The sequence below is a fragment of the Ipomoea nil genome, unplaced genomic scaffold, assembly GCF_001879475.1.
Source record: "Ipomoea nil cultivar Tokyo-kokei standard unplaced genomic scaffold, Asagao_1.1 scaffold1932, whole genome shotgun sequence".
NCBI classification, from domain to species: Eukaryota; Viridiplantae; Streptophyta; class Magnoliopsida; order Solanales; family Convolvulaceae; genus Ipomoea; species Ipomoea nil.
The window spans coordinates 3,651,356-3,723,444 of record NW_017618360.1 but is presented as its reverse complement, the minus strand read 5'-3'; the positions used below and the strand labels follow the sequence as shown (position 1 = coordinate 3,723,444).

At 36.0% G+C, this 72,089-nt stretch overlaps 3 protein-coding genes across 4 annotated transcripts; 2 read left to right on the top strand and 1 right to left on the bottom strand.

Moving 5' to 3' along the window:
* Positions 1 to 44,158: 44,158 nt before the first annotated feature.
* LOC109193909 (uncharacterized mitochondrial protein AtMg00810-like) lies at positions 44,159 to 45,090 on the top strand. Its single transcript, XM_019344735.1, has 3 exons — positions 44,159 to 44,437; positions 44,588 to 44,874; positions 44,961 to 45,090. Exons 1-3 carry the CDS (start codon positions 44,159 to 44,161, stop codon positions 45,088 to 45,090), a joined length of 696 nt encoding a protein of 231 aa, XP_019200280.1.
* Positions 45,091 to 48,302: 3,212 nt separating this feature from the next.
* On the top strand, positions 48,303 to 66,295 carry LOC109146472 (ORM1-like protein 3). 2 transcript variants are annotated; one of them, XM_019294119.1, is made up of 5 exons: positions 48,303 to 48,814; positions 49,506 to 49,654; positions 51,034 to 51,214; positions 63,154 to 63,160; positions 66,285 to 66,295. In XM_019294119.1, exons 1-3 carry the CDS (start codon positions 48,629 to 48,631, stop codon positions 51,170 to 51,172), a joined length of 474 nt encoding a protein of 157 aa, XP_019149664.1. In that variant the 5' UTR covers positions 48,303 to 48,628; the 3' UTR covers positions 51,173 to 51,214; positions 63,154 to 63,160; positions 66,285 to 66,295. The 2 variants fall into 2 exon arrangements, with proteins under 2 accessions (XP_019149664.1, XP_019149663.1); XM_019294118.1 differs by lacking the exons at positions 63,154 to 63,160; positions 66,285 to 66,295 and having other exon boundaries at positions 48,304 to 48,814; positions 51,034 to 51,485.
* Positions 53,039 to 55,328, bottom strand: LOC109146471 (dof zinc finger protein DOF4.6-like). The gene is made up of 2 exons (XM_019294117.1): positions 55,087 to 55,328; positions 53,039 to 54,772 (listed from the first exon to the last, which is right to left on the bottom strand). Exons 1-2 carry the CDS (start codon positions 55,108 to 55,110, stop codon positions 53,768 to 53,770), a joined length of 1,029 nt encoding a protein of 342 aa, XP_019149662.1. The 5' UTR covers positions 55,111 to 55,328; the 3' UTR covers positions 53,039 to 53,767.
* Positions 66,296 to 72,089: the final 5,794 nt, after the last annotated feature.

Genomic DNA, 72,089 nt, shown 5'->3' with positions numbered 1-72,089 from the left:
ATTCTGATATCTTCATCTCATTGTAACTACTACTCACTACATTACAACCTGCTTGTAACCACTTAAGCACTTGTAATAATACTTAGCCTCGGACCGCTCAGTCGTCGCCAGGTAGACCGACCGACCGACCGACTGACCGACGAGCGCTCTTTTCTACTCGTTCACAAACATAAGTATTCGTAGTGTAACCGTAACCCCCGGTTCAATTTACGCTATCATGCGGCATTGCCACATTTAGTCCTATTCTTTTAATTTTGTCATATTGCATCCATAACTTTGAGCAATTTTCACTTTTAGTCATCGACTATTGTGGCGTTGCCAAATTTAGTCCTATTCTTTTAATTTAATTTTTCCCTATTACATCCATGACTTTCATTTGATTGTCACCATTAATCTTCCGTTAAAATTTTTGTTAACTTACCGACTTACCGTTTAATTAAAGATATCACTATGTTGCAATATCGTAACTTATATCACTATGTTGCAATATCATAACTCATATAACAAAGGAAAATAAATCCTTACACATATCGTAACTCATATTTCTATGAGTTACAATATTACATCTTTTGATATTTACGATATTTCTAATGCATCTAGAATATGACTTACGATATGTGTATAGATTTTTTCCTTTGTTATTTGTCAATTCTAATGGTAAATTAACCGAAATTTTAACGAAATATTAATGACGGAAATCAAATGAAAGTCATGAATGTAATATGACAAAATTAAAAGAATATGACTAATTGTGGCAATGCGATAATAGTCGAGAATTAAAAGTGTGAGTTGCTCAAAGTCATGGATGTAATCAGGGGCGGATGCAAGTGTGTGTTGTGGGGAACCTTGACCCCTCCCACCCCACCCCCAAATTTTTTAATATTATACATAATATTAAATTTTTTTAAAAAAATATTATATAGAATATTAAACTTTTGTTGTTCCTTCCAAATATTTGGCCCCTCCCACTTAAATTAATTTCAGGTTAAGTTATAAATTTCTTCATCTTCTCAATTTTTCCAGTTCTCTCCCATTTCAAATTATGGCTTCCCTATATTGTTGACTCGCATTCAAATTAAACATCATTTAACTAACCTTGTGACACCCCAAAAATCCACATTCAATCCATGGATTAATTGAGTAATTAATCATATTTCATTTGAGGAATTAATTTCCTAAAATCCTGATTTTTAATACTCAAGGACTAGTATTTGACTAGTCAACCTTAAAGTTGTGTTGTACCTTGAGCTTTGAGGGGAGTTCCCTTGTTCCTTACACTTTTTAAAGCTTAGTAAGGGTATTCTTGACTTTTCACCAAGAGTTAGTATTGTAACCTAACCTAGAAGACTTCTTCATTTCATTCCTTACAATTCTTAGAAATTAGCTCTACCTTCTCTCTAGAAAAGAAGTGTAGCTTATTCTCCAAGCTAAGTTGAGACCCTTGTCAAGATTCCAAGATTTGCTTCCAAGATTCAACCTTTCACCTATTTGGGCATCTAGGAGGGTAAGATCTAAGTCTATCTTGTGTTTTTGGTCCCATCTTAGTTGTCTTTTTCTTAAAGGTAGGATCTTTATGATCTTTTGGTTTGATCTTGAAGTGGGTTTGGAAAGTAAGCCTTGTAAGAAGCTTGTGAGGTGTTAAGTGAAGTCTTTTGGTCTACAAGAGGTAACCCATGCTCTACTAAAACCTATTTTGCTTACCTATATGTGATTTCTTGGATTCTACTTGTGCTTTGCTATGAAATGTGAGGGTTTATGCATTTGTCTTGTGATATTTCATATCTAGAGCTTGTGTTTAGGATTCCTTTGTGCCATTGCTTGGCATTTTCCATGATTCAAGTCATTTTGTTGTGTTGGGTGATATTTGGCATGTTTTGGACTTGAATTTGTGTTTGGAGAAGAAAATCCCCGAAGGGATTTGTTGTGGTACAAGAATGTACCCGCGGGCGGAACGGCGGGCGGGGCACCACCCGCAGGTGCATAGCCTTGTGGGATGATGTTCCCGCGGGCGGAACCACGGGTGGGGCACTACCCGTGGGTCCACCCGCGGGTACATGGTTGGTGTTGTGATGGGATTTGTTCCCCGTGATTAGTTTGATTCGGTATTTGGTCTTTTGACTTCCCGATGTTCTTTTGTGGAACTATTTGAGCGTCTTCTTGATGTTTCGTATGTCTAGAACTATATGGTAGGTATCCATGTAGGACTTTGGTGTCTTGAATCGTGCTAAGTGTTCAATATTGTGTTTCGTTGGACCGTGAGGTGTCTTGTGTGTTCCTCGGAACTATCTTGAGTTTCCCCGTTGATAAGCATGCTAGTTTGTTGTCTAAATGCTAGCGTGTGTGTTGTTTGTACCTTCCGTTTGGTTGATGATAACTTGCGTTATTCATCGTTGTTGTTGTTGGGCTGTGACCCGTTCCTTGATTGAGTATGTTTCATACCTTCGTTGTGATGCGTTGTTTGACTCTTGTTGAGTTGTGGTGCGTGTGTGGCTTTACCTGGATTGCACGATTAGTGGTATGGGACACTAGTCACCAAGGTATTGCAACGGTCCTCGTGGTGGCCGTGGCGTGATTATGGAGTTGTGGCCTTTGTGTAAGGTTCACGTTTTTGGGGGATAACATGTGTTATCCGGGCATGTGTGCCATGTGCGTGATCGGTACCTCGTGTACTATGAATCGATGGTTTTTGTTGGAGGTCTGTTGGAGCGGGAATAAGGTTGGACTATATGTACAGGGGTCCTGGAGGTAAAGGTTGGAACTAGATATAAGGTTGGGGGTAGCCATAAGGTTGGAACAGGGCATAAGGAAGGCATATCAACTCGTGGCGGGTGATGTCACGAGGGCTTGTGTAGCCGTGGTTGTGTATTCTCTCTTGTGACGTGTGTAGTCACAAAGGCATGTGATGCCTAGGCATGTGTTGCCGTTTGTCATGTCTTTATCCTTGTGGTGTCGTTATCCGTTGTGGTCTTAGGATGTGTTCCCGTGGTGTTTATTGATGAGTGTTGAGTCTTGAGTTGGTGTTTACTCTCGGTTTTACACTTATATATATGTATTCTGTTTCGAAATGATTTTTGTATATATACCCTACCTATGTATGATACTTAACAGGTATTGGTGGGTTACCAGCATTATCGCTGACCGGGCGTCGTCCCAATGTTTATCTTTGTGTCTTTCAGGTGATGTCTAGACGAGCGCGATGTTAGTGGCCGGTAGTCTAGTACCTTTACCTTTGTTTTGTGGCCTGTGTGCCGTTGTAGTGTTAGACTGTTACCTTTTGGGATAGATGTATACGCTTGCAGATTGATCGCCGTAGCGTTTACCGTGTTTGGTAGATGTGGCGTAACACCCCGTTTGGATTTCTTTTATCCAGTTTTCGTTTTATCTTCTTCCGCTGTACTAGTTTTGTGTATGATCTGCAGGTGTTAAGGCCTTTTATATAGGTCATGTTTGGGGGGGGGGGTGTTACAGTTGGTATCAGAGCCTAGGTTTTGAGCCTAGGAAGAGTTAAGTCTAGACTTTCTAAGTGGTTAAGTGTGTTTTGAGACCTCTAAGCGACCTTAAGAAGCTAAGTGTTAAGCTTAGGACTCTAGGTTGCGCTGTGAGCTGTGCGTTGTTTTCTGTTCCTTGTTTGTTTCTTCTCTTATCGTGTTGTTGTTGTAGAAGTGCGATGCCTCCTCGTCCTCGCGCACGCACCCCGGAGACCCCGACCAACGAGCAGCTTGCTCAGAACCTTCATCAACTGACCCAGACCATGCAGACGCTCAGTGAAGCTCTGTTGAACAACAATCACGTTGTGCCGCCTCCTCCCCCTGCTGGGCACCGTGACGTAGGACGTTTAGTGTCGGGCCATCGGCCGCCAACCTTTGCCGGCGAGGAAGACCCTGTAGTCTTAGAAGAGTGGCTACGGGTGTTTGACAAGATCTTCACCATGGTGGGCTGCCCTGAAGAAAGGAGAGTAGAACTGGCAACGTTCTACTTCTGCCAAGAAGCGGACTTGTGGTGGGTTCACGAAGGCCCGGCTCTTCTCGAGGAACCAGAGTTCGACTGGACAGCGCTCAAGGACCGGATGCGTGAAAGGTTCTACCCTGCACATGTGCGCGCGGCCATGTACGAAGAGTTCCTTCACCTGCAGCAAGGGTCCATGTCTGTGGTTAGGTACCACAAGAGGTTCTTGGAGCTGGCACGTTTTGCGAGGATGCTTGTGCCTACAGAACTCGCTAAAGTCGAGAAATTCGTGGCCGGTCTGAATTATGAGGCGCGATAAGCTTTGACTGTGAGTAGGCCAAGTACTCTTAAGGACACTTACGTGTGTGCCGCTGATCTGTATCGCGTGCAGCAGCTTCAGAGGGGTTCGTTTGAGCAAGCTAGGAAGAGATCTGAGGGCGGAAGTTCTTCTACCTTCAAGAAGTCAAGACCGAGTTTCCCGGCCAAGGTTGTGTCATCTTCTTCTCAAGGACCTATTAGGACGGAGCACGGGAACCAAGCTAAGGCATCTCTTTGTCAGCGTTGTGGGAGGATGCATGTGGGTCAGAGTTGCAATGGCTTTGTGTTCAGATGTTTTCGTTGCGGAGATCGTGGTCACAGAGTCGCGGAGTGTCCCCAGTTAGCCGGCCAGAGAGCGTTACCGCCACCCCCGGGAGCCGGAGGAGCATCGGGAGCTGGTTCGGGCCGTGGAGCAGTTGGAGCAAGGCCACCTGGTAGAGTCTTCGTGATGGCGCGTTCGCAGGCGGAGTCGGAGGGTTTGGTGGAAGAAGAGTTGGCAGGTAACCATTGTCTTCGAGTCTATCCTTGTTTTCCCGAGAGTGTTGTGTTCTTTGTTGCCTTGAGTGTTATCTTGTGTTTCGTAGTTGTCTTTTGCTTCGTAATCCTTAGCATGCTTTCTTGCTAGTAATTCTTTGGAGCTTAGTGTAAACTCTCTTCTTGCTAAGTGACATCTTTAGTTGGCATCTAAGTCTTGTTGTGAAATAGCCATCTATCTTTGGAATGTCTTGTGCTTAGACCAATTCTACAATCCCTACACTTGATTGTTCTTACAACAATTCCTTGTGAACTTCCTAAATTTTCCAAGTATTCTTTGAATTTGGAAATAGCAAAATTCTTTCTTGTGTATCTTAAAAATCAAGCTTAAAGTTTAATTGTAACCTTTGAGTTTTGAACCCAAGCCTATTCCTTTTCAACCCAACTTTTAAACCACTTGAGCTAATCGTCTTTCTTGGAACTTATCCAATTTTAATTCCTTCTAAACCATAAATTCCCACTTTATTCAAAATCCCCAAATTTAATCATCTTTTTCCCCAATTTCTCCCAAATCCCTAAATCCCCAAAATTTTCTCTCCTTCTTCTTTTCTTTCCTCTCTACCCGTGAACACCCTAAACCCCATCCCCAACCCGTAGCTCCACCACCACCAACCCGTCGCCCCACCACCGCCGGACCACCGCCACACCGCCGTCGCTACAGCCGGAGCTGCCGCCGCCGCCACCGGTCTGCTGTCGCTGCGTCGCGGAGAGCGCGAGAGAGAGTGAGGCAGCGAGTGTGAAGAGGTAGAAGTTGTGGGCTTTGTTTGTTGAGCTTTGGATCATCTCCTATCATGCCTAGAAGGTCAAGCTTGGCTAGAAAAGCGGAATGGGTGGATACCCACTACCTTGTTCTTGAAGGTAAAGCTTTTGATCCGGAATCTTTTTCTAGTTCCTTGTTGGATATGCTTAGGTATCAAGGTTTGTTGGATGGGTTTCTCGCCATAAGGGCCGAGACATACCCGAGTTTGGTGAAAGAGTTTTACCGTCACATGGTTGTGACGAAGGAGGGTGAAAGGCTTGAGATCACCTCTAAGGTGAGAGGTGTAAAGGTTGTGCTTTCCGAGAAGAGGTTGGCTCAGTTGTTGAGTTTGTCTGCTACCGGAGTGGCTCAGTACAGTGGTCATTCTTGGATTAGTACGGATACCATGGGGTACCGTGACTACTTAAGCTACTTGTTAGGCCGTACGAGTGGTTTCACTCAAGCCTCTAGGCCGGAAAAGAAGTGGTTGTCTGCGGAGCAAAGGATCTTGGTGATGTTGGTGTCGGACTGTTTGTTGCCAAACAATAACAAGAGCAAGTTGTTGGGTAAGCTGGAGTGCACTTTTGCTTTCTGTCTGAAGAATATGGTTAAGTTCAACTTGCCTGCTTTGATGTTGCAACACATGGTGTTTTGCCGGGATCACAATCGGAAGAGTTTGCCTTACGGGATAGTGTTGAGCTGGATCTTGGTTAGGAAGGGCGTCAGTGTGGATGGTTGTCTTCCTAAGGCTGTGGGAAAGCTAGTGTTGGATGCCGCCAACCTTCGGAGTTGTCACCTGTTTCAGTTGGATGATGGTGAGTACATCACGCTTGAAGAAGTGGCAAGGAAAGCACCGGAAGAACGAGTAGAGTTGGCAGCTGAGCTTGGAATCCATGTCGGGAAGTTGAGCCTCGCTGTTCAGAGCTTGGGAGGTGATGAAGAAGTCGATCTTGAGGAAGAGGTGGGAGCACCAGAAGCCGTTGAACCACATGTTAGAGGAGGGCTTTGCCTTCATGAGGACGCAATTTGTTGCTGTGCACCATCGGCTAGACCAGATCGAAGCCAGCTCGAGCCGTAGAGGAGAAGACGAGGAAGAGTCCGAGGAGTCGGAGAGCGAGTCTTTCTAGTAGTTGTGGTTACCTTGTTCGCCTTCTTCCTTGTAGTTGCTTTTCTTTAGGCGTTGACGCCGTTGTTGGTTGCTTGTTGTTGCTTTTGTGCTTGCTTTGTTTGGAGCCTTGTGGCTTAGTTAGCTTTGTGATGGTAATGGTGTTTTGTGTTGGTTGTCTTGTCCTTAGTGTTTGGGTAGAAGTAGATGTTGGTGTTGAGAATAGAGTTTGTGATGCTCAATCTATTCCTTGTTATGTTATTGGCAATTCTTGAATTGTTATGCCTTTCTTCTTGTTTGAAATCCTTGTGGAGCCTTTTGAGTTTGACCAAAAGGATTCGTTCTTGAACCTCTTGTCACAATGTTGTTTCTTATCACCGCTTGTTTCTAATTCGTCGTACCCAAGCTTCGGGGACGAAGCTTCTTTGAAGGGGGAGAGGATGTGACACCCCAAAAATCCACATTCAATCCATGGATTAATTGAGTAATTAATCATATTTCATTTGAGGAATTAATTTCCTAAAATCCTGATTTTTAATACTCAAGGACTAGTATTTGACTAGTCAACCTTAAAGTTGTGTTGTACCTTGAGCTTTGAGGGGAGTTCCCTTGTTCCTTACACTTTCTAAAGCTTAGTAAGGGTATTCTTGACTTTTCACCAAGAGTTAGTATTGTAACCTAACCTAGAAGACTTCTTCATTTCATTCCTTACAATTCTTAGAAATTAGCTCTACCTTCTCTCTAGAAAAGAAGTTTAGCTTATTCTCCAAGCTAAGTTGAGACCCTTGTCAAGATTCCAAGATTTGCTTCCAAGATTCAACCTTTCACCTATTTGGGCATCTAGGAGGGTAAGATCTAAGTCTATCTTGTGTTTTTGGTCCCATCTTAGTTGTCTTTTTCTTAAAGGTAGGATCTTTATGATCTTTTGGTTTGATCTTGAAGTGGGTTTGGAAAGTAAGCCTTGTAAGAAGCTTGTGAGGTGTTAAGTGAAGTCTTTTGGTCTACAAGAGGTAACCCATGCTCTACTAAAACCTATTTTGCTTACCTATATGTGATTTCTTGGATTCTACTTGAGTTTTGCTATGAAATGTGAGGGTTTATGCATTTGTCTTGTGATATTTCATATCTAGAGCTTGTGTTTAGGTTCCTTTGTGCCATTGCTTGGCATTTTCCATGATTCAAGTCATTTTGTTGTGTTGGGTGAGATTTGGCATGTTTTGGACTTGAATTTGTGTTTGGAGAAGAAAATCCCCGAAGGGATTTGTTGTGGTACAAGAGTGTACCCGCGGGCGGAACGGCGGGCGGGGCACCACCCGCAGGTACATAGCCTTGTGGAATGATGTTCCCGCGGGCGGAACCACGGGTGGTGCACTACCCGTGGGTCCACCCGTGGGTACATGGTTGGTGTTGTGATTGGATTTGTTCCCCGTGATTAGTTTGGCTCAGTATTTGGTCTTTTGACTTCCCGATGTTCTTTTGTGGAACTATTTGAGCGTCTTCTTGATGTTTCGTATGTCTAGAACTATATGGTAGGTATCCATGTAGGACTTTGGTGTCTTGAATCGTGCTAAGTGTTCAACATTGTGTTTCGTTGGACCGTGAGGTGTCTTGTGTGTTCCTCGGAACTATCTTGAGTTTCCCCGTTGATAAGCATGCTAGTTTGTTGTCTAAATGCTAGCGTGTGTGTTGTTTATACCTTCCGTTTGGTTGATGATAACTTGCGTTATTCATCGTTGTTGTTGTTGGGCTGTGACCCGTTCCTTGATTGAGTATGTTTCATACCTTCGTTGTGATACGTTGTTTGACTCTTGTTTAGTTGTGGTGCGTGTGTGACTTTACCTGGATTGCACGATTAGTGGTATGGGACACTAGTCACCAAGGTATTGCAGCGGTCTTCGTGGTAGCCGTGGCGTGATTATGGAGTTGTGGCCTTTGTGTAAGGTTCACGTTTTTGGGGGATAACATGTGTTATCCGGGCATGTGTGCCATGTGCATGATCGGTACCTCGTGTACTATGAATCGATGGTTTTTGTTGGAGGTCTGTTGGAGGGGGAATGACGATTCCCGGGGGAATAAGGTTGGACTGTATGTACAGGGGTCCTGGAGGTAAAGGTTGGAACTAGATATAAGGTTGGGGGTAGCCATAAGGTTGGAACAGGGCATAAGGAAGGCATATCAACTCGTGGCGGCTGATATCACGAGGGCTTGTGTAGCCGTGGTTGTGTATTCTCTCTTGTGACGTGTGTAGTCACAAAGGCATGTGATGCCTAGGCATGTGTTGCCGTTTGTCGTGTCTTTATCCTTGTGGTGTCGTTATCCGTTGTGGTCTTGGGATGTGTTCCCGTGGTGTTTATTGATGAGTGTTGAGTCTTGAGTTGGTATTTACTATCGGTTTTACACTTATATATATGTATTTCGTTTCGAAATGATTTTTGTATATATACCCTACCTATGTATGATACTTAACAGGTATTGGTGGGTTACCAGCATTATCGCTGACCGGGCGTCGTCCCAATGGTTATCTTTGTGTCTTTCATGTGATGTCTAGACGAGCGCGATGTTAGTGGCCGATAGTCTAGTACCTTTACCTTTGTTTTGTGGCCTGTGTGCCGTTGTAGTGTTAGACTGTTACCTTTTGGGATAGATGTATACGCTTGCAGATTGATCGCCGTAGCGTTTACCGTGTTTGGTAGACGTGGCATAACACCCCGTTTGGATTTCTTTTATCCAGTTTTCGTTTTATCTTCTTCTGATGTGCTAGTTTTGTGTATGACCTGCAGGTGTTAAGGCCTTTTATATAGGTCGTGTTTGGGGGGATGTTACATACCTATTAGTTTCTCTCACTAGAACCATACATATATGCTGCATATACGCTATAACAAATAATTTGTCATTAAAATCTATGCATATTTTTCAAGTTAATTTTTGTTTTTTTTCCTAACTACTTGTTTGGTTAATTTTTGTTTCATATTCTATTGTTTATTGTTTATTGTTTATTTTAAATAGTTGTTTTTTTTTTATTCTAAATAATGGATATCAAGGTGCATTTTTTTGGTTAATTGTGCAATTTGTGGTTATGTGATAAATTTTGTATTTAATTTAACATGCATAATAATGTAAAAGTTGTGTAGTGTATGTATTTGAGAAAACAATTGCTATTATGTTATGTTGTGAAGATAGTAATTTTCAAGAAATAATCAATAGTCTTTTAAAACATGCGTGAATGTTTTCATTCTTTTCAACCGTACAAAGCAACGTGCATTGAAAAGCATATTACAAAATAATTTAATATAGATTCAATTATAAATGATCTATTCTAAACTTTATTAAATTTGTAATGTAAAGATTATTTTGAAATATGTTAACTCGATATCAATATATTTGATTTAGTACTTCAACCATAATAGTTGGTCCCCCGCACTACTTAATCCTGGCTCCGCCCCTGGATGTAATATGGCAAAATTAAAAGAATATGATTAAATGTGGCAATGCCACAATAGTCAAGGACTAAAAGTAGAAGTTGTTCAAAGTTAGAGATGTAATATGACAAAATTAAAAGAATATGACTAAATGTGGCAATGCCACAATAGTCAATGACTAAAAGTGAAATTTGCTCTTTAAATTATAGTGTTTGGTTTGCAGGAATAGAATTACTGAGAATTTCAATTCCAATGTTTGGTATATATGAAAATTGAAAGGGATCGAAATAAGTAGTATAAAATCCAAATTGCTCATTATTGTTGTTGTTGTTGTTGTTGTTGTTGTTGTTGTTCCTAAATGACCACATTCAAGTTTTGCTTTTGAAATTTTATGTAACACGTTGTAAATAAACCCTAAAATTGCATAACAAAAGCAATAAAATAGATGGGTAATTTTGTCTCGAATTTTTTTTTTCTTCCTAAAATTCATAGAATTGAAATACCAATGAGGGGGCATGGGATTCTAATTTCTTGAAAATTATGGAATTTTAATTCCGCAAAATTGCAATTTCCTCTAACCAAACAAATGAATTTGTTTGCCTTCGGAATTATCTGAGAATTAGGTGGGAATGGAATTGTAATTCCCTCCAACCAAACGCTATTATGAGTTAATTCCATTTTTGGTTCTAGATTTATATGTGGTAGTCCACTTTTAGTCATTTTTTATTAAAACATCCATATTTGGTCATAGTATTATTGTGTAATGACCAGATTTGGTCCTCTATCAACAAAAGAATTTTAATACGGTTAAATACAAACGCATTTTGGTTTTGAATTATGATTTTTTTTCAAAAATAAAATAAACATAAAAATATAACGGGGTTAACTCACTTTGTATAAAAATGATCAAAATGTCTTTGTATTTAACGACATTTCAATAATTTTGTTGACGGAGGAACAAAAATGGTCATGCCACAATTACACTAGGAACAAATGTGGATGTTCGGATAAAAAAAGGACTTAAAGTGGACTGTCACCTATAAATCTAGGATAAAAAGTGGAATTAACTCTATTATTATTATTGAAGAAGATAACAAAATATACAGTGAATGCATGTGCATGGTAATAATAATGAAAAAGATAACGGATGTTATAACGACAGTGGTATGTTTATCCAAAATATTATATAGTACAACTCTTATACCATAATGTATAAAAAATATAACGGAAAAATGAACATAAATTAAAGGTATAACCTGTATTCACACTTATTAGTTTTTATTAGATAGATTAGATATAAATTACACTTGTTTTGTTCTTAATTACGGAGTATTACTTAACCTCTTTTATGACATTTACGTTTTTTAATCAACTCACGATTAGATTAGTGAACTCGAGATTTATTTATTTTTTTAAAAGTTGTTTTTAAAAATCTTATAAGTAATATTGTGTTATGTTATAATAATAATATTATTATTATTATTAAACCAAGTGTGGCAATAAATAGGATTAATGGCATTATCAAACTAAGTATGTGTGTCATGCATGCAATTGGAGGAGTTTAGTTGGAAACGTGGCAATACATGTGGAGAAAGTGAGGCAGTAGTACGTGGATCATGGTTGCAATGCATGGAGCATTATTTTCCCTATTTTCTAGCTTTACTAGTTTATCCTTCATTATAAATAGTTTTGTTATCAAGCATTTTATTCATCAATTTGAATCACAAAGCATTCTTTCCTCTCTCTCCCTCTTTCTCTAATATTATATATATATATATATATATATATATATATATATATATATATATATATATATATATATATATATATATATATATATATATATATATATATATATATATTATAGATATATTATATTATATTTAATATATCTAACATGTTATGATGAAGTGATGCAAGCTGAATATGGTGAAGTGGTGCATCATGTTGTATGGACACAAGCTGCAACAACACAAGCCTTCAAGAGAAGGGTTTTTAAGTCTTTTCACACCCTAGTCGTTATAACCGTTTCTGGTTCCTTCTTATAGTGTTTCTCTTCTTCTTCCTAATGTAATGCAACATACAGATCTATTCATTTTTTCCAGTTCACATCTTAATCAATGCTTCCTCCCTTCCCTTTCACCTTGTTGTTCATATGATCCAAGATAACTCATCATGATATCAGAGCTTCGCAGAAGCTACGCTGGAGTCGTGATAGTGGGAGCAGACGGCAACGGAAATGGATCGGAACATGCAGGAGCAGGAGCCTCCTCAGCTTCAACCAATCATACACAGCGAAATGATGATTTTGATGACCCGTTGTACTTGCACATTACGGAAAATCCGAACTTATGCCTTATTTCACCTCCATTAACCGAGCTCAACTACTCATCTTGGAGTAGGTCAATGAGGATTGCCTTGGAGGTTAAGAACAAGTTCGAATTTGCGACTGGGAGCATTCCGAGTCCAGCAGAAAATGATCCGAAGATCGGATCATGGAGGAGATGCAACCGCATCGTGAGTTCATGGATTTTGAAGTCCATCAGCCCTAACATAGCAGAGAGCGTAATGTACTTCGATAAAGCCTCGGATATATGGTGCACTACAGAAGAGGTACTCACAATCTGATTCGCACAAGATCTCTGATGTTCAGAATCAAATTTTCAGGAGTGTTCAGGGAAGTATGACAGTGAATGAATATTTTACCAAGAGCAATGCTCTTTGGCAGCAGATGAATGCTCTAAGGCCCTTATTGATGTGTGAATGTGTGCCTAAGTGCTCCTGTACTCTAATGAGTAGAATGCAGAAGCAGAGAAAAGATGATTATGTGATCCGATTCCTAGAAGGTCTGAATGAGGATTATGAAACCATTAAGTCTGGAGTGTTGGTTATGGATCCAATTCCAGAAATGGAGAAGGTGCTCAGCATGACCTTGAAAGTTGAGAGGAAGATCAAAGGCTCTATTAGTCAGAAGTGCAATGACTTAATCCAGTCCAATGCAGTTTACAATGATCAGACTCAAACTGCAGAGGAACATTCATTGTTGGCAGTAGCAGCATCCAACAATAGAAAGAAATTCACAAGCAATGGAGGGAAAAATGTTCCAAAATGTACCTTCTGTGGCATGCTTGGGCATACAGTTGAGAAATGCTATAAAAAGCATGGTTATCCCCCATGGTGGGTTGTAGGATATAAGTCCAAGAATAAACAAGTTCAGGACACACAACATTCTTCAAATGCAGCTGTAAACCAAGCAGGTGATATAGGAATTTCTGCTGATCAGTTTCAAAAGCTTCTTTCTCTTTTGCAGAATCAAAATAAGGGGAATCAATCTTCTAGCAATGCTGTTGTGACAGTTGCTGGTTCAGGAGTCAAACCTAGCTTCAAAGACTCCATGGAGGCTCCCAATGAAGGTAGAACTACTTCTAATCCTTCTCTTAATGCTGTGCTGAATACAGATGATTTTTGGATAGTGGACTCAGGGGCCACAGACCATATTACCTGCTCATTAGATTATTTTCATGCATATGAGAGGGTTCAGGGAATATCTGTTAAGCTACCTAATGGAGAGATTATGAGTGTCACTCACATTGGGCAGATAAGGCTTAATCAGAATATTCTGTTGACAAATGTGTTGTACATTCCATCTTTTACATTCAACATTATCTCTGCAAGTAAATTGACTAAGCAATCAGGCTGTAGATTGGTTTTAGAAGCTGATTCTTGTGCTGTCCAGGCTCATCTTGGAACAATGGATGGTTTTGCTAGGCAGAGAGATGGATTATACTTGGTCAGTGATCCTCCTGTTAAGAAGAAAGCTCATTCTCCTGTTCTAAATGAGTTCCAGTGTAATTCCTTGTCTTTAGAAGTATGGCATAATAGATTGGGTCATTATCCCATCAATAAGATTTCTGTTTTGAATGGAATAAAACATACTGCTTATCAGAAATGTGATGATTTGGTTTGTGATGCCTGTCATTTTGCTAAACACAGAAGATCTCCTTTTCCAACTAGCATGTCTAGGTCTGAGCATTGTTTTGACCTAATCCACATGGATGTTTAGGGTCCTTTTGCTGTGGCATCTCTCAAAGGAGAACACTATTTTCTAACCATTGTGGATGACCATAGCAGGTTTACTTGGTTGCATATGATGACAAATAAATCAGAGGTCAGGACTATATTTCAAGATTTTTATAATCATGTCTGCACTCAGTTTTCAGCCAAAATTAAAACCATAAGGACTAATAATGGTACTGAATTCTTAATGAGAACTTTCCTTAATGAAAAGGGCATAGTTCATCAAATATCCTGTGTGTATACTCCCCAACAGAATGGGGTGGCAAAGAGGAAACATCAACACATATTGAATGTAGCTAGGTCCTTGAGGTTTCAATCAGCCTTACCTATGAATTTTTGGGGTCACTGTGTGCTGCATGCATCCTATCTCATTAACAGGTTAACTACTGATGTTGTTAATGGGAAGACTCCCTTTGAAGTTCTACACAACAAGGCTGTGGATTATGGGCAACTCAGGACTTTTGGTTGCTTGTGTTTTGGTGTCACTCCTCCACAAGGAAGAAACAAGATGCAATCAAGGGCAAGAAAGTGTGTTTTCTTGGGATATCCAGCTAATGTGAAAGGGTATATCCTTTATGACCTTAACACTCAAGCTGTTTTTATTTCAAGAGATGTTAAGTTCTATGAACAAGTTTTTCCTTTTAAAGATCAGAGTTCAACACTTATGCCTAAACCTATAGCAACTGAAGCCCTTAATCCTTCACTTCCCTTGGTTCTTGTTTCCATTGAGGCTGATTTCAACACTGATTTTGAGAAGTATCCTAACAGAAACAGTGAACAAGATAATATCCTGATCAATCTTGAGATTGACCACAATAATGACATTGCATATGATAATGGTGATGAAGCAATGGCTACCTCTGATGGAACAAATATTGAGCACAACCTGGAGGACTATCAAGAGTCAGAATCTGAAACTCTTGATCATGCAACCACTAATGAGATAGTTGCTGATCAGCATCAAGCATAGCCTAGAAGGTCATCAAGGCCTAAAATATTCCTTCCAAATTACATGATTACTACTGTCATAGTTCTATCTTGAGAACCTCTCCTCATCCCATACAGAATTATATTTCCTATGACAAGTTGTCTTCTGCTCACAAGTTTTGTGTTTCTTCTATTACCTCTGCACATGAGCCACAGTCCTACCATGAAGCAGTACAACATGAGGCATGGAGGAAGGCTATGCAAGCTGAGATAAAGGCCTTAATTCAGAATGACACATGGACTCTTACAAAATTGCCCACTGGGAAATCACCAATTGGTTGTAGGTGGGTTTACAAGGTGAAACACAAATCAGATGGCTCAATAGAGAGGTATAAGGCAAGGTTGGTTGCAAAAGGCTACACTCAACAGTTTGGAGTGGATTATATTGACACTTTCTCTCCTGTAGCTAGGATGACTACTATCAAGATTTTTCTAGCTTTGGTAGTTATCAAGGGTTGGGACATTCAACAACTTGATATCAATAGTGTTTTCTTGTATGGTGATCTTGATGAGGAAGTCTATATGGTGTTGCCTCCAGGCTTTGAGAGTGACACACCTGATCAAGTCTGCAAACTAAAGAGGTCCTTATATGGTTTGAAACAGGCTAGTAGGCAATGGAATGCCAAGCTAACAAAGGCCTTACAAGTTGATGGTTTCCAATAGTCCTCTGCTGATCCTTCTTTATTTACCAAGTCTGTGGACAACTCATTCATAGCTTTGCTTATATATGTAGATGACATTCTGGTGGTAGGAACAAACTCAAAGCAAATACAAGGCCTAAAACAGATGTTAGATGACTCTTTCAAGATTAAAGATCTTGGCCAGCTCAATTACTTTCTGGGAATTGAGGCTTTTAGGAGTCCTAATGGTCTTAACTTGTGTCAAAGAAAATACACCTTGGACATCCTACAAGAAAATGGCTTCCTTGATGCTAAGCCTGCAAAGACACCATGCACTCAGAGCCACAAACTCACAAGCACTGATGGCATCCTCCTGCACAAACCTGAAGTTTTCAAGAGATTAGTTGGTAAACTTCTATATTTGACAAACACAAGGCCTGATATTGCCTATGCTGTCCAGCAGCTATCTCAGTATGTGGATAAACCAAGGGATACTCATCTAGCAGCAGCTCATAGGGTATTAAGATGCCTCAAAGGCTCTCCAGGAAAAGGGCTATTCTATTCTTCTGCTTCTCAGATCAAGCTGCAAGGTTTTTCAGACTCAGATTGGGCAAATTGTCTAGAAACAAGGAAATCCATAACAGGCTACTGCATTTACCTTGGCAACTCTCTTGTTTCCTGGAAGACAAAGAAACAAGCTACAGTCTCAAAGTCTTCATCTGAGGCTGAGTATAGGGCATTAGCCTCCACAGTTTGTGAAATACAACGGCTCTTATATCTCCTAACAGATTTGAATGTACAATGCAGCAGTCCTATTGCTTTGTTCTGTGACAACAGATCAACTGTGGCAATAGGGGAGAATCATGTCTTTCATGAAAGGACAAAGCATATAGAAATTGACTGTCATATAGTCAAGCAGAAAGTTCATCAAGGAGTCATAAAGCTGATGAGCATTCCTTCTCATAAGCAGGTAGCTGATGGATTCACCAAGGCTCTGCCTATTGCTCTATTTGATACTTTTCATGCTAAGCTGGGCCTTCAAAACCTTCATGCTCCAGCTTACGGGGGGGGGGGGGGGGGGGGGGTGATGAAGTGATGCAAGCTGAATATGGTGAAGTGGTGCATCATGCTGTATGGACACAAACTGCAACAACACAAGCCTTCAAGAGAAGGGCTTTTAAGTCTTTTCACACCCTAGTCGTTATAACCGTTTCTGGTTCCTTCTTATAGTGCTTCTCTTCTTCTTCCTAATGTAATGCAACATACAGGTCTATTCATTTTTTCCAGTTCACATCTTAATCAAGGCTTCCTCCCTTCCCTTTCACCTTGTTGTTCATATGATCCAAGATAACTCATCATGTTAAAATTTGAACTTTAAAATATAATATTTTAAAGGAAAAAAAAAACTTTTTAGTTTTTAAAGTTCATATATCATTCTCATTATTAGGTACCATTATCCTAGGATTCCTTTAATGAGTTTAGATTTACTTTGCGTGGTATCTTTTAAAAGAAACTATATTAAGTCGAAGTGCACTAATTAAATAATTAAAGCAACTCAATTGGTTTATGGATAAAAAACTGCATTCAAAAATATCCTTTTAGATATTCTGTCGAGCCGATATGTGAGGACCTTTAGCGTTGAGGATTCAACTTTTTGAAAAGAAGAATTTTACTCTTTTATGAGAATAGGAACATCTAAATTACTGTGATGTAACTACTCTACAAATCTAATAAAATCGAGGTGTAGGATCTCAAAAGCAAGACGTTTTGTCTTTTGTCACCAAAGAAATAGGGTGAAGTGATACAAATTTTGTTCTCATCCTAATTTGGACTGAAAGGTTGAAAATTTAGCATTTGCAAGAATTTCGTGTTTTCTTTCAAAAAGATATTGGATTCAAATCTTGTAGGTCAATGCGGTAACATACACTAAAAGTACTGTATGAAATGTTTAGTAAAGGACTATAGGATAAAAAGTTACATGTGTAAGATTTTTCTTAATAATATATATTATATATTATATAATATATATTAGGACCTTAATTAAGTAGAGCAAGTTAATTATACTTATTAAATAATTTGATTAGACTAATTAATAATTAGAAGTTGTTACTCAATCAGACTTTATGCTTAACATAAACTTGGATTGATGGGATACATTATATACATTATATAGCACATTAGTCATGATGCTCAGTGGATATATACTAATACATTATCTATGATTCTGAGTCAAGTAAGAGACAAAAATAACTAACGGTTTACAATCAAGTATTGGACAAAAATGGCTACCGGTATACCGTTCAAGAGGCAACACAACAAGACATTAACTGTGGCTGGAGATCAACACGACTTTCGCTTTCGATGCTACGAGGTTAGATTATTATTTAGTATCGTTAGATTATTTAAATCTAACAACATGCTCTAAATTTTGTCATATATATATATATATATATATATATATATATATATATATATATATATATATATATATATATATATATATATATATTGTATTAAAAACTCTTTTTTTTTGATGCATTGATTATAATGAAATGATTGACCCCATTCAATATTTTACGTATAAAAATGTATTTATGAAACAAATACGAATCATACATTATTACATCAAATACTAAAAAAAAAAATCTTATAACATGATCATTTAGTAAATCAGGTATAGCAAATTGTGTTAGTTGTTTAATAATTGATAATATTGGCTACTTATAGAACCACATTTGGTAAATTGATTAGTTATTATTAACAGTAACATAAAATATATATTGTTATTTTTGTTATTGTTGTTTATTATTATTATTTTTTTTGGGATTTATTGGTGATATGATGATGATGGTATAATTATAATTACTTCTTTTTTTATAAAAAAACAATGAACGATAAGATTTTTTAGGGCACAAATAAGGCTTTTGAAAAATAAAAATAAATCCATCTTAGAATTGAATTGATGAGTGTACTTACTAAGCCAGTTCTCCATTTACCACAAAGTTAAACTATAAGTTGGTTAAATTCTAAAAAATTGACGAATTTGACATTCATCAAATACTCTCTTAAGATCTAAATATAAGTTGACTAATAAATTAATCAAATTCTATTATTCAAGTTAAACTTTTGGAGCACAGTAGAAGGAGAAGATATGATATTTAATTATTTTTTGTAACAAAAACTTATTACAATGCTCTAAAACAAATTCGTGCTATCTACTTAGATCCAATGATTTTATATATTATTTGTATAAATTTAATCTCATTATTATTGTTGTTATTGTTATTTGAGACAATTTCACTTCTAGTCATTGAAATGATTGAACATTGTGCATTGTTACATTTGATTCTACTTTTTTTGGTCTCATTACACGATTGGCTTTTATTTGTTTGTAACAAAGAATCTTCTGTTTATGTTTGTATCATTCAATTGTTTAATAAAGATGACTAACATATAATTTCATAATTCAATAAAAAGAATTTATGAGAGAAGTAGAAAAATTACATATTGAGATAATACGCTTGAATGATAAATTACAAGTTAACCTTTTTTTTGTAGAGTTGGAATAACAAAATTTTAAACGAATAACTAGTTAATTTAAGCAAATAAAAGTCAATATATGGACGTGTATTTTTAGATAAAAATAAAGATTAAAATCAGTGGCGGATCCAAAAAATCATCTGAGTGGGGGCGAATATTAAATGGCGCTAGAAATGTCAATGACAAAATATCAAACAACCATAATAAGGTTAAAATACAAAATACATTATAAATTACAATATATTTATGAGAAAATATGAAACATAATCAATTAGATAAAATAATTTGAGTAACAATATATTCATAAATACTTTTAATTTCTTTTAGTTAGATCGATTTTTCTAAATTAATTTGAATACCATAAAGTATATTATAAACTTGTATACTACATTAATTAAATGATTTATAAAAATTAGACTAATATAATATTTAATTTATTAATTAAATGATTCATAAAAAGTAGACTAAAAATATTTAATTTATCTTGTGAAGAAATGAAAGAGAGAAGATAATTAAAAGTGTTGCTAATGAGATTTGAACCCATGACATAAGCCTTTTATAACATAAAATTTAGAATTCAACCAACTAAGCTACTCAAACTATTAATAATTTCAACATAAATATAGATTTTATATAATATTTCATGCTATATATGTATACATATATATAAAGGGGTGGGGTGGAGGAGTGGGGGCAGCTACCCCCATACTGGGTCCGCCCCCGATTAAAACTAAATGTAACACTCCCACAATAGTTAAGAATTAAGATGGCGTTTGGTACTTTTTCATTCGTTAAATTTCTTGAAAAATATTGCCAACAAATGTATTTGATAAGAATAATTTTGCAGGGAAAATTAATTAACGTGTTTGGTGTTAGTGTGTTACCATAAAAAATAATAAATAAATTACCTAGAAATTAAGTTAATATGTTTGATTCGTTTAAACTTTCCTATGAAATTTTGTTAAATCTCTAATAAACTAGTACTATATACAAACATTAATAAACATATGCCAAAAAATTCCAATATGCAAAAAAAAAAAAAAAAAAAAAAAAAAAAAATTCAAAATACAAAATAGTACATATGTTAAAACGTGTTGAGAAATACAAATTTCTTAGATCAATAATATTGTTATCCTTTGTAATGGTGGGAAAGATATATTTCCTATATTTATAAAAAAAAAATTAATTTGCTGTCAAAATTGATAAATAGGAAATTGAATAAATTTGGTAGTTCTAGTCACTTTGATAAAAGAATCCTACACCATTTAGATGAAATTTACTTTCCTTGATATCATGGAATTAAAATCTTATTGACCCAAAATTTTTAAGTCAAAAATCACAGCACGTAATAATTTTTCACATTTAAATTCTCATAAAAATTTAATTTTTTCTATTTACCAAACCCTCTAAAAGTGATACTTGCTCTTTTTATTTTTTAAAGAAACTTTTTTTAAAATAAAAATATATGTTAACTAGTTTTTTTTTTTTTTAATGTTATTGACTATATTATAATGTAGTATCTTAAATTTAAAAAAAAAAAAAAAAAAAAAAAAAAAAAAAAAAAAAAAAAAAAAAAAACTCCTGGTTAATCATGCAATCCGGTCAGAGACAAGGGTGACGTTCGATCTGATGGGGCTGTCAGATGGACGGTGGAAATTCCAAGGCCACCATGTCGGTCGCAGGGGCGGCAAACACGGTGACGTGTCAGCGAGTTTTTGGGAGGAGGGGTTATGGTGGGTCCCGCACTGATGATGCGGTCCCTGTAGACTGTCGCCACGTCAAAGGTGGGTTTGCAAAGCCAGGCAAATTATGAATTTTGCAGACTGATGATGGAATAGAGACGTAATCAGTGAGGTCTTTTTGAAAGTAGAGTGCCGCTCTTCACTTCTTCTCCACTTATCACGTGCCTATCACATTCTGCATTTCTATACCAACTCTATGAACTATGATCGTCAAAGTTAAAATGATATTTACAGGCCGCTTGGTTGGAAGGAAAGAATTAGGGGAAAATGAATTATAATTTGGTGGAAAATATAAGATGAGAATAAAGTAAGAATTCAAATTAAATTGTTTGATAGGAGTGAATAGAATTATTGGGGATGAAAAGGAAAAAAATGGTATAAAAACTAAAATGTCCTTGTGTAATAATAATGCTAATAATAATAAAAGGTAAACAAGTCATTTTCTTCCTTTCTCCCTTTCCTTTCTCGATTGAATTGCAATTCATATGGGGGAGGGTATGAATTGCAATTCAACAAAATGAGGAATTGTAATTCGGTGGAATTGCAATTTCTTCAAACAAAACACTGTAATTTGAGGCTTCAACGAATTGCAATTCAATTACAAGGAAACTACACTCAACCAAACAGCCTGTTATTGTTAAAAATTGGAATAAGGTTAAAATTGTCCACTAAATGTAACATGAAAATGCAATTAGGCCATTTAACGAAAAAAAAAAGTGCAATTAGGCCACTTAACACTCCAAATGTATGCAATTTCACCTGATAGCAGGTTACCATCAATTTTAGCAAGTTACCTGCTTGCGTGGCAACTGAGTTGACATTTTTAATAATTTTTTAATAAATTTTTTAAACAAAAAAACAACGGGGTGGCCGGTTGTTTTATTTTTTATTTTTTTTTAAAAAAAATTGTATTTCAATTTTTTTCATTTTTTTAATTTATTATTAAACATTATTTTAAAATTATTTAAAATGTCAACTCAGCTGCCATGTAAGCAGATAACCTGCTAAAATTGATGGTAACCTGCTATCCGGTGAAATTGCATACATTTGGAGTGTTCAGTGGCCTAATTGCACTTTTTTTCGTTCAGTGGCCTAATTACATTTTCATGTTACGTTCAGTGGCCAATTTGAACCTTATTCCTTGTTATTATAATAAAATTAATGTGTGAAAAATTAAAACTAAAAAAATAGAACATATTATTGTCAAATGAAATTGTAATATATAATTAAAACAATACTTTAATATTGTTATAATGAAACTAGTGTGCGTAAAAAATAAAACTAAAATTCAAATACAATAACATATATTTTCAAATGAAACAAAAAAATAGAGCTTAAGCAACAATGTAGAATTTAAATGCTACTTTAGTATTGCTAAAATAAACTAGTGTAGATGAAAAATGAAACTAAAAAATATAACAATATTATCAAATAAAAACAATACATACTTCATGACCGACTCTATTATATAGACCATGGTCCACAATAAAATTTACCTATGAACTCCTCATCGGCTCACTGCGTATGGAGCACGTGATTGGGACAACATCGGGGCGTTATGCTGTGGAACCGTGCCCACCTTGCAATGTGGGCACGATTGTATATTCATAATTTCTATATTGTAGATTTATAATTTATAAACTGTAGATTCATAATTTCTATACAGTAGATTCATAATTTCTATACTGCAGATTCATGATTTATGTACTGTAGATTCATAATTTCTAAATTGTATAGTTATCAAATTATGAACATATAGTTATGTGATTTGTGAATACAAAGTTCAACAATTGGATATATGAACATAAAAAATTATAAACATATAGCTCTATAATTATGAACATATATTTATAAAATTATGAACATATAGCTCTATCACATGTTCACAAACCTAATACTATAGATTCATAATTTCTATACTGTAGATTAATAATTTAAATACAATAGATTCATAATTTCTAAATTGTGCAATTGCGAAGATAAAAACGCCGTTAACGGCAAGTGAAAAACAATTTTTTAAAAAAAAAAATTAGAACGCCGTTGAATTGTGCCCACCTTGGCACGTGTCCACAGCATAATTTGCGGCAAATTATGCTGTGCATCCGTATGCACCATGCATGGTGCATACGGATGCAAAAACGACGTCATTTTAATAAAACGTGCGTCTCCCCTTAACAAAAAAAAAAAATCAAGTTCGATTCCCAGCAACAACATATGAACTAAAATTCCATAATCGATGAACTATAATTTCATAATCGATGAACTATAATTCCATAATCTAATCTATAAACTAAAAATTTCAGAATGAATGAACTAAAATTTCATAATCTATAAACTAAAATTTCAGAATCGATGAACTACAATTCCATAATCGATGAACTAAAATTTCAGAATCGATGAACTACAATTCCATAATCGATGAACTATAATTCCATAATCAATGAACTATAATTCCATAATCTATGAACTAAAATTTCAGAATAAATGAACAATATAATGTTGTTGCTGGGAATCGAACCTGAATTTTTTTTAAAGGGGAGACGCGCGTTTTTTAATAAAACGGCGTCGTTTTGGCATCCGTATGCACCATGCATGGTGCATACGGATGCACAGCATAATTATCCATAATTTGCCGACAACATCGGACTGGGCTGTACTATGTTATATGGTCTGGGCTTTGCCATGAAATTGTAAAGCTTACACTGCCCATTAAAATGTAAAGCTTACAAAAAATGATATTTGGAAAATTTTAAGCCCATCATTTCCGAATGGCCCATATTTTTAAGAGTTACGTTTATTATTATTATTATTATTATTATTATTATGGAAAAACGACGCTTTTGACCCTTTAATTGTTTTATTTTTGAAAATTTAACATCTATTAATTGATTTGAACAAATCTTTAACTGTTCATAATGTAGCACATTTGGTCTCTCATGTTATATAATTAGAATTGTTTTTAATAATTTATATAATTTATTTATTCAAAATTAAAAATATTTTTTATTATAAATAAATACATAAATTAAATTTTTTTTTTTAAAAAAAAAAATCGACACCAGCTGTCTGCGCCGGACAGCCAGTGGCTGTCTTCTTCACAAAGATGGCTATGGACGGCGAAGGAAGACGGTCATGGTCGTCTTCTAGATCTGGAATGAGGGCTACGGCCATGGCCGCTGCCCTCGTTCCAGATGGAGGGGACTGGAACGAGGGCGGCGGCGAAGGCCGTAGCCCTCGTTCCAGATCTAGAAGACAGCCATGGCCGTCTTCCTTAGATGGTCGTGGCCGTCCTGCCGGACAGCCACGGCTGTCCGTGAAGAAGACAGTCACCGACTGTCCGCGTCTTCGTTTTTCTTTCTTTCTTTTTTTTAAATTTTATGTATTTATTTATAATTTTTTTTTAATTTTGAATAAATAAATTATATAAATTATTAAAAACAATTCTAATTATATAACATGAGTGAACAAATGTGCTACATTATAAACAATTAAAGGGTTAAATTTGTTCAAATCAATTGATAGGGGCTAAATTTACAAAAGTAAAACAATTGAGGGGTCAAAAACATTGTTTTCCCTATTATTATTATTATTATTATTATTATTATTATTATTATTATTATTATTATTATTATTATCATTATCATTATCATTATAAGAGTCAAATCTGTCCACCAATTAGATACCAAAGTCTAATTAGAGCATTCACAATTGTGAAATTTAAGTGGTTTTTGCGTTCCAAAATTTGGTGGGAAGTTTTTTCAACAAAATGGAGAACAATGTTTTTGGTGGTTTTTTTTTATTACTACAAGTATTGTTTTTTAGTGGGGTCCGCCAAGAAAGAGAAAAAGGGAAAATAAAGCCAACTATCGCAGCCAATAGGCGCGTGCTTTGTATAATATTAACTTTTAAAAAAATCTCCGTCATCTTTCTCCTAGTTGGCACCTATAAAATATCAAAAAAAAAAAAAAAAAAAAAAAAAAAAAAAAAAAAAAAAACTATAGCTAATAAGGTTGCTCTTAGATCATTGAATAAAAAAAAAATCTAAATAGACCATTAAACTTGTTAAAATTGTACTATTAATCTATTTAACATGTTACCAAAAGATAACCGATCAATTTGCTTAGATGGTATCTTACGTGGAATTTTATTCAAAAAAATAAAAGTTCCGGCAATGAAGAAGCCTGCCAAGCTTTTTTGTCCATGAAAGCTTGGCTGCCATGGCAGGTGATTGACTTTTTTTTTTTTTTTTTTGGGTTAAATAATTAATATAATTATTTTAATTTTTATAGAAAATATAATAGTTAAAAAGAATATTTATCTATGTGGCATCTCATGACAAATGACTTGAAAGTAAAATGCTATTATAGGTCAAAATGTCAAATAGATGAATTATTCAATTTTAACAAGTTTAAGGATCTAATAAAAAATTATTTTTAATTTAATGATCTAATCTATCTATCTATACTATATATGTACAAAAAAAAAAAAAAAAAATTCTGAACTTTAACCCCCGTTCAATTCCTAAAAAATCTCTATTTCTAATAAAAATATATTGTTTTCTACTTTGCTATTCTTACTATAAATCTAGGTTAAAATTCTTATTATAATATTATAAAGTAGGGCAATACAATTCTATTCTAATCTATATCTATACTATATATAAAAACAAAATCCTAAACTTTAACTTCCCGCCCAATTCCTAAAAAATCTCTCTTTCTATTAAAATATAGGGAAAATCAACGATTTGGTCCCTCAATTGTTAGCGAAATATCAATGTAGTCCCTTAATCGCGTAATCATCAATTTAGTCCCTGAAAATAACTATTTTAGTAGATTTAGTCCCTCCGGCCGTAGGCTGTCAACAATCTGAAGATCGAGGAAGACGAAACCCTAGTCGCGAACTGCTTATACAGGATGAAGAACGTGCCGGACGAGATATTTATGGAGAACAACAGCCCTAGAGACGACGTTCTCAAGCTAATCAAGAAAATAAATCCCCAATTCTTTGCGCACGGGATCGTCAACGGGATGTACAATGCCCCGTTCTTCACAACGCGATTCCGAGAAGCCTACTTCCACTTCTCGTCGATGTTCGAAGCCATGATGCCGCGAGAAGGCCAAGGGCGGTTGCTGGCGGAGCAGGAACTGATGGGACGAGACGTTATGAACGTGATCGCGTGCGAAGGGAGGGAGAGAGTTGAGCGGCCGGAGACGTTCAAGCAATGGCAGATCAGGACGCAGATCAGGACGCATATCAGAGATCATCAAGGAAGTGAAGGAGAAGACTAGAATGGGATACCATAGAGATTTCTCGGTGGAAGAAGACTAAAGAAACGAAATGACTAAATTACCCATGGTAAATCAGAGCTATCGCCGAATTGTTGACGACATACGGCCGGAGGGGCTAAATCAACTAAAAACAGTTATTTTCAGGGACTAAATTGATGATTGCACGATTAAGGGACTACATTGATATTTCGCTAACAATTGAGGGACCAAATCGTTGATTTTCCCTAAAATATATTGTTTTTTACTTTCAAATTCGTACTATAATTCTAGGTTAAAATTCATATTCTAATATTATAAAATAGTGTAATACAATTCTTATTCTAATCTATATCTATACTATATATAAAAACAAAATCATGAACTTTAACTTCCCGCCCAATTCCTAAAAAATCTCTCTTTCTAATAAAAATATATTATTTTCTACTTTCCTATTCTTACTATAATTCTAGGTTAAAATTCCTATTCTTTTTTTTACGAGAGGTTAAAATTCCTATTCTAATATTATAAAATAGTGTAATCCAATTCTTATTCTAATCTATATCTAAACTATATATAAAAATAAAATCTTGAACTTTAATTTTCCGTCCAATTCATAAAAAACCCCTCTTTCTAATAAAATATATTGTTTTCTTCTTTCATATTCGTAGTATAATTCTGGGTTAAAATTCATATTCTAATATTTTAAAATAGTGTAATACAATTCCTATTATAATCTATACTACATATAAAAACAAAATCCTGAACTTTAACTTCCCGCCCAATTCCTAACAAATCTTTCTTTCTAATAAAATATATTGTTTTCTACTTTCCTATTTCTACTATAATTCTAGGTTAAAATTTCTATTCTAATATTATAAAATAGTGTAATGCAATTCCTAATAGAATATATTTTTTCCTACTTTCATATTCATACTACAATTCTACATTAAAATTTCTATTCATAACACAATAGGACAATATATATATGTATATATATATATATATATATATATATATATATATATATATATATATATATATATATATATATATATATAGAGAGAGAGAGAGAGAGAGAGAGAAAGAAAGAGAGAAGTCGATTCTGGTGCGGGTGGGCGCCTCAGGTGCGGGTGTGGGGTGTAATCTGAGCCATTGATCTTGCTTATATCAAGGTTTAAGATTGCCAAAAAAATTTTTTTTAAAAAAAATACGGTGGTAATTTGGTAATTTTTGCATCTAAGTCAAATTTACGGTGCGTGAGATTTGTGCTTAAGGTGCGTAGGTTTTGTGCTTAATGTGCGTGAGTTTGTGTTTAATGTGCGTGAGTTTGTGCTTAAGGTGCGTGAATTTTGTGCTTAATCTGAGTAGTTGTTAAAACTTAAGGGGGTGTATTAAATCATGACTTTCATAGAGTTTTAAAGACTTTTATGAACTTTAAAAGTTTGGGGGTATTCAATTCAAACTTTTAGAGAGTCTTTAACAGTCAGCTGGTATCCAATCAAGATTTTTAAAGAGTCTTTAAATGTTGTGTGGTATTCGATTAAGAGTTTTAGAGAGTCTTTAAAAGTCATGTGGTATTCAAAAGTTATGAACTTTTGTAGACTTTTTAATTTTAAGACTTTTGTAGACTTTTTCTTATCAAATATAAATAGTTGAAATCCACCCATCAACCTCAAGATTTCAAAACTTTCTTTCTAACAACTTTGAATGTTTTCTCTCTCTATTTAAACTCTATTTTTTCTTCCTATTTAAACTTTATAAATCTATCTACATTTAATAAAGTTATTTTTTTCTTCATTATCCTATATTTTCCTCATACCTAAACTCTACCAATTTTTCTCTCTCCTAAACTTTACCATCTTCCTCTAAAAATTCAAAATAATATTATTTTTACTTCATTATTGCTTGTTTATATTGATTTTTATTTTTTTCTATGATTTTTTTTATTCCTAATAACTTTCTCTAATTCTCCCTAAATACATGAACAAAGCAAAATTTTTCATCATCAAATTTTAGTATATGTTTCATAATATTCATATAAATACTTATATATTTTGATTTTATTCTTTTTATATTTATATTCGTAATATATATTTTTTCTTCGCAGTCTCTTATTGCAAATAATAGTTCTTTGCGTGATGTCTAGCAATATATCAAGTATATATATATATATATATATATATATATATATATATATATATATATATATATATATTAGATTTTTATTTTATTTTATTTTATGCAACTTGTAATTATATTTATTTGATCAATTCTTTTATTATAAATTTTATTATTCAATATTGTTATGAATTTCTAATGAATTTCTTTTATGTTAATTAATAATATATATAGGTAATTAGCATATAAGTCTCAACATACTATGGATAAAAATAATAATGTTGAGAATGTTAATGTGGGTGAAGAACTATATAATAAAAAAATTTTATGATATATTATAAATATTTTGTAAGAAAATTATATAAATTATAAGAATCAAAATCATTGAAAGTTTGTAAGGATGTATTCAATTTAGAATTTCAATGACTTTTTTAGACTTTTTAAAATAAAAAGTTGATAAAAGTCTATGAATGTTTTTTATATAGACTTTTATAGAGTCTTATAAAGTTTTAAAAACTTTTGAATGACTCTATGAACGTCAATCAAGTTTATTAAAATCTCTCAATTTAAAAGTCTTTAAAACTCTACAAAAGTCATGATTGAATACACCCCCCTTAAAGTGCGTGTATTTTGTGTTTATGATGCGTGAGATTTGTGGTTAAGGTGCGTGGCTTTTGTGATTAATGTGCGTGAGTTTTGTGCTTAAGATGCGTGAGTTTTGTGCTTAATGTGAGTAGTTGGTAAAACTTAAAGTGCGTATATTTTGTGCTTAAGGTGCGTGAGATATGTGCTTAATGTGCGTGAGTTTTGTTCTTAATGTGCGTGAGTTTGTGCTTAATGTGAACCATTTTAAAATTTAAGTTCGTGGTTTTTGTGCTTAATGTGCTTTGTTCTGTGCTTAAGGTGTGTGGTTTATGTACTTAATGTGAGTGATTTGTGTTCTTAAGATGCTTTGTTTGTGTGTTTAAGGTGCGTGGTGATTTGTATACTTAAGGTGCGCCATGTTTATGCTTAAGGTGCGTCCTGTTGAGCATGTAGCCATAATGTGCAATCCAACTATAAGCTTAGGCTTTTAGTTGAGATAGAGCACATGCTTCAATTTGGTATTAGAGCTAGACCAAAGGTCATGGGTTCGAATCTCAGCGTCACCCGATAAGCGACTACGGTCCATGTGTTGCTTGGAACCCATGTGCTCGTATGGTAGACTATGTAAACTAGGAAATAATTAATGATGGTAATAGAAAGAGTTAATTCCAGCAATGGTCCTCCGACTATGTTGATTTTCCACAATTGGTCCCCGACTTTTAATTTGGACAATTTAGACACTTGACTTTCGAAATCTTTTCAATGTTGGTCCTTCCGTTAGTTGAAAGTTAAGTCAACGTTAGTTTGAGGGGTAAAGTAGTCATTTCACTTGCTTAGAGTATAATTCACCTTCCTTGGTCGCCGTGCTGTTTTCCGGCGTGTCTGTGACGACCATCCTCCGCCAGACGAAGTTGTTAAGTGGAGTAAGCTACTGGAAATTGAAAAAAGAAAGGCCATTGGGAGTGTTACTGGAAATGGAATTGCATATTAAATTGATTTGATTCTGAAAATTGAAGTTGGGAGGTTGCTACTGGAATTTGATGTGTAGTGAAATAGAAAAAAAAAAATTGAAGTTGGGAGGTTTGGTTTGCACAAGCTGTTGTGCTCTACGTTGGCAGTGAGGTGCTGGGAATCTGTTGGTCCATCCAGCTTGGTGGACTCGGTGGAAATGTTGGCAGTGAGGTCCGGAGGTTGGCTCTGAAAAAAGAGTGTGCTATGTCGGCTGTTATGTTGTGTGAATTGGATTGACTATGCCCAAAGTTTCGCCGTTGATGGCCAACTGCAAGACGCGACCTTGTGTCGTCCATCTGCTTTCTCAGACTGGACTTTAAAACATGGCGGCCAACATGTCTTTTGCGGAGGACGATCGTCACAGACACGCCGGAAAACAACACGGGACTAAGGAAGGTAAATTATACTCTAAGCAAGTGAAATGACTGCTTTACCCCTCAAACTAACATCCACTTAACCTTTAACTAACGGAAGGACTAACATTGGAAAGATTTCGAAAGTCAAGTGTCTAAATTGTCCAAATTAAAAGTCGGGGATCAATTGTGGAAAATCAACATAGTCGGAGGACCATTGCTGGAATTAACTCGTAATAGAAATCCTAAAACAACATGCGACTACGGTCCATGTGTTGCTTGTAACCCATGTGCTCGTATGGTAAACTGGGAAATAATTAATGATGGTAATAGAAATCCTAAAACAACATTTAATTATGGTTATATTATTATTGTGCCTCATGGAATACAAGAATATTTAATTAAAGTTATATTATTATTGTGACTCACGGTCATTATATACTAACAGAATTTGACAGGAAAATAATAATAATAATATAATAATAATATTAGTGGTAATAATAATAACTAAAAGTAATCAAATGTTAATAATAATAATAATAATAATAATAATAATAATAATAATAATAATAATAATAATAATAATAATAATAATAATATTAACATAAGAATTATAACATAGAATAAAACTTAATAATTAACACACACACATATTGTTCAAGTATAATAAAAACCATAATAATAATAATAATAATAATAATAATAATAATAATAAAGCTATATGGTTTGAGAAGTAATTAATGTTACAATTATTATCTCTATCTTTATTAAGTTATTATTATAAAATAGTTACAACATCCTTTACTATATAAAAAAAAAAAAAAAAAAGCACAACATTTGAAAAATAAAATAGCTATTTTTTTCTCGCCCATAACAAAGGATTACATTTATTGAATTAATGGAGTTATTAACTGTTATGATATTATGATTAAAGATTCCGATTCCCAATTAATAGAAAATATGAAACGATGCAATATTAATTAAATCTCTAGCTTTACAATGAAAGTCTATTTGATATGCTTTTGTTATCTATGGTGGTTCTTGGGATTACAATATTAAATTAAATTTTCGATGAAAGCCTATTCGATATCCGAAACAGTGCAATTAATGAAGCCTCTACATATAATTTTTCTCCTATAAAACACCCCAGTTCAAAACCATGTGAGCGTAAACTACATCAATTTGTCCTACCATTTGTGTATTTTCATGGCCATGGCGGCGGAGGAGACAAAAGACGGTAGAATGTAGAGGAGGCTCTAACAATCACACCTATAAAAAAAAAGGAGTAAACAAAAGAGAAGAATCATGGAAAGTGGTAGAAAAAATGGAGCCAGACATTAAGGAACCACCTTCTACAGGTAGAGATTGTGGAGTGTACTTTTCTATCTTCTCAAATGCTTCAAAGAAATGACAGAAGCGAGAAGAGATGAAGAAAACAAATGCTGCGTACCGTGGGTCAATTATTGACCTTCATAATTTAAAAAAAATAAAATTGAGCCATAAATAAAAATTTAAATATATAAATGTATATATCGTATGTGTCTTTAATGTTTTTCTGGATTTCTAAACTTAGGACTTTTAAAAGAAAAAAATAATTCATTTGAATTATCTCCACAAAAAGTGGTCTTGGGCTTATAGAATGACATGTGGGTTTATGGAATGACATGTGCATAAAGAATATATTATATAATCATATAAAAAAAAATGTGTTCAATTAGAGTTTAAATTTACTCCTACAAAATTTGAAATTTGTTTTCTAAATGTAATTATCTTAATTATTATTGGTATTGTGAAAGTTATAATATGGATGAAATACAATTAAGAATAAATTAATGTAATTATGTAAATTCTCTTATAAGTTTATTTGAATATGTACACAGTGGCGGAGCCACAATGGGGTAGTGGGGGCTGCTGCCCCCACTCACCCCTTCGCAATTTCTTAGTATATATACATTTATATGTAAAGATTACTAAAGAAATTAGCAGCTCAATTGGTTAAACCTTGGTTATGATATATAAAATGGCATGGGTTTGAAACCCACCTCCCCCAGTTTTTAATAAATGTTCGAAACCCACCTGCAGCACTTTTCTTTCTTCCCACCTAGTAATAAATGTTTCTTTTTTTAAATTAAAGTATTTATTAATATAATTTCTTTTCGAGTATAGTTTTGGCTCCGCACCTAAGTAGTCTATCATAAACATTTTATTATAATTTATACGGAGTAATATATTTGGACCATATTATAGGTAGGTGTTTGATATTTTGGCATGAACAATTCTAACATCATTTTAAGTATGTTCCCACTGACATAATTTTCTGGATCCGCCACTGTATGTACATAATTAGAGATTATATTAATCATACAAAATTTTAATTTTAATTTTAATTGTACTTTTGTGCTCTATAAAAATAATAAATACTTGACCAATGGAAGCTCAAAAATATTAGGGAAAATGGTCAAATAGGCCCTCGAATTTTAGCTTAAAAGTCAATTAGGCCCCTAAACTTTTTAAAGGTGCAATTATACCCATCAACAATTCATTTAACTGCAATGAAGCCCAAAAACAAATTAATGACCTGCTATCACAGGTCATTAGGGTTCAGGCCAACTTCCGGCGAATTTTCCGGCAAAAAAATAAAGTGACTAGCGAAATTTTTGGCAAATCTAGGTCGGTTGCTGGTCACCTTTTTTTTTTTTTTTTGTCGAAAAATTCGCCGGAAGGTGGCCTAAACCCTAATGACCTTTGATAGCAGGTCATTAACTTGCTTTTGAGTTTCATTGCACCTAAATGAATTGTTGATGGGTGTAATTGAACCTTTAAAAAGTTTGGGGGCCTAATTGACTTTTAAGCTAAAGTTTGAGGGCCTATTTGACCCTTTTCCCAAAATATTATTATATTAAAAAATTTAAAATATTTTTATTTTTTCTATTTTTATTTATATTTATAATAACATAATTTTTTTCCGTGCATCACGCGGGTGAATTACTAGTAATAATAATAATAATAATAATAATAATAATAATAATAATAATAATAATAATAATCCAAACAACACTACATACAAAATAAAATTAAAATTAAAAAAAAAAAAAAGAAGAAGAAGAAGACAAAGGGCTCCTCTGTGTAAATGATATGGGATCATTTTGATCCAACATCGAAAATGTTAGGAAAGAGGAGCTCTTGATGTCCTATATATAAGAGGAGCAATGCTCATCTTACAATCAATGTGGGCAAGTATTAAGACGCCAAAAAACTCTTATTTAAGAAGTCTTAGCTTAATGACTTTTTTTTTTTTTTTTTAGTTTTTTTTTTTTTAAAAAATTATTTTATAATTTAGGGGGGTTTGGGAAAGATTAACCGAAAATGTATATGTGTTGTTTTCATTTTAGCAGTTTGGAGTAAAATTGTTGAGTTATTAAATAATATTTTTAGTGTTTTGATTAAAGACAAAATGTTAAAATGACGGATTTGTTAAAATTTTGGCAAATTTGTCAATAATCAAACAAGGCCATTATCTAATAGTTATTATGCAATTTAACAAATTAATTGTATAGATATAAAAGTTCATTTGAAAAGTAGGAAAATAATTTCTGAAAAATGAGTTATTTTTCATAAAATATTTTTTTTTTAATTTTTGGCTGCACAGCAAAAAATTGTCTAAAAGAAAATTTATATTATTATTGTTATTATTATGTAATAATGTAATAATAAAATAAAATTACAATAATAATAATATTAATATTAATATTAATATTAATATTAATAATATAATAATAATCAAAACAAAACTATATACAAAATAAAATTAAAATTAAAAAAAAAAAAAAAAAAAAAGACAAAGCGGAACCACGAGCTCCCCTTTGTAAATGATGTGGGATCATTTTGATCACACATCAAAAATGTTTGGAAAGAGGAGTTCTGTGCAATGCTCTTCTTCCAAACATAATTGCTTGCCCATCAACGTGGACAAGTATTGAGAAAGCAAAAGACTCTTATTTAAGAACTTAGCTTAATGGCTTATTATTTTAGTTTTTCTTTTAAGAAAACATTTTACAAACAATGATAAATAAAATCTTCAAAGTTATAGCACCACATCTGTACATTAATTTGAGCAATTATTTACACAAATTCAAGCAATGATAACATCAAAATACGTAAATGATCCAAATCATATCTTTAATTGCATTATATAATATTTGATGTTCTAACTTAAATAATTATATATCTATTCAAATATTCTTAATATATTACAACAAATCAATTTCGTGCATCACACAGATGAAAATACTAGTTCTACTTTAATACAGGGTATATAATTAGAGGGGTCTATTTAACTTTATTAAAAAAAAAAAAAAATTAATAGTCACTCTTAGTTGGCAACTTGGCATATCATTCGTACTTCAACATCTGTGATTCGTTTGGATATGACAAAATTAGAATAAATTCATTAACATAAATCTTACGGCCAACAACCGCCGGTAGTTTGGTATTCATACACAACCACTGATTATCTAATTTACTATACTCCCACACCGCCCAACCAACTACTTTCCAATAACAAAAATACTATTTGGACTTCAAAACCCTACTTCTAACTTTTATTTTTAATAAATATTCAAATTTTATAGAAAACCAATAGAATAATAAAAATCATAAACCGCTTATATTAAGCAATCAAAACATGCCACATCATAAGAAGTACTACATCTGTCTCATTTTATCTGTCATACTTACTATTCACTGATCAAACCAACTCTCTGTTCTTTGTTTATTTTCTTTAATATTTTTTACTTATTTTAATTTTTTTAATGTTTAATAGTACTTTTAGTGTAGTCTCTAAATATATAAATTTTGTATACTAATACAATTTTTTTTTTTTTTTTGAAAACAATACTAAACTAAATATTATGAAAAATTGAATTAAAAATAACTTCAGTCAAGGCTCATTAACCGAACCAGACACATAAAATGGGACGGAGAGAGTATAAAATAGGAGTACATGTATAATTACTCTTATAATAAAGTATCCATTTTTTTCTATAAATAAATTATATGACATATTATTGAATATATCTACATCTATATCTACATACAATTCTAATAAGAGCCAATAATGTTAGGTCCTTAACTGGAATAAAAAAATATCGGTGGTAATTGTTTTTTAAAATGAATGATTCATATTATTTTAATTTTAGTATTTTTATTTAAATATAGTTGTAAATATTGTTGGATATGTGCAAAAAATAAAACACATCGAAACATTATAAAACTAATCATAACAAAATATAAAACTAATCATAATAAAATATGAAACATAATTAATTTGATAAAATAATTTGAATAGAAAACACATTATAAATTACACATCTCACTATTAAATATTAATATAAAAGAATGTTATGTGTGTGTGTGTGTGTGTGTGTGTGTGTGTGCGCGCATTAAATATTAAAAAAAGTGAATATGTTGAAGCCAAAATAGGGGTGTGCAAACTTCGGATAATTTTCGGTTAACCGACCGAACCGACAAAGTTCGGTTAACCGTTTTCGAACCGAACTTTTTCGGTTCGGTTAATGGTTAAAGAAATTTTAAAATTTCGGTTAACGGTTAATTCGGTTCGAAAGGTCGGTTAACCGAATTAACCGAACGGTTAACCGAAGTTTTTAATATATATATAAATAATAATATAAATATAAATACTAATTTGAAGTTATGGATGTTTGGAGTTTATTATTAATGTTTTTGTATATTTTATTATGAATTTATTATGATATGTATTTTATTTTAATTGAATTTATTATTTTAGGTGTTATTTTTAGAATTTTAAATTTTAGCTTTAAAAAGTTCGGTTAATCGGTTAACCGACCGATTAACCGAAAAAAATTTCGGTTCGGTGAATTCAGTAGACCAAACTTCGGTTCGGTTAACGGTTAAAGAAAAAAAAATTCGGTTAACCGATTGAACACCCCTAAGCCAAAACTATGTTAATGCAAAGATTTGAACCCAAGACATTTCCTATTACCAAACATATACATTACCAACTAATCCAACTCCTTACTTATTAACATTTACTAATTATTTTATACTAATACTAAAACCTATACTATATATACATATATACATACAAAGATTATATATGGGATGGGGGTGGGGTGAGGGGGCGGGGGCAGCTGCCCCCCTTTTGGCTCCGTCCCTGATTATATTATTTTCTTCCCTTAAATAACCTTAAATTCCGTTAGTATAAACTTTATTAACAGAATATTATTTCGTTAACTATTTATTATTCTTTAACTTACTCATTAATTTATATAAGAATGGTCTTTGGTTTGAACCCATCTCAATTAGAGTTAGCATAATTGTTAAACATATACTACGAATATGTTAAAATGTATTAAAAAAAATATAATATAAAATTTAAAATAAACTTTGGTCAAATAATTAGTCCGACTTAATACATAGCATTCAATGATTATAAATCAGGAACTTTGAAAATCATTTGATTTTCTTTCATTAAAAAAAAAAAATTAAGTTAAGCTTCTTTCTTTTTTTTTTTTTTTTTTTTTTTTTTTTTTCGTTTAATTAATCTTCTTTTGATTATTGAGAATAAAACTTAATATTTCAATTATGCTTTTATCAATGCATGAAAACTTCTAAAACAATTTGTAACTTAATTTTTACTATATTATTATAATAATATCTATTGTAAACTTATATTTTGAATTATTTATTATAATCCTCTGTCGACAGCAATTGTCATTGACAAACTCCCAAAACAATTTGTCTCAACAACGAATGGAAATTAAAAAAAAAATCAATGATTTCATTATTGTGGATGAAAAGTATGTACGCCATTTTATTGCTCTTATTAAATTAAAAAATAAATTAGTAGCTACAACAAAAAATAATACATATGCATTTAATTAATTTAGAATTAGAGATCTATGATGCCTCTATTTAAAAAACAATTATTCATTATAAAAAATTTAAATGATATATAATTTCATTGGTTATATTATCCTTATCTTTCTACAATTCAAAGATTCTTTACCTTCAAATTTATTAATTTATTATATTAACTACATTGTCTATTGTATTCTTTTTACATTATCTTGTAATTAAATTAAATATCAAAGTAATAATACAAAATATGTTATATATATTTACCAAGTATTTTATACAAATATAATAAATATTAATATTTTGTTCAATACTTTCACATGAAAACCTACGACACACATCTCACAACACATGAAACATGTAGGGAAAACTATCACTACCAAATATCAACATGTGCTTGTAAGATAAAGAGTTCATAGCACAACTAAGATCTTAGTCATATACACAACAAGACAAATCTAAAGCTTCCTACACCATAATCTAATTGCATGATGAATCCCTCTATGCTACCACCAATAACACAATTGCACATGACACACTACCAATAACAAAAAATAAGCACATGTACAGAAGATGAAGACAATGACAATGCTACCCAAAAGATAATTAGAAAATTTTAAACAAAAAATATTATTTATTTAGACTATCGCTTTTAGACTAAGTACTTAGATTAACGTTATTACAAAGTTACAAACATTTATTTTTGTGACAGTTATATATAATCAATTTCTCATATTTATATTGCATTTATATATTTTAAATTACCGATTTAAAAAAACAAATTCAACATTTATTTAACTATGCATGAACATTTTATATATAATATTGCATTGATATACTTTGAAATACTTATTTAAAAATAACCATTGGACATTATCTCATTCACGCAAAACGCGTATAAAAACTAGTTTAAGGAATAAGGGTCAAATAGACCATCGAATTGCACACGATAATGCAATTTGATCACTGAACCTAAACAAAATACAATTGAATCCCTAAACTAACCAATTTCATGCAATTAATCCAATTTACAGGTTTTTTTAGATTTCTAACTGGTCACCCCAAATTTAAAATATTTTTTTAAAATAATTATTTAAAATTAAAAGAAAAAACGTCTCCGCCGGAAACGAAGAAAGTTTCTTCGTCTCCGTGACCAGAGACGAAGAAACCTTCTTCATCTCCATGGCCAGAGACGAAGAAACTCTTCGTCTCTGGCGGAAGCGTTTTTTTTTTTTTTTTTTTTTTTTTTTTAATTTTAATTTTAATTAATTATTTTTAAATAATATTTTAAATTTGGGATGACCCGTTACTCCGTTAGAAACCTGAAAAACCTGTAAATTTGACTAATGGCATGAAATTAGTTAATTTAAGGATTTAATTGTAGTTTTTTTTAGGTTCAGTGGCCTAATTGCATTATTGTGTGCAATTCGATGACCTATTTGATCCTTATTTTAATATTTAATTATTAATGTATTATTATTTCTACAACCAAGTTGGTCGGATAGATTGCTTGGTAACCACAAGATTCTAATTTAAACTTACCCTAAAATTATCTATTGACATTTTTAGCTTGACTCAGTCAATTATGAGCAATCTAGTCTTAAGGAGGGCGTCAAAATCATTATTATTTAATCTATTCTTTGATAATTAAACAATTATTCTCATAATAGTTAGCAAACAGCACCGATCGATATCCAATGCCTTAAAATTTTGTTGAAATGGACAGCATATAATTCTTGGGTGGATTTAGTTTGAACGCTGCCTGGTATCTAATTCAACAGCAGACAATTGCCAATAAAGAAAACAGAAATCGGTTGAATAGTATTTCTCATTATATTGTTGACTCCAATAGAAGCTTCCCTTTTAATTTACAAATCAATTTATTTCTAATCATTTTAATATCTAACTAACTTATATAATATAATAGCTAATGCAGATTGTATCCTGAATTATGCATGTATTTTTATGCTTGTCAAATTGTACGTTATGTTACAAATATTGTAGTATAATCTTTTCGAATCAAATATTCCATTCATACTAAATTTTATGGAATTATCCATAGTTTGGTTGGAGGGAAATCATGGAATTGCAATTCCACATTTTATGAAATTGTAATTCCATGGTAAATGACTATTTTACATGTATTATTATTATTATTATTATTATTATTATTATTATTATTATTATTATTATTGTTGTTGTTGTTGTTATTGTTATTGTTATTGTTATTGTTATAAGAGCATTTTAGTCTTTATAAACTTCTTCCCTTTCAATACCCAATCGTTATATTCATGTCTACCAAAAAATGTAATTTAAATTTTCACTTTATTTTTTTTTCACCGAATTACAATTCTTTTCCCATCTAATTCAATCCGGCCTCCCAACCCAAACATTTTGTAAATATTCCGTTAATTCATTATTAATTGTATTTACTTTGAATACATTACCAAACAAAACAATTTACTTAATTATTAAATTATAAATACTATATTATACCAAATATATGTTACTATGAAGTATCATTTATTATTTATATATTTACCAATCTCTCTCTTTGTGTGTGTGGAGTTAATACTCCAATGGTCCTCCAAATATTAGCCATATACCAGCTGTGGTCATCCGACTTTTAAACGACCACGAGGCGTCCTCCATTTTTTTAAAAATAACCACCCGTGGTCCTTCATTAAGTTTTGTGTTAAATTGGCGTTAAATGTGAGGGGCAATGCTGTCTTTTCACCTATATTATCTCCTTAAAGGCTTCGTTCAGTTCATTACCTACTATCCCTCAAAAGCCTCTTGAAAAAACTATCATTATATGTGCTGTCATATTTCTTTTCTGCTTATTTCCTAAAGACCAATGCATCTCGTACTTTCGAACCTGGGATCAGCTTCTTGAATATCTTGTTCTCCTCTGGAGGTAATATTTTACTTCCACCATTGTCATCCTGCTGTGAAAGGCTTACTGAATTGGGTGAAAATGACAACGATTGTGCTGTACCACCAGCGGAGAAGAAATCCATGATAACAACCTCTACTTGGAAGACATTAATTTATTAAGCATCTAGTTCTTCCCCATGGGGCTTGACGTGGAATTTTGAGACTTTATCAAGGGAGGCCACTCCCCCATCAAAGTCGCAGCAATCTAGCACTTCTCCTGAATCCTACTGATCCCCTCATTATCATCTATGTCCTCCAACTCCGCCATCAAGAACCAGTGCACTTGCAGGCTGCAGCGCACTCTGGAACATGTAGCTCTCAATGCTTGAGAGTGGCATCATATACATCCTGTTGTAGAGATAATCCCTAACACCACCGTGGTCATGCTTGTAGAGTTAGCTAACAGCGATCCACTCACACGGCAAGGCAGGCTGGTACGACGTCGTACTCTTCTGACAGATACGGACTGGTCGTCTGCAAAAGGCAAGAGAGGTGGGCTGATCGGAGGTGTAAGAATAAAAAGCAGTAATCATCGCATTCCTAGACCCGCCGTCTCATTGAGGCAATTCGTCAAACAACTCTTGGCCATCCCTCAAGCAGGCGCATTTTCCGAAAGCTTCTATAGCTCCGTTGAGCAAAAACAGTGCGCGGGTTCGGGGAAAAGGTGACCAAGTGAAACTCCACTTTTCGGGCATCGACAATGGCTTTGTTTGAGGCACAAGTTCTGAAGAGATAAGCGTAAAGAGAGGACGGAATAGACGACCCCTCTATTTCCGAACTACCTATCGGAAACTCCCGTCCCTACCTTTTCGCTGTCTGCAAATTTACAAGCACAATGACTTTATCAAAGATTATTTGCGAAATTCAGATCATTGGACCATGCTTGTTAGTGATATTATTATTTGTTACATTTATTATTATTATCTTAGTCTAGTGTTATCTTGTATTAGAATAAGTCTCAGGTGACTAGGCTATTAGTTAGGAGACATTAGTGGTATAGTTTTATATACTCTCCTGTATCTCTGTTCTGTTGAAACTGAATAACATTTCCTTCTCTAATCTGGTATCAGCCAAGTCGATCCTCCCTCTCTCCTCTTTCATCAGAAAACAGCCGCGACCCACCACCATGTCGTCGAACTCCTCCGAGAGGACGATTTCCGCCGGCGGCAGCTCATCCCCAACCGGCACCAACCCATTAACGGGAGCTCATCACTCCATCTCTATGAAGTTGACATCCAGGAATTTCTTATTCTGGCGTACCCAGCTCATTCCGTTTCTACGCGGACAGGATCTCATCGGCATTGTGGATGGCATTTCACTGTGTCCTCCTCCAACCATCGTCTCTCCACCAGTCGGCGACTCCAACTCTGGCGCGACTACGGCGGACCCAACCCCCAATCCGGCACACAAGGCCTGGATTCAACAGGATCAATCGATCCTTTCCCTTCTCATCTCGTCAATGTCCGACGAGGTTCTCCACCTTGCAGTTGGCCAGAACACAGCGGTCGAGGTGTGGCGATCCATCTGCACGGCATTAGGCTCTAACACCCAAGCAAGATGCCTGAACTTGCTTGGGCAATTTCAATCTCTCCGACAAGGCAGCTCGACGCCGGCAGATTACCTCGGCAAGAACGAGCTCCTCCTCGCCACTCTCGCACAGGCCGGATAGCCCCTGTCGCTTGCAGAACAGAACCTGTACGTGCTACGGGGCCTTCGACCGGAGTACAAGTCCTACACAACTTCCCTCACCGCCAACTCGCCGGTGACTCTCCCGTAGTTGGCCGATTACCTTCAGGCTGCCGACTTCATTCTCGCCGACGATTATCTACTGGCAGGTGATGGCGTTCCAGCGGCGTCCCATGCGGCGCTGTATGCAGGGTGTGATCGAGGTAGCCATGGCAATCCGCATGGCAATGGTGAACGGCGAGGAGGCCGCGGTGGTCGTAACAGCAACAACGGCCGTGGACGCGGCGGCCGGGGTCTCCCACGGTGTCAGATTTGTCGAGCTCAGGGTCACACCGCCGTTTATTGCTATAAACGGTACTCCACCTAACCACCTGTGCAGGCAAACGTGGCGGTCTCCGGCGACGTAACCTCGGCTCCCGTACCTCTGGCAAGGATTCCAAAACCAAGGCCATACTTCTTAAGGGGCCTACTGCTGGCGGTCTATACAAGCTTCCTGTGTCACGGAGTCAGTTTGCCTTTGTCACCTCCCATGCAACACCCGCAGTATGGCATTGCAGGCTTGGTCACCCTCACAACGTAGTTCAAAATAAAATTCTCCAAAATTGCCTGGTTCAGCCAAATAATGTCAAAGTCTTAGAATCATGTACAGCTTCCCATCTCGGCAAGTCGTCTCGTTTTAATTTAGACAATATTCAAAGTTCTAGCCACAATGTACTAGACCTACTGTATACAGATATCTGGGGGCTTGCCCCTGTAGTTTCATCTAAAGGTTTTAGGTACTTTGTATTGTTCGTTGATGATTTCACCCGTTTATGCTGGTTTTACCCATTATGGGTAAAATCAGACATCTATAAAGTTTTTGATGTTTTCTGTGTGTTGGTAGAGCGGCAGTTTTCGCGCTCTATCAAATCTATTCAATCCGACTTAGGCGGTGAATACCGCAAATTACGTGCTAGGTTTCAGTTATTAGATATCGATCACAGGCAGTCGTGTGCATATACGCACGAGTAAAATGGGAGAGTTGAGCGCCGTAATCGCCATATTGTGGAAACGGGCTTAGCTCTCCTCGCGCAAGGCAACGTCCCACAACAATATTGGGACTTCGCTTTTGAAACTGCTACGTGCCTAATAAACTATCTCCCCACTAAAGTCCTTAATTTTGAAAGCCCTTACTCTCGTCTATACAAAAAGCCACCACCATATCAATTTCTTCGTGTCTTCAGGTGTCAGTGTTACCCCTATCTTCGGCCTTACAATCAGCACAAGATAGAGTATCGCTCCACCCCATGCGTCTTCCTAGGTTACCCACCGTCCTATAGGGGGTACAGATGTATGGATCTAACCAGTGGGAAAATCTATATCTGTCGCCACGTGCGGTTTGATGAATGTGTGTTTCCTTTTAATACAGGACTGATGCAACAGGCCCCGCCGTCCACCTCATCACCTTGGGCTTCGGGTCCCGTCATACCTTTATTACAAAAAGCTCCTGCATATAACACCGGGCCCACACCTGTCACTGAGGCAGTTCCACTTGCTCAGGAGCCACCTTGCTTAGCCATTGCTCACACCTCTCCACCTCGGGTTCAGAAACGCACTACTCAGGTGCAACCTCCAGACCAGGGGCACGTCATGCGTCTTCGGCACATGACTCGGGGCACTAATGAAGAGTTTCAGGCCCTCACTGCAACGACTGACCCCACATGCTATTCCCAGGCTGTCGGGCATCCGCAGTGGCGGGATGCTATGGATCAGGAATTCAATGCCTGCTCCATAACAACACTTGGACACTTGTTCCACCTGAGCCTACTATGAACATCATTGGGTGCAAATGGGTATTCCGCACCAAACGCACTGCAGACGGGTCTGTGGAGCGATACAAGGCGCGTCTAGTCGCCAAAGGATTTAATCAAGTGGCCGGAGAAGACTTCTTCGACAGTTTTAGCCCGGTGGTAAAACCCACTACCGTCCGTATCCTATTTTCATTGGCAATCTCCCACAATTGGACTCTGCGGCAGTAAGATGTCCACAATGCCTTCCTGAACGGCCACTTGGCTGAGACAGTGTACATGAAACAGCCACTGGGGTTTGAAGACCCGGCTCACCCTGGTCATGTTTGCCACTTGCAACGCTCGCTCTATGGCTTCAAACAGGCGCCCGGCTTCACGATTTCTTAATATCTGCAGGTTTTTCCTCGTCCAAGACAGACGTTTCTCTATTTTACAACACCACTCGCGGGTCAAAGGTGTTCTTTCTTGTCTACGTGGATGACATCATCATGATGGACAGCGACGCCAGCTTGGTCAACTCCCTCCTTACTCGCCTCGCCACTGCCTTCAAAATCCGAGACCTAGGCAAACCAGGCTTCTTTTTGGGCATTGAGACAATTGAGGCAGAAGGCGGTATGGTTCTTTCGCAGTGGCATTACATGACGGACTTACTTAGCCGAGCTGGGATGGTTGATTGCAAGCCTCTTGCTACACCAGCTGCTGTCACTAAAGCTGTCACTCCGTTTGATGAGCTGTTTGATATTCTAACACAATATCGCCGCATAGTAGAGGCACTGTAGTATCTCACCATCACACGGCCAGACCTCTCTTTTGCGGTCAATCGATTGTGCAAGTTTATGCACTCTCCGACTGTTGACCATTGGGCCTTGGTTAAGCGCGTGTTGCACTATGTCAAGGGTACTCTTACTTTTGGGTTACAGATCACGCCTTCACCGACTACTACCATACATGCATATTCAGACTCCGACTGGGCCGGTTGTCCTACAGACAGGAAAAGCACCCGTGGCTATGCTGTATTCCTAGGGGACAATCTCATCTCCTGGCAATCTCGGAAGCAGCGCACTGTGGCTCGCTCATCCACTGAAGTAGAATACAAAGCTTTGGCAGATGTCGCTGCTGATGTAACCTGGGTTGTCTCTTTACTCCGCGAGCTAGGACTGCATAACGGGAAACCTTCCAGTATTTGGTGTGATAACTTGGGTGCCACGTATCTCTACGCCAACCAGTTTTTCACGCTCGGACGAAACATGTCGAGATCGACTATCATTTTGTTCGTGACATGGTTGCGTCCAGGGACTTTGCGGTTAATTTTGTGTCAACCAAGGATCAACTCGTCGATGTCTTCACCAAACCACTGCCGGGGCCGCGTTTCTCTACTCTTCGGACCAAGCTCAATGTGGTTGCTCACCTACCTTGTGCTTGAGGGGGTGTGTTAGTGATATTATTATTTGTTACATTTATTATTATTATCTTAGTCTAGTATTATCTTGTATTAGAATAAGTCTCAGGTGACTAGGCTATTAGTTAGGAGACATTAGTGGTATAGTTTTATATACTCTCCTGTATCTCTGTTCTGTTGAAACTGAATAACATTTCCTTCTCTAATCGTGCTTACTTATCCACCCTCAGGATTAATGCAAAAAACAAATTGGTCTAATAGAGAGAGAAGAGGCTGACCCTTCACTTCTTTCTTTCTTGGCTTCGCGCCTCTGCAGGGAGGGGTGGACGTGAAAGTCAAGTAAAAGGATAAGTTTGCCCTCCAATTTAACACCATTTTGACAGAAAATCTAACGGAAGGACCACGAGTGGTTATTTTTGAAAAGATGAAGGACGTCTCGTGGTCGTTTAAAAGTTGGATGACCACAACTAGTATATGACTAATACTATGCTAGAAATAAGAACCCATCTCAACTTTACATTTGTAAAAATTCGACGGATTTGATCAAATTAAAAAAACACGGTGATATTTTCGTAATTAGCATCAACTTCACTATGCAAACATGAACAGTTAAATATGAAATATTTAACAACTAAATATGCAAACCTGGTACATTTTATAAAATCAACGAAAAATCTAAATTTTAAATATAAACCGTAAATGCTGGATCTTAAGTAGTAAAAAAGTGAACCACTAAACCAAATAAAACCAAAAACTCAGTCATAATGGTATCCGGGTTGGACTTCCATTTGGAAGATTATGAGTTCGAGCCTCAGTGGAGGTGTTATTGGTTCTTTGTGTTTCAGTAGGTTGAGAAAGTATATGAACAGATACTACAATGTAATAGAGCCAACAACTTTCAAAAAAAAAAAAAAAAACTCAGTCATAAACTCTAAAATCAAAACCCTAAAGGGGTATTTGGTTCAAGTTATATAAGTGACGGTAAGTATGTTACCGGAAATATAATATGAGAATAACAATAGTTGTATTGCAAGTGTTTCAGTACATAATTCAGCGTGTCCCCTGCTAGCTGAGTGTTTCAGTACATAATTCATAATTCAGCGTGTCCCCTGCTAGCTGAGCGGAGTTCTACTTATACTGGGTCCTAATGGTAACAACATGGCGGGACATAAATGGGGAACGTTCATAATTCATAATTCAGCGTGTCCCCTGCTAGCTGAGGGGAGTTCTACTTATACTGGGTCCTAATGGTAACAACATGGCGGGACATAAATGGGGAACTGAGGCCTTTAATTCTCTCCTTTCGTCGGCCGAGGCAGTCGACCGCCTCAACGAAAAAAAAATAAATAATAAATAAATAAACTTACAGAGTAATAAATAAGAATTGCAGAAACCATGGCGGGACATAAATGGGGAACTGAGGCCTTTAATTCTCTCCTTTCGTCGGCCGAGGCAGTCGACCGCCTCAACGAAAAAAAAATAAATAATAAATAAATAATAATAAATAATAAAGAATTGCAAAAAATAAATAATAAATAAATAATAATAAATAATAAAGAATTGCAGAAACTTACAGAGTAATAAATAAGAATTGCAGAAACTTACAGAGAATTAAAGGCCTCAACTCCCCATTTATGTCCCACCATGTTGTTACCGTTAGGACCCAGTATAAGCAGAACTCCCCTCAGCTAGCAGGGGACACACTGAATTCTGTACTGAAACACTTGCAATACAACTATTGTTATTCTCATATTATATTTCCGATAACATACTTACCGTCAATAAGATAACTTAGGTTATATTTGCTTGGAAATATAAGATTCCCATGTTTGGTTCAGGTTATGTAATTTTCACAGGGAATGTCACATAACCTCTAGATTAAATTTTTAGCTATAGGGAATGTGAGATATCCTCCAATTTCTTAGATAATCTCACATTCCCTTGTCTTATTACTATTTTTGGGCTTTTGGCATTTTAATCAATTTGTCTTATTACAGATGTCTTATTTACATACCTTAGTTTTAAACTAAACACAGGAATCTAACATTCCGTGAACCAAACGCTCCCTAAGTGCAATGCACTTTCGCATTTTTGCAAGTGCAATATTTTAATACTAAATATGCAAAATGTTAATACTAAATGGGAAAAATATTAATACTAAATGTGCAAATATAGAAATGTATGACAATATGCGAATTGCAGATTTTAGTATTCAAGCTTGCATAATAAAGTTGGTGATAATTACAAAATACCACCGCATTTTTTAAAGATTTTTATCTGTTTCGTCTGATTTTTCCAGATGTAAAGTAGAGAGGGGTTCTTGTTTCTCTCATAAGGATTTGTTCTCATTTGATCCTATTATATATATATATATATATATATATATATATATATATATTTATTTATTTATTTATTTATTTATTTATATATATATGGAAGTACTCTAGTGAGAACGGGCGCCCAGAAAATAAATAGGAACCAATATGAGCTATTCATTTGAGAAGATCTACTTGGGATCTAGGAAGGGAACAACGAATTGAGATCTTATGGCTTAAATCTCTTTATTCATGCTCAAATAGGGATTTTAATTATGAAAGGATGAATTGAGATCTTACTGCTTAATAATTTCAGATTTCGTCATATCCTAAGCAGTGTTGAAAAAAACGCTAGACGCCCGATTTGTTTTTATTTTATTTTAGGTTATTCGCCAAAATGATGTAAAAAAACCGGGGTTCGGCCGGCTAGGCGGTCGACCGCAGAGGAGGCCGCGGCCGGGCGCCACCTAGCGCCTAGGCCCGATTTTTGCAACCTTAATCCTAAGTGTGGGGTGACTGACGTGATGAATTTTAACAGTAAAACAATAGTAGCGGATTAAATTGGTAGGAATTAAATATGTAGACCAAAAGTGTTATTTTGCTAATACCCGTAGGATCAACATTGGTATTTGCTCTAGATATATAATATGAATTGTATGACTTGTTTCATTTATCTATTTATTATTTTTAAAAATATTTTAATATAATTATAATTTTATCACTTATTCTCAAGTATATGTTATGGTGTGGATAAAGATTAGTGATAGGATAAGCTTGATTCATAATTTGTTAATATGGAAATACATGCAGACCTTGTGGTTTGAGTTAAATAAAAAATTAAAAAAAAAAAATTGGGATTTTACTGAAACCAAAAATGTAATGAAGCAACACCGTGAATGTGTTGTGCAACGTAGAAATTTGTGTCCGCAAAGCAATGAAACAAAAAGTGGAAAATCTGGAATCTCTGCAAGGGCCGGCCCCCATCCCCTACATAAAAGCTAATCGAGTTTGCCTCTCCTCTTCTTCATCCATCTATATACTCGCCTGTCTCTTTCATTCTGCGATTCGCTTTTTCCATTTTCGTTTACGTTTCACTTTCACTTTTTACTTCTCTCTTTCTTTGTTGAGATTGCGGGTTGGGTTGGGTTGGGTTGGGTTGGGTTGGTAGGTAGAAACGCCCAATCCCTTCCAAATTCCAAGCAAGGCCTTCAATCGTCGGATCTTCCAGTTCTTGTTGTTTGAATTGGATGGCGAATTTGTATGTCAGGGCGGCGCCGACGACGGATCTGAATAAAAACACCGAGTGGTTCACGTATCCAGGGGTATGGTCCACCTACATCCTTATCCTCTTCTTCTCATGGCTCGTTTTTCTCTCCGTCTTCGGCTGCTCTCCCGGCACCGCCTGGACAATCGTCAACCTCTCTCATTTCATGGTACCATTTAGCTCATAGATTTGCTTCCTATTTTTGTCTCATTAAATTGATCCGTTTCTGGATTTTACTTCTCGCTTTATGCTCGTTGATTGGTGTTTTTTTTTTGTTTGTGCTTCGTCGTGTCACTAGTTTTTCATTTTCTATCGGAAATTAATTTGCAATTAGAGGCTTGGACGCGCGAGATTGCAATTGAAACTTGTTATGAGTAGATGTAATTGGTGCTGATTAGTAAACCTAATATGCCATCTCTTTAGCTACCGGTGGAAGCAATTTCATAATCTGTACTCTGAAATGGTGGGCGAATTTATGATGCTCAGCTGCATCTTATTCTGGTGATTCCTTGGTTATGTGAATTCTAGGATGTTGCAAAGGGGATATTTTGTTACTTGGGGGTGTTTGGTTCAGGTTATATAAGATGAACAAGGTTATATTTGCTTGGAATATAAGATTTTCATGTTTGGTTCAAGTTATGCAATTTCCCTGGGAAATGTAACATAACTTCCACATAGGGTTTTTAGCTATTACTTCCATTAGGGTGCTTAGAACCTTGAAAGAAGTTCAAGGTGTGTCCTTTATGTAATTATGTCTGTCTCTGGAAGGATGTCATCCTATTTAATGAAAATGAAATGATGTCTAATTGGTGTTTCCTGTAGATTTTATATCACTTTGTCTGTTTTGGTGTTCCCTGCAGATTACATATCACTTCTTTCACTGGAAGAAAGGAACACCTTTTGCAGATGACCAGGGTATTTACAATAGGTTGACTTGGTGGGAACAAATAGATAATGGCAAGCAGCTTACACGCAATAGAAAGTTTCTGACAGTTGTCCCTGTTGTACTGTGAGTATTCACTTCAATGCTCCAGTCTTTTTGGCCGACTTTTGATGCCTACCGTGTCATATATGATATCTCTTGTTACATGCAACTATGCAATTGGTTAAATTGTAGATGGATGAAATTGCTTGCTCATTCTCATATGAATTATTTGTCTTGCAGTTCCTCTTGCGAGATGTGTGTTGGATACTTTAATTGATTTTAGGCTTTAATGTATGCTTTCTTTAGTTTTACTTGTGGTCAAAGGCATGAATTCTATTTCTTTATTTGTTCTATTGAATGCTAAATCCATATTGATTGCAATAACTAGTTTATCTTGCTCCATAATGTCTATCCAAACAAGTGTTTTGTCTACCTCCTCCTTTCCTAGGAAATTTATGCAAAATTGAGCACATTCCTTCCATTGTGTGCCTTTATATTCAATACAATTTAATAGTCACTGAAGAGCTCCTTTGTTGTTCTAACAAGTAACAAGGTATGCTTGAGCTCGGCCTTGATGTGCATGGCTATGTTGAGAGGGTCTAATCTTGATCACTCTACTCCATTCTTTAACTGAAATTGGATTTTGGGAAGTGTAGCAACAGGGTGTTTTTCCATATATTGAAGCAGTGCTTAGATTATACTTAAGCCTTAAGCTGAGCATCTCAACCAAATATGTGGTTTGGCTAACTCTTGTCAATTAAGCTCTTCTTGTCTCTAAGGAAGAACCCAGAGTGTTTATTCCTTCTGAAAGTGATAACAGGGTAAATTAAGGAGTAAGAAGCCATAATTGATGTTCTGGTCTCTTGAGTACTGTTCCATTGTCCTGCTTTAGATTGCCCATACAAACTCTGGCAGAAAAGCCCAACTTTCTAATCTGACACAAGTTTAAGGGCTTGTTGATGAATTTGGAAAAAGTCCCTGACCATGGCAATAACCTAGATGCTTTATCAGATACATGCTTTGCTTTGAGTCAAATGCTGTTGGAGGATGATTTGAAAGGGGTTTAGAAAGTAAACATAAAACATATATTTTAATCATCTATGGAATAAATAAGCAACAAGATCTGGAATTGACTTCTAGGGAAAAAGGAATGCAACATTTCTGGGTTATGGAATAATTTCCTTGTTGAATAAAGGTGCCGGTTGGTGACTTGGGCTGATAAAAAGTGGTCACAGATGGACAGTTTTGTGTTTTTGTTATTTCCTCTTTCTATTTTTGGGGGTTGGAAGAAATATGAAATAGCAATCTGTTTATTTATTTCTTTATGTGTGCAACAGTGCAAAAAGTATAAAAGATAAAAGAAGAAGAAAATGCAGATATTATTGGAATTATCTGAACTGCATCTATTAGATTTCCTTTATTTGCTGAGCGTGAAAAAGACTTGTTTTTTTTTGGTTGAGCAGGTATTTAATAGCCTCTCACACAACTGATTATCAACACCCAATGCTGTTCCTGAACACAGTGGCGGTTTTTATATTGGTTGTTGCCAAGTTTCCTCATATGCACAAAGTTCGCATCTTCGGGATCAATGCAGATCAGTGAGAGAGCTGAGTGTTGGTTCCACTCACTATAAAGTATGAATCCATTTTGACGTCCTCTCCCGAGTAAATTGAGAATGCCCCCCGCCCCTGTACAGATGATGCATGTTTGAACTGGAAAGGGTCTCTATATATTGTGTAAAAACGAAGGGCTCGATCTCTCTTGTGGGGGATGTTCGTTCGTTCCTTATATGAACTGAACTCATATCTTTGTACCAGCCCCATCTGTTGAAAACTTGAAACTCCCAACAATTTAAGAAATTTTATTTCACAATTCACACAACACTTACTTGTTTTAAGGGAAAGATTATCATGAACTCAACTCTTGCATTGTTTTTACTTGTTTGGATTGATCTTGTTACATAATCCCCAGGGATTACATATCCTGGGAAACTGTACTGTAACACTTGCTTGCACGTTTTTTGTTTTGTTGTGCATGCTAATTAGACTTTTTTTTTTTTTTTTTTAAAAAAAAAATTTTTTTTAACCATTAGGAATCTTGAGCAGGTTGTAAGAGGCACTTTTAAACTCGTTCCATATTTAGATTAATTTTCATTCGTCAGTACTGGTCAGATTGAGATTAATTTCCATTCGTCAGTACTGGTCAGATTGATTTTTTCATACGAGAGGGGTTTGAGACTTCTCTTAAGAAATAAGAGCGCACGATTATTTATGCTAACCAAGCTGGTTATTAGACTTGTTGAACACGTCTTGGTACATATATGAATCCCCAGCTGAATTGTTGCGCTAGCCACTCCCACCAAATCCACCACTTTCTGTTGGGCAAGCTAAGGCAACACGCATGAAAGTTGAGTTGTGTTGTTTAATCAGGACCATTGGGACCTCATCGCTCTCTTCCAAGGATTCTTTCATAGGATGACGCGAAAGCGTAGGCGGTGGTCTGATTTCATGATGAATGAAAAGGTGATTCATAAATTTAATAATGTGGTCTGAATTCTGATCTGCTCGGTTTTCTAAACTTCCTAATACAAACAAAACGACAGTTAACGTTGGATAAACCACAAGCCCATCCAACACCCTACCCTAAAACTAAAAACAGGCCCAAGAAAACGACCCCTCCCTTCCCTTCCCTACACCGTGCACATTCATCCAGTGTGGTGATCGGTGAAGTGACTTACAGCAGGAAAACTAATTAAACAAAACACCCTACATACCCATTAATCAATCAATAAAATATAATATTCCTAAAAATCCAACTTTAAAAAAATAAAAATAGAGTGTAGATCTGGGAGTGGATGGTGGGATAATTTAGATGGAGTAAGTGGGAGAGATTATTCCATAGCACGCCTACCCAGAAGAATGTTTGTGGGTCCCATGGTTATGACCAAAAGAGGGTAGGGTTTGTCAGATCTTTTTAAGTTTGAAACAATGGCAGAGAACATGGCATGGCCAAGCACTGCAATATAATCATCATCCATTGAAACAACACATTATATTCACCACTCCTTCCTTGTACAAACAGGTGTCAGTCATGGTCTCATAGTAGGTGAGTTTTTTGGTTATTGTAGCAGGTATATCTGTTACTTACCCTACTCCTATACTAGGTAAATCCTCCTTCTAAAAATGTAAACCAGTCTAAATTATTTATAGTTGACCGATTCGAACCAAGAAGGCTAATAATAGATCACTCTCGAGAGTTAAACTTGTATCCTCTGGGTTACCAAGCCACTGGGCTGACTAACTTGGCTGGAGTGGTTGTCCTGGTGTCATTCTTTTGTATGGATCAACTAATCAATAATGCAAGTAAATGCAGATTATGAAATGCTGCATCATATATATCGCTCAAAAAACATACTGGTATGGTGCATGGTAGGTTAATTAGTTCTTGAATAAATAAATGAAATCTTCATAGTGGGAAATATATTGCAGTGAATTATATAAAACCATATTTGCAAACCTAAAAGAAAAGAACTAAAATACAGTCAATTAATACAACTCAGTACAAGTACAAACATGGATCTAGCTAAGCTAGCTTACAGATTATACATTATTGAATTGAAGTATCAACCCAACCCAACCAACCAACCACATATAGAGGAGTAGATAATATTAAGGATCTTTTTGCCTTCAATTTTTTGTGTGATAGAATGAAGAATCACATAGTAAAATGCAGAGAGGGATCATATATATATATATACAAGCTAAGCAGTCATGAAATATATATATATATCCCCCTCTCTGTAATAACATGTATAATTGGCTTTCAATAATATTCTTTCTTTAACTCAGATCAGTGGCCCACTTAAAAATTCTGGGCTTTTTTTCTTCTTCTTCTTCTTCCATCACTCTTGAATATTGCCTAAAAACAATAATTTTCTAACACCCCAGCACAGCCAAAATGTGTAATATAGTGATCATCAGGAATGAATAAGGAAGGAGCTAGATAGAGAGAAAACCCCTTGATTGTTTCCTATATGTTAGTTTTTTTTTTTTTTTTTTTCCCAAGAAATCCAAACAAGTCACCCACCATTAAATAAACACTAAGATAAAAACAGTGAAAAAAAAAAACAAAAAAAATTCCCCTTCCCAAAAAAAGAAAGAAAATCTGAGATAAAATTAAATATATTTTCTTAATCAATTACCATGAACCCCCTCCAGCTCCCAAGACTCCATTCCAAAATCCATGGCCAGTTGATTCCCCGGCTGCTGGGTTGTCTCTGTCTTGCTCGCCTCCATCTGGTGCGGTTGTAGTGCTTTTTAAATCTTCAAAAGGAAAGAAAAGCCTTCCACCACCGCCACCGCCGCCACTAGTGGTTGTCTCTTGCATACCTGGAAGATGGTGGTGGTGGTGATTCCCATAGGCGGCGGTGGCGCCGCCTCCACCGCCATTCCCAATCCCATCGAGGGAGAAGTTTAGGGATGGCTTGAATTCCGGGAGAGGGAAAGATGAGTAATTAGGGTCAGGAATGGGCATGGGAATGAAAGAACTCATGAGTCCTCTTGATGAGGTCATTCCCGTCAAGAGCTCCAGAGCTGAGAGTTGATGAGTGGCCGTAGATGATGATGATGAAGAAGATGGATGGTGAGGATTTCCCCCATCTTTGCTGTTATTGCTCTCGTAGTTTGGCACCTGGATCAGCTCAGTAATAGTCTTGAAATCTTGATGGTGGTGGGAAAACCCCAAGTTTAGATCTTGATGATCATCATCATGGATCTTGCTAGGGTTTTGTTGTTGTTGATGATGGAGATGATGATGGGGAATTGGGACAGGTGGCACCAGATCAGGCAGCTTCTTCACTGCTAAACCACCATTAGCAGAAGCAGAAGAAACAGAAGAAGAAGAAGATCTTTTGTTCTTCCGGGAACCACCCCCCACCGGAATATTCCTCAGAGATCCCCCTTCCGTCCAGTATCTCCGGCAAGTCTTGCAGAAATACCTGGGCTGTGAAAGGCTATAATTGTTGTAGTAGCAGAACTTAGTATTAGTAGAGTTGCACCTGGGACAATTCACAGCCTGCTCTTTCTGGGGCCTAATTTTTCTCTCCACACTAGAAGAAGAAGAAGAAGATGGTTTACTTGATGAGTTGTTTGAGCCACTACTTATTGTTCCCACTATTTCTTCCATTGGTTTCACCACTATCTCCTATACAAAAAAGATCAGCAATTTCCATCATGCATCACAGAGAGGAATTCAGCAAAAAAAAAAAAAAAAAAAGTATAAAAAGAAGACAAACAAACAAACACCAAAAGTTGGATGCTTTACACTTTTTCATCCCCCCCAAGAAAACCCCATTAACAAAGAACAAAACTTGATCCCTGGCCTTTTCTTCATCAACTAACCTTAATGAACAATAATGTTTTTAATTTATTATACATAGAAAGGGGGGATGAGGGGAATGGATCTGATCTGTCCATTGTTATTATGGGGAAGCTAGGGTATAAAGGAGATATGTGTACCTGTGGCCATTGAGCAGTGTCCATGGATGGATGGATGGAGAAGAAGGAGATGATGAACAAGTAGAAGAAGGGAAGAGAAGAGGTGGGTATTGTATAATTATAATTTTCTTGAAAAGAAAAAACAGCAGCTTTTTGCTCACTAGTGGGTTTAAAAGCAAGAAAAAGGAATGTTTGGGATGGTTGTTTGTGGACGTTCTAATGTGCTTTATGTGTCATGTGTGTATGGACTATCAAGAGAGAGAGAGAGAGAAAGAGAGTGGGGATTACCGATATTGTATTATTATAATATGTATATATATATATATATATATTAATATATTGTCATAGTGGAAGAATATTTGTTACTCCATGCAAAAAGTTGAATGGAGGGGACTCATTCATTTTTAATCAAATGTAAGAATTTAATATTTGACTTTAAGTATAGAGCAGCCTTAAATCTTCAGGCTAGCTGTCTCACTCAAAAAATGTGCTTATAATTTTACCAGGAATTAATTAATGTGTTCGACGGTCAAAATGCTGGACACACTGCCAAAAAAAAAAAAATACAATATAATGTTTGTGGGTGGTTGCGTTCACTAATATACCGCCCACCGGCGTTATCTTTCTGACCAGAGAACCATGAACAAGTCAATTTTTTTTGTTCATTTTATGCTACTAATTAAGTCCTCATGTTTTTATTAGTTGTTTGTATTGATAATCGATTTCGTGCTGATGGGATGGTGACTTGTGGCGAACATTTTTATTTTGTTTTTTCTTCTCTTCGTGTTGGATATATGTTTGAATGTCTGCTCAAACGTTGGAGCGCAATTTGTTTTTAACGAGCTCGATTAGTGTTATTTGTCTAAGTTCATATTATCATAATAAATTTTGAGTAAATTCTTGTATGTCAATTTTTTTTTTCTTGGTCCCACCTTGTCTATTCTCGGTTCCTGGTTCCACATCATTTCACTAGACCCCTGTTCCTGACTCTACTTGGTTCCACCTAGTTCCAAGTTCACCTAGCTTATTAGTCCTCCCATGACCCATTTCAACAAATTATTTCGGCCCGTGCTTGGGATGAGATTCAATCTTGAGACATTCTATAGGGAAAGTAACAGTTATGTCATCAGACCACAAGGTACTGTTAGATGTATCTTTGAATGCTTGCGCGAAGGTTTGAACGCAATTTGCTTTTTACAAACTCGGTTGGTATGATTTGCCTAAGTTCATATTTCGAGTAGTTTCTTGTATGTCAGGATTTTTTTTTTCTCATTTTGTGCTAATTCCTCGTATTCTTAGTTGTTTGTATTGACAACTGATCCCATGCTGATAGGTTGGGGATCATCTTTGTTTTCCCTTTCATTCATGTTGGATGGATATATGTTTGAATGCTTGCTCAAAGGTTTGAGTGTAATTTGCTTTCTACAAGCTCAATATAATTGGTATAATTTGTCTAAGTTCATATTTTTTAGTATCTTGTATGTTCAAGGTATAAAAAAAAATGATGAATTCTACCTAGCTTACATAATTACCGTGTTAATCATATTACAACAACACTACAATAAACTAGCAAGTAATATAATAAGTTAGACATAACCACAATCAATTCAACTCAAGGTACAAAAACATTATGACAATAATTAGCACATATCAATTCAACGTGTCACCACTCAGCACTAAAGTGGTACAATTAACATTCATACATATGAATTGTTATTTGATTTGATTCTCTTTGATCTCATGTTTCAAACATCTACGTTGAGTGGGTTCGTGCATGTCACAATAAAACTTCAATCTTCAACACGTCATACTCACTTCTTGAGATAACTTTGTAGAGATTTTGAATCAACCAAATACAGAGATAATGAGATATAAATATTAGAGATTAATCACTAATTTCATTCACTTCAGTGTCGTGATAATGAGCTCCAAAACCCCAACTTATATAGTCCAATTAGTGTAACTAATTGGACTAGAAATGTGTCGCCCAACTCCCTCAAATTAATGAGCTCCATTCGTTTAAATCACTGCCTGAAAACTTGTTCAAAATGCCAAAATTTAGTTAGAGAAATTCGTCACTTGACTGACCACGTGCTGACCCATGTACATAATACTTCTAAGGTAGATCCAGGCTGAAGACTAAAACGCAGGAAGAGATCCCGACAGAAAGACGGTCCTAAACAGTCTAGCTAATTAAAACAACCTAAGTTTTGACAAACAATTTAGCCAACTAAAAAAGAGTTTAAACGTGTATCATTTGTACACTTACAGAAAACATAAGCAACCAAAGACACGCATGAAGGAATTGAATAATTAAAATTTTCTTTGTTGACAAGAGCATAGGGGTTCATCATATTCAGGACCGGTCCTATCATTTTATAGGCCCGGGACGTATGAACAAAAATAGGCCCTACATGAAATTAATATATATTTGAAAAAAAAGTGAATATATATTTAAAGTGAATAAATATATCCCTAAATTGGTCTTGGGAAAAAAGCTTTAAAGTGAATAAATATATATATGGAGCCATAGGTACTCGACCCCTGGACGTCAACATTAAAGTCCCCAACTCCATCTAACTAAGCTAAATTAATTTTATTTAGTTGGAATGTATATAGATTACTTATACGTAAAATTTATAGTATATATATATATATATATATATATATATATATAAACAGTGAGCTAAGATGGACCCCTTTTAAGCCTGGGCCTTGGACAAGGGCCCAGCTCGCCCTTGCTCAGGGTCGGGCCTGATCATATTCTTTAATTTAGGGTGGCAGAAGGCATATGGTTAATAAGAAAAATTACAGTTTCATAGGCATATATGTCCAATACCTAAGAGGAATATAGGCTTGGGCAAGCAAAGGTGTGAGACCAATTTCGTTAAGATTTTCCTAGTTGACATGCAGTACAAAGAGAATGAACGTTATTTAAGGACTTAGACATTGGACAATGACATGGTACTTAGAGCTTATTAGTCTACCCGTTTGTGAAAGCAAACAATAACAATCTTACTTAGTGTTTGGTGTTGACTGTTTCTCACTCAAGGTGACTTTGTGGCTGACACTTGGAGTGAAACCAAGGTGTTGAAGATCAACAGAAGTGTACATCCGGATTGAGGGAGCACCATACTTGACTAGTAGTGCTTTGTGAATACTCTACGTAGTCTTCCACTTGTATTTGCGATAAATATTAGTGGAACCTCCTCGGACATTAAGGAGAAGAGTGGAGTAGGCGATTGACCGAACCACTATAAAAATATCTATCTCTATCTTTATTTATCACACTTTACTTTTAGGTTATTTATCTTTGCGTTGTGATCTAACCCGTTGATTAGATCGACAATCTTAGCTGCTCATATTTAACTTGTCCAAACCCGCTACAAGTCATTTTGTGACTTTTGCTGCCTGCTACTAGCAAACCCGATGGTACGTAACACTATCTTGAAAAATTTCTTTTTGTTAAAATTGCTTTAAAATTTTCTAAGTTAAAATTTGAGAAAGTTTATTCACCCCCTTCTAGACTTTCTTTTTCTCTTGGGACCAACAGTTACTTTGATTGTGAAGTGGTAGGTGGTCTATGTTGAGCAACAAAAGCTACAAGTGGCTATGGGGAAGCTGATCGAGGAATGTTGTCAATGTAGATAAACTAATGCGTGGTGAGATAGTCATTTAGTTGATCAATTGTCACAAGTTTTTTTGTGGTCAATGAAGAGACCATCACACTATACTCAAGCCTTTAAACCGGTATAGATTATGCTTATCTAAATCAATTGGTCAGCTGGCTTCTACAAAGTAGTCCAATTAAAACCTTGGCTTTGCCAAGATACTCACTTGTAATGGAATTCCGATCCCTTGGCGCAATGATTGCATCTAACTAAGGAGACTCAAAGATTGTGCCCATGAGGAGGACCCAAACGCTGCTTCTATAGCTTTCCATAGGACCTATGACATGGCATGTCTCACAAAAACATACATAACTTCATTATACAGAAACGAGATGAGCATGAACAAAATAAAGGAATCATAACAGACACAATTTTTGGCCGTAGAATTGGCTACAACAGAACACCCATTCAGAACTTGCACAAATGAAGCCAGGCACAAGAATGTGTCATCAACGTATCCACTGAGATTTTGATCGTGGAGAAAAAGGAACAAGCTAAGTTTTTCAGAATAAATAATTGGATGAGGTAAGTTTGATGGAGATAAAGTGATGGACTGCCTATAGATTATTTATTGGGGCTAGGGGTGGGTTGGCAACCATGGATCGTTTTGGTCTACTAATACCAGATGAGAAAAAAGAATTTCTACAGATAGAAAGTTTTATTTATTTATTTATTTATTATTGATCAATTGTGTTTACAAAATATAAGAAGGGTGTATTTTTAAGGATACAAGAGATAATTTTAATCAGAGCAAGACTGATAAAAGTAGAGTAACAATAATATACAGAGATAGTGAAAATTTTAAAGTTGATGAAATACAGAATCCTAATAGAGTTGATCGAACTAATATAATAATTGTAATTCGATCAATTAATTTAACTAAAAAAAATGTTACTTCCACAAAATTTTATGCACAAATTTAAACATTCTAATATTGGTTTCACCAGGACTATGTGGTCTAATGGTATCCGGGTTGGACTTCCATTTGGAAGGTTGTGAGTTCTCAAGCCTCAGTGGAGGCGTTATTGGTTCTTTGTGTTTCAGTAGGTTGAGAAAGTATGTTTAAGTAGGTTGAGAAAGTATATGAAATAGGGCCAGTACCATTCAAAAAAAAAATAAAAATATTGGTTTCACAATCTAAATATTTATTAGCTATTAGTGAATTAATGGACTTCACTAAAATCTATTCAAATGAGGGTCGCTGCCTACGAGTCTCAAAATGTGTATAAAAATTTGTGTACAATTTAATATAACAGTAATTCATATGTAATATGTAAATGTTCAAAATTGGAATACTTTGGACTTCTTCATTTGAGTTGATAATTATGAGTAACAGAGATTAATTTATCTTATTGTGGTCTTTTATCAGTTAAGGTCATAAGTCAAGATTAATCATATATATATATATATATATATATATATATATATATATATATATATATATATATATTTGTATAAAGGATGTGAATTTTTCTTGAAATTAAAAAAAAAAAGACAAAAATTAAATATGATATTGAATACAGAATATAGCCACCTGGAAGCAAGCAAATAGTTAGCATTTACCTAGGTAGCTTAATTTTGTTTTTGAAACCATGATATTCCTTAATTGACTAAGTAAACTTTTGGTACATCTTAAGATTTCAACTTATCTCATTGATTGTATTTGGGAAATTTTACTTTCAAAAGGCTAGAAATTCAATGAATTTATCTAGGAAAGTCACTACCAAATATGTGATCATCACAACTATATCTTCTTCATCATTTCCATTTTGTAAACACTTTAAACTTTCATAACTAGTTCAAATCACAAATCATCGTATCTCCATGTGCAACCCTGTTCATCAAATTGACCAAAAAACCTGCAATTCTTTTCTGTTTATTTTTTTTCTTTTCCTTTTAAAATCTTGAAAATTAAACCATATAAAATTTGATGCAATTAAATAGTAGTAATTAATTAACAATCAATTAATATTACTACTAGTAGTCTAGTACTGCTTTTCAATTTTACTTTGTGTAGTGTTGTGGCACCCGCCAACTTTCTTGTTCCTTTTATACACTACAACTTTTTGGACGAAACCTTTTTTTTTTCTTTTCCTTTCAAAATCACTTTTTATTTTATTTTAATTTTTAAATTTTTGCGACGTACAAGTTAAGATACCTTGCTTTTCTATGAAGGAGAGGCAAAGAAAAGTGAGTCATGGAATTAGCTTTTATATATATCACCTTTTCATTTTCGTTTTTATTTACCTTCAACATTCCCATTTTCTAGTCACCATCTATTTGACCACTTTCACCCTTATTATTATTATTATTATTATTATTATTATTATTATTTTATTATTATTATTATATGTTATTTTATTAGTGTTTATGCAGGATGAAAAGATTGAGAAACGACAATAATTAGATTTTTTGGATGGCATGCACTTTAGAGAAACCAACGATAAAGTAATTCTCAGCAGAAAAGACTAAAGAGCATTATAAAAATATAAACTTATTCATGTCACGAGTTGCCTCTTTTTTTTTTAAACGATTTCTTCATTTTTTGTTGTCGGGCAATTGACTTAATTTGGTAACCATATGTGCAGGGACAGAGTCAGGAATTTCGTTGAGGGGGGGCGAAGAAGCAGGGACGGATCCAGAAAATTTTTCCAGTGAAGGCGAAACATTAAAACAAAAGAGATAATTTTAAAAAAAAATCTAAAAAGTATATGTATAAATATTGTTGGATATGAGCAAAAAATAAAACTCATCGAAATTTTATAAAAATATTCATAACAAAATATGAAACATAATTAATTTGATAAAATAATTTGAATAAAAAACACATAATAAATTACACATCTCATTATTAATATAAAAGAATGTTATATATGTTTGTGTGTGTGTATTAAATATTAACAAAAAAACTATTAAAAACGTGATTGTGTTGAAGCCAAAAAAATTGAAAAAATATGTTAATACCAATATTTGAACCCATGACCTTCATTATAACCAAACACATACTTTTACAACTAATCTAACTCACTTCTTGTTAATATTCATATGTTTATTATACTAATACTCAAACTTGTACTATATATACATATATACATACAAAGGTTATATATGGGACGGGAGTGGAGTGGGGGGAGGGGGTGGGGGGCAGCGGCCCCCTGCCCTGCTTTGGCACCGTCCTTGCACATGTCACCTTTAGAGATGATTACAATTCAGCAAGAAAGTTAATTATTGTGTCTAACAATTGATAGCTTGCGTTACACCAAAAAAATAAAAATCCTGCTATCAAAACAATAATCTAAGGTAATTAGCCTATGTTAACTTTGATAATTTCATTGTTGACAAAATTATAATTTTTATCTTTTAACCCTATAATTTCACAAAGATGAGATAGAATTATTACAACTAAATAAATTAGAGATATAATTGTCAAAAAAATTAAGACCAAACCAAATATAATAAAATTATTTGTTAAACATTAAATCTAAAATTAAAATACAAGCAAGAGTAAATTAGTAACAAATTTTTTACCCTAAATATGTTTGACAAAAGGTCAACAACAACACCCACAATTGTGTATAATTGGTACGTTCATGCATGCATAATGATCCTAGCCCAACACCACTCTAATGATCATATCAGACCCTATACATCGCTAGCTCCAAGATAAATTGACGTGACAAATTAAATTAAATTATGCAAAAAGTTAAGGATTCTGTTCATAGGATCCAAAGCAGTTAAGTTGTTGAAATCTCATTCAACTCTTAAATCAGCATGCCTTAAAGTGATCAAATGTCCCCGTACGTAACACCAAATGTATATTGATGATTTTATCGGATTAGGTCCACCATAAATTGAAATTGAATACAGAATATAAAATAGGAACAGGAAGATCACGATTTTATTACTAGGGGAGCGTAAAGTCCAATAAATATACACAAGAATGTTAGGCAATAATGTGGCTAACATAAACTAAAGTAACGAGGAACCTGACCTCGTAATAGCGGAAGCTTCGGGATCATCAGAATGTCCCTTGCCATAGTCATTGGTATTGCCACTGGATTGTAAACTTGCAGAATAAAGGTTAATGTTTTGTCTATCACTTCTCTCCCGAATACCTGATGGTGCGTGTATTCTGAATACAGGAGCTATGAGAGGATTGTTTTGCTTAGAAGCCTACATGCCATCAATGTAGGCAGATATTCAGTTAAAGCTAAACGGAATATCCTAAGTTGCCTAGCAGATTAAATCACTAACTGACTTAATCTTCTACTTGCACCACAACCACTTAATTAATACAATATATTATAATATATTATATTAAGAAAAATACTTACATTCTCCCACTTGGTGCAAGTACTGGCACAACCTTCATTAAATAACAAAACACATGAACCATAGTAATACGTCCTCTACTGATCAAGTGAGTAATATCTTCTATGATCACATGCATTTAAAGTCCCTAACTTAGGTTCTTTATGAACAAACCCTATGTTTATTCTTAGTCCCTTAAGGGACGTTTCTCAAAATATATTATGTGCACAACTGAAAGAAGAAACCATCCAAATTCACTGTATGATCTCTAAAACCTTAGAAGCATGTCTTAAGTAGAGATCTCTTAATGTTTGTAACATGCTAACTATATTCTATGACTTCTTTATAAGTTAACTTAAACACTACCTCTAACGGCTAAGAGTTTGGGGTTAACACGTCTGTCACTCCCACTCATTAAGATAACCCAAAGATAGTTAACTCACAGAAACATTCCAATAACTTAGACAACAAACCAAAAAATCTAAGTCCATAAATTTGAAATCTTAAACATACACCATAACTTCCCAAATAATCTCAAGGTCCACTTCAAAATTAACTGAATATTATGAGTCTTACTTATGTCTTGCAAAATTGTTTTGAGCCTTATAAACCAAAATGACCCAGGATCAATTTTGAAGAAACTAAAGACTCTAATAATCGCTAAAGAATTTATTAATTGGCACTGCACCACAAGTTACTATACATTCGTTCTAATAAATTCCTCAATATTGTTACAACATTTTCATAAATATGTTGCACAACCAAACGTTCAATAAAATGAACTTATGAATTTATAAGAACAAAAACTAAATTAATACTTGTGGAAATTTTTGGACTTATTGCTAGATGCACAATCCAATTTGGAATGTATGAAGACAATTAAATCACTGCTGGAAATTATGGAATTTTCGACCACCTAAAAGTGATATTAAATTGAGTCGAAAGCCTTGTTCCAACCACTTTTGGTATCCGGAAAAACCTTTGTTGCTATTTCTGACCACTTTTTGCTTTCAACTTGATTTAAGATCACTTTCAGGTGGTCGAAAATTCCACAATTTCCAGCAGTGAATCCATCAGCTTTAGTGGAGTATTTCAATTTTAATGACCTTTTTCTAAATGATCACTCCCATTGATTAAGATACTCTTTAGTCAAACTATTAAAGATATAACACGCATAATTGATTTGACCAACTAAATAATAAATATATAATCGCCACCATTAGTTGGGCATACTAAATAATCAATATTTGGTTCCAATTATAGTCCAACTAAAGAAATAATTAATGACATAATTCCCCACCATAGTTGGACATACTAAAGTAATAAAACACATCTTCCAAAACCTAGTTAGAATTTGGCTGAAAAGATACATTTTATTATTGGAATCCAAAAGAGGTATATCATACCACACAACTTACTATATATAGTTAATCTAAATAACCAAGTAAGCGTCGTTAAACAATTAATAAAATGTGCTTAAATTTTGGGAAGTAACTAAATACATGTTTTGCCAATGCAAACTATGCAACTTAGAATTATAATTGAACTAAATTTATAAATTCTAAGAAATTGAGATACAATTATTATCTAATGGGTTGATGAATTTATTGACATAAAATTTACCTGTAGGCTAAAGTTTTAATTCTATTAAATTCAATTAAACACTTATGATAGTATTTTGATCTCAATTACTAAATGGCCAGAAGAAACTAGTGACATAAAAAGATGAAGTAATGGGTTTAGTTGTGTATTCAATATATGATAGAATAATACAGCCAAGGTTGCAAAACTCGGCCGCCTAGCCGCCTAGGCGCTAGGCGGCCCCGAGCCTTGGAGTTTTGGCCAAAACTCGGCCATCCACCTAGGCGGCCGCCTAGGCGGCCTGGGCGGCCGCTAGGCGGCCTGGGCGACCAAACTCGGCCAACTCGGCCAAGTCGACCGATTTCATCCGATTTTGACCGTTTTTGATCGATTTTGTTCGATTTTGACCGATGTCGTCATTCATTAATTATTGATTTTAATATTATTATGACATTGTGACTTATAAATTATCATTATTTCATTTATTTAGATGTTTTATTTGAGTGAACGTTGAAAACAACCTCATTAAAATTGTCGAACTACAAGTCTGTTACTATTTTTTAAAATTTTTTTGGTGCCCGCCTAGCGCCACTTAGAATCCGCCTAGGCGCCGCCTAGACCGCCTAGGTGCTAGGCGCTGCCCGGCTGCCCGACTAGCGCCTAGAGCCTACTGCAACCATGAATACAGCAGTACAATAGTAATAGACTATGTAACTACTCCTATACATCAGGTTAGTAGTTAAAGTTAAATCTAATTACAACCACATAATACTAATCACTAACACACCCCCTCAAGCACAAGGTTGGAGGGAGACAACATTGAGCTTGGCCCTCAGAGACCCAAACTGAGTAGCTGGTAATGGCTTCATGAAGATGTCAGCCAGCTGGTCCTTCATAGACACAAAGTTAACGATGAAGTCCCCAGATGCCACCTTGTCCCGCACGAAATGGTAGTCAATCTCCACATGTTTGGTTCTGGCGTGAAAAACGGGGTTGTCACACAGACAGGTTGCGCCCAGATTATCACACCAGAGAGTAGCTGGCTGGCCGGAATGTTGACCAAGCTTGCGTAAAAGCGATACCACCCATGTGACCTCAGCCGCAACATCGGCAAGACCCTTATATTCAGCCTCAGTTGAAGAACGGGCAACTGTCCGCTGCTTGTGTGACACTCAAGAAATCAAGTTGGAACCAAGAAACACTGCGTACCCACTAGTCGATTTCCAGTCAACTGGACACCCAACCCAGTCTGAATCTGAAAAAGCATGAATGTCACAAGATGCAGACGCAGTCCAGCGCAAACCTTAGGCGAGCGTGCCCTTGACATAACGCAAGACACATTTTAGAAGCCCCCAGTGCTCATCAGTTGGAGCATGCATAAACTGACACAACCGGTTGACCGCATAGGAAAGATCAAGCCGAGTTATAGTCAAATACTGCAGTGCCTTGGCTAGGCGAAGGTATTGAGTAGGATTCTCGAACAGCTTAGTCGAGGGAGCTACAGCCTGTGTTATAGCTGCTGGAGTGGCAAGTGACTTGCAATCAGACATACCTGCCTAGTTTAAAATATCATCCATGCAATAACACTGAGAGAGAAGAAGGCTCCCATCTACCGACAACGTCACAATGCCAAGGAAGAAGCTAGGCGTGCCCAAGTCCCTTATATTGAAGGTAGAGGAGAGACAGAGCAGAAGCGTGTCAATCAAGGTTGAATCATTACCCATCATGATGATGTCATCCACGTATACCAATAGAAATACACGTGAGGTGCCCTCTGAGTAGTGAAATAGGGACACGTCGGTTTTGGACGCCGCAAAACCTGTAGACAGTAAGAAATCATGTAGACGTTTGAACCAGGCCCGAGGTGCCTATTTCAAACCATATAGGGACCGTTGGAGCCGGCAGACATGATCAGGGTGCGCTAGATCCTCGTAGCCAGGTGGCTGCCGCATAAATACGATTTCAGCCAAATGCCCATTTAGAAATGCACCGCGCACATCTAGTTGGCGCGGGGTCCAGCCGCGGGACACTGCAGGAGAGAGTAACATCCGTATTGTAGTAGGCTTGACTACAACGCTAAATGTGTGAAAAAAGTCTTCGGCAGCGACTTGGTTGAACCTTTGGCAACCAAGCGCGCTTTATAGCGCTATACAAATCCGTATATCTTGTGTTTAGTGCGGTACACCCACTTGCAGCCAATTATGTTCATACCTGGTTCGACCGGGGTGAGCCGCCAAGTGTTATTATGTAGCAGGGCATTGAACTCCTGGTCCATGGCATCACGCAAATGTGGATGGCCCACAGCCTGGGAATAGCAGGTGGGATCAATGGATGCTGTTAGAGTGTGAAATTGCTCATCAGTGCCCCGTGTCATGTGACGAAGCCGCATGACGGGCCCCCGTTCTTGCGATTGGGGATGCGAACCGCGCCTTCTAATCGAGGTAGCCACGGGAGCACCTTCTAGTACCAAGGGTGCAACCGTCGATCCTGTTGCGAGTTCAGCACTAGGCACCACAGATCCAGAACCCCACGGTGCATTAGGCGCAATTAGTAGCGGCTTATCCTGCAAAGATGAATTTGTAGCAAAAGAAAACACAGACTCATCAAATCTTACATGGTGACAGATAAAAGGTCTTTCTAGTATTAAGGTCCATGCAACGGTAACCCCTAAATGACGTAGGATACCCTAGGAAGACACAGGGTGCGAAGCGAAACTCTATCTTGTGCCAATTATAAGGCCTAAGATATGGATAACAACGACACCCAAAACCCTATAGGAAAGTGTATGCAGGGGGGGGGGGGGGTATTTGTACAGACGCTCATATGGGCTAGCAAATTGAAATACGGTGAGGGTAAGCGATTTATGAGATAGGTAGTTGTTTAAAGGTAAAATCCCAGTGTTTTAAGGGAACTGAGCCTTTAGCAAGGAGAGCTAAATCGGTTTCAACAACATGTCTATCCCGACGCTCAACCCGACCGTTTTGCTCGTGTGTATTGCACAAGATTGCCTATGCACAATACCAATAGACTTAAAAATGGAATGTAAACGGTGGTATTCACCCCCTAAATCAGACTGTATAGATTTTATAGAACGAGAAAACATTCGTTCTACCAAAGCACGAAATAATTCAAACACCTTACAAATATCAAATTTTAAACGTAAGAGATAAAACCAGCAAAAACGGGAATAATCGTCCACAAATAAAACAAAATAACGAAAACCGTTCGCGGAAATAACAGGGGCAAGGCCCCAAATGTCCATGTACACCAAGTCCAAAATATTACTACTAGAGGAAGTTACTCTATCTAAAGGAAAACGGGAAGATTTGCCAAGTTGGCAAGCAGAACATAATCCCCACAAACCAGATTTATTTGGAGAAACTGGGTAACTCTGTAAGACACGCTGGAGGACACAAGCATGCGGGTGACCCAACCTGCGATGCCACACCACAGACGAAGCACAGGTACTCAGAAACGCAAGATGAGACCGGGGAACCGACAGCTTGTACAAGCCACCCGAGCTAGGACCCTTAAGAAGTACCGCCTTGGTGATGCAGTCCTTCACAACAAAGAAATTATTATGAAACTCGAAGAATACGTTATTTTCATTAGTGAAACGGTGAACAGACAAAAGAGGCATAGATAAATCAGCCAGATGTAATATATTTGACAAACGAAGAGGTTTAGACACAGACGAGAGATGCATGCCAATACGAGAAATACCCAAACATGTACCATTGCCGACCCGAAGCACGTCGACGCCAGTGTACTCCTCCGACTGTGCCATCATCGTAGCATTCGTCATTGCGTGTGAAGATGCGCCGGTGTTCGGATACCAAACATCGACTGCCGTTGCTTGGTGTCTCCTTGAGACTGCTGATTTCCAAAGCCACAGTCTCCATTTTGCTAGTGACCACGACAGACAATCATCGCCGTGGGAGATCCGCCAATGACTGCATCACTACTCGACGGAAAATCATCGGCAAAGATGAATTGCTGAGCCTGTAAGAAGTCCGATAACTGCAGAATAGAGACGGGTGTACCTGAAACGGCGAGAGATGCCGCCGGAATTCAGGTCGGCGTCCCCGGAACATGTATAAGTTTTGTTCATCGAAGTAAATGGGGCGGCCGACTAATGCAAGGTCCTCAACGATTAGCTATGCCCAGCCAAGGTATGCAGCCGGTGAGCTGTCGCCTTGTTTGAGTGACTGGAACTGCCCGAGCAGGTTCAAGCAGCGTGCACGCGTGGAGGTGCCTAGTGCCACCGTGATGGAGAGCCAAACATCCGAGGAGGTGGTGCGTCCAACAGCGAGATACATCACCTCATCGGAGAGGGATGGTATGAAGAGGGAGAGTATGGATTGGTCCTGTTGGACCCAAACAGCGAAGGTCGGGTTAGCGGTGGTGGTGGATGCCGTACCGTCGGAGGCGCCGTCACTAGCGGCGGTGGTGGTGAGAACAGCTAGAGGACACGAAAGTTCACCGTCGACGTAGCCTAGGAGTGCTTGACAACGGAGGAAAGGAACTAGTTGGGTCAACAAATAGTTTCGTGTCGTAAGCTTAATAGACACGAAATGATGGGTTATTGACAGTGAATTGGGAGATGTGGCCGGACTTGGCACGGTGGCGGCAGTCACCGTGCGTTCACTGGAGTTGGTCGACATTGTTGGGAGGGAGAGAGAATAGGATACCTATCGCTAACTGATACCAGATGAAGTGATGGGTTCAGTTGTGTATTCAATACCTGATAGAATAATACAATAGTACAATAGTAATAGACTATGTAACTACTCCTAGTCTCCTATACATCAGGCTAGTAGTTAAATTCAAATCTAATTACAACCACATAATACTAATCACTAACTCCCAGGAGTTGAACATTGACCACTTATTTGAAAGAGGAATACTCAGACCACTAGGCTACTAGGTCTTTGCGTCTCTTGTTTGTCCTAAACAGACCGCGAACCCTTCCTTTTATACTGTTGTAGGATACCCCCAAGCCATCCACGTGTACGACATCCTACACACATCCACCTCTACCACAAACGTGTCCCCTCCCCTTGCATGTACGGTAACCGCCTCCCTCTCCTGTGCGCGCCAGACCCCGCATCCGTCGCCACTCAAAGAAGAAATCGCACAGCACCTTGGACGTTGCATGCCAACCGCTACGTCGTACTTGATCCCTTGCACGCCCATCATCGTGCATGCCGCCGCCATGCACACCCGTCACCGTGCACGCCGCTTGCGTGCACAGCTGCTATTGCTATCCGCTGTGCATGCATGCACACCGCCAACGCACACCGCCGTCGTTGTCGTCCACCATGCACACCGCCATTGTTGTCCGCCATGCACGCATGCATGCCACTATTGTTGTCCGCCATGCAACTATCCACTACTCGTCCAAGCAACCACCCACTGGGCGACCAACTGTCATTCCTTTTTGGGCCACCATGCCTTTTTAGCCCAATAAGATTGGGCCAACCTCTATCCTTAAGCACCCCCATTTGGGTCAAGACTTTCCAAATAAAAATCGGCCCCGGGGTCCCATAGCCCCATTATATATATATGGATGCACTCAGGTGCGAATAAGTGCCCAAGAAGGAATATGCGAACGAATCAGCGCGCGACACGTGTCCAGATCAAATAGATTAAAAAAACTCGGTGACATTTTCGTAAATAATTGAACATCGAAGTGCAAGTAAAATCACTTACAAGTGCACCTATTTTCACCTATAAGTGCATGTAATTTTACCTTGTTAGCATTCACTTCCCGCAAACATTCATGGACCTGGGTGTGCTTATAACTATAGGTGCAACTATTTATAACTATAGGTGCAACTACTTATTACTATAGGTGCACCTACTTTCACCTATAAGTGCATGCAATTTTGCGTTGTTAACATTCATTGATATGAGTTCAGCGGGTAGTAATACACCTGAAAACCACCCGCAAACATTCATGCACCTAGGTGCAACTACTTATAACTATGTGTGCAACTACTTAGAACTATAGGTGCAACTTCTTATAACTATAGGTGCACTTAGTATTGATGCTCAGTGTAAATTTTTACTTGCACCTATAATACATTTTACATGCACTTGTAATACATTTTACTTGCACTTCGATGTTTAATTATTTACAAAAATGCCACCGCGCTTTTAAAAAAAAACCAGTGTTTCTCATCCATTAGATCTGGACACGTGGACAAACAGAATTCATTCCTATTTCGCTCTTGGGCGAAGCATTCGCACCTGAGTGCGAATATATATATATATATATATATATATATATATATATATATATATATATATATATATATATATATATATATATATATATATATATATATATATATATATATATATATATATATATATATATATATTGGATCCAGTGAGACCACCTTAAGTAGATGACATCGTGAGATTAGATCTTGATTGTTTTTTTTTTTTTTTTTTTTTTGTTTAACGATTGTGATTAATTAATTTATTTTTTTGTTTGAGTTGGACAGTGAAATTAATTAGAAAGAGGGCATCTATGTAATTTCGCTATGGGTGTGCATCAATAGAATTCTAAATCCTGTGTATCTTGCGTTATTTCCTTCTAAGTGTATCCTGATCTCGTCTCTCTATGTATAGCGTCGGCTTCCCCTTGGCTTCCCATAGATCGTGAGAAACAACTGACCCCTCGGCTTCCCGTCTCTCCACCGGTGAGAAATCCACAATCGGTGGTCCACAAGGTATGCTGCTTCTCCATTTTTTTCATTGTTGTTGGCGTTTTTTTGCTACTGTTTTGTGTGTCTAGGTTTATTTTTATTTATTTATTTTTTCAGGGTTGTGGGTGGCAGGCTGGTGGGAGGGATTATATGGGTAGGCTGGTATAGTTTTTCGGCCGAGGGTGGAAGTTGTTGTTATATATGTTTGTTAGTTAAGGTTTTTTTTGGTGGTTTGGGGGTGCAGGGGGTTGGTCATGCTGGGTTTTCATTTTTTGGGATATTTTGGGGGGTTTCTAGTGTGGTCTCGTTTGTTTGTTTGTTTGTTTGTTTGTTTGTTTTTTTTTTTTTTTTTTTTTGGGGATTTCTAGTGTTGGTTTTAAATGGTAGATGTAACTTGTATGTATAGCCTGTGTGTTGTGTTTTGTTAGTTTTAAGCTGGTCTTGATCTACGTGTTTGAGATGCTGCATATGTGCTTTGTCCTTGCATTTTGATGTGTGTGCATGTGAGTTATGAAGTCTGTGCACGAACGAAGATTGTATGTTAAGTTTGCCTTTGAGGAAAGTGTGTGCACATTATGCATTTTATGTGTGGTTGTTAGTTAGGTTGATGAAAATTTGTTGCAGTGAGTGGTGGAGGGTGAGTATTCATATTTAACGTGTGGACTTTTGCACTAGCTTTTGTCTTTATTATCAAAGTGTGTTAGTGCCAAATGGTTGATGCAACTTAGTGTATAGTATGTGTATT

What these genes read in the sequence shown, in the direction of transcription:
- LOC109193909 (XM_019344735.1), top strand. Translation starts at nt 44,159, where the DNA reads ATGGACAGCGACGCCAGCTTGGTCAACTCCCTCCTTACTCGCCTCGCC. An exon ending in AATATCGCCGCATAGTAGAG is followed by an intron (nt 44,438 to 44,587) that starts GCACTGTAGTAT and finishes TTTGGGTTACAG; the next exon opens with ATCACGCCTTCACCGACTAC. An exon ending in TGTGATAACTTGGGTGCCAC is followed by an intron (nt 44,875 to 44,960) that starts GTATCTCTACGC and finishes GGTTGCGTCCAG; the next exon opens with GGACTTTGCGGTTAATTTTG.
- LOC109146472 (XM_019294119.1), top strand. Translation starts at nt 48,629, where the DNA reads ATGGCGAATTTGTATGTCAGGGCGGCGCCGACGACGGATCTGAATAAA. An exon ending in TCAACCTCTCTCATTTCATG is followed by an intron (nt 48,815 to 49,505) that starts GTACCATTTAGC and finishes TGTTCCCTGCAG; the next exon opens with ATTACATATCACTTCTTTCA. An exon ending in ACAGTTGTCCCTGTTGTACT is followed by an intron (nt 49,655 to 51,033) that starts GTGAGTATTCAC and finishes TTGGTTGAGCAG; the next exon opens with GTATTTAATAGCCTCTCACA.
- LOC109146471 (XM_019294117.1), bottom strand. Translation starts at nt 55,110, where the DNA reads ATGGACACTGCTCAATGGCCACAG. An exon ending in ACACTGCTCAATGGCCACAG is followed by an intron (nt 54,773 to 55,086) that starts GTACACATATCT and finishes TTTTTTGTATAG; the next exon opens with GAGATAGTGGTGAAACCAAT.